Source organism: Lolium perenne, chromosome 3, assembly GCF_019359855.2.
Source record: "Lolium perenne isolate Kyuss_39 chromosome 3, Kyuss_2.0, whole genome shotgun sequence".
Classification (NCBI taxonomy): domain Eukaryota; kingdom Viridiplantae; phylum Streptophyta; class Magnoliopsida; order Poales; family Poaceae; genus Lolium; species Lolium perenne.
The window spans coordinates 118673745-118745833 of NC_067246.2; the positions used below are offsets into that span (position 1 = coordinate 118673745).

At 46.5% G+C, this 72089-nt stretch overlaps 1 long non-coding RNA gene across 3 annotated transcripts; it reads left to right on the top strand.

Moving 5' to 3' along the window:
* The first annotated feature begins 25474 nt into the window (after nucleotides 1-25474).
* LOC127338355 (uncharacterized) lies at nucleotides 25475-27533 on the top strand. Of its 3 annotated transcripts, XR_007874317.2 has the most exons (5): nucleotides 25475-25893; nucleotides 26266-26345; nucleotides 26419-26467; nucleotides 26715-26785; nucleotides 27342-27533. It is a non-coding gene; the product is annotated as an uncharacterized lncRNA (long non-coding RNA). The 3 variants fall into 3 exon arrangements; XR_011754089.1 differs by having other exon boundaries at nucleotides 25475-26345; nucleotides 26712-26785; XR_007874316.2 differs by having other exon boundaries at nucleotides 25475-26345.
* The last annotated feature ends 44556 nt before the right edge of the window (nucleotides 27534-72089 follow it).

Consider the following 72089-nt stretch of genomic DNA (forward strand, 5'->3'; position numbering starts at 1 on the left):
TGCCATTTACTTGTTCTACACATTTAATTTTAGGGTTTCTAAGGTTTGCTTATGATAGTGCAGTATTTATTCGATCTTTCATTAAGCACCTGATTATTATGTACTTTATAATTCACAGGAATATTCTGATGACATGGACGACAACAAGGAGCGCAGGGACCAGAAGAGCCGCTACGTTCTGAAGCGGCTGAAGGGTGGTGAAATTCGTTTCCGCATGCGCGGGGAGCTATTTTGCCCATTCTGTGGCAAAATCCTCCAGAAGGACATCCGCAGCCTGATCCAGCATGCGACGGGTGTAGGCCTAAGTACATCGGGGAAGCACCGCCCTGCAACCAAGGCCAAGCACGCAGCATATGGCCTCTTCCTCCAGAATTACGTCTTGCCTGGCTTGTTCCCAGTCAACGCCCCTGCTGCTGGCCCTCATGCTCCTGGTCCTGTTTAAAGTTCATATGTGTAATCTTATTCCCTTTGGAAGTTCAGTATTAAACTCTACTAGTACAACCGTGGTGGTTTTGTGATGGTAGTACTCTTTTGATGCATTTGTGATGTAGTAGTACGAAGTACTAGTATTTTTTTTTGAAATGGTATAGTACTATCTAAGAAAAGTACTCCCTTCGATTCACATTCATTTTACACCAAGAAATATGGATCGGAGTGAGGGAGTAAATTAAACATGGCATCTCGTGCATGAAGCTTGACATATCGATCAGGTTGGCTAGAATGGCAATACAATGCTGCTCATTAGGCAAATGCATGCCATGTAAAGAAGTCTATACTGACATAAAAAAAAGACTACATTGGGGATTAGAGTCAATTGGGGCATCTACAATACAGAAAATCTTGCTTGTAGCTGATTTTGGCTAAGAGGGTTTTACTCACATTACACGTGCCACTTTCCTTGTCTGCAAAACAAGTTCCAATAAAGGAAGAGGAAAGAAAAGGACATTGTGGGCGAGATTGAACACCTTTTTTATGTGTTAAGCTGATGCCTCGTTTAGCTGAGGATTTCGACTTAGGCCTAACAGCTCAGCACACCCACAAATAAATCTCCTTGCGTGCACCACTCACAAGAAAATAACAAAATTAGCACGCAAGATTAAGAACGAAGTGAATTTAATTAACTTGGTTAGCTTTTCAAGCAATATATTCAGAGAAAGAGCACACATGTTCGGCTCGAAATAATCGTAAGAGAAGAACAATAAATCTAAGGCACCCCACTTCATCGGAAGAAGGGGCGCGACAACGCATGGATTCATACCTTGAGTCGACGCTGGCTCGTAGAAGGGCGGCCGCGCCTCGAGGAGGCCGGCGACGTCTCCACCTCGGTATCACATGTGACTGCTTCTCGATGGGCGGTGCGCCACGCCATGTAGAAGATCTATCAAAAGAGGAGAGCCCGATGACGCTACTGACGCCTCAACCTTGATAGCACCGGCCTGTTGCTCCGCACTGACATGCGCCACATGCAAGATTTAGCGGATGCGCCAATTTCAGAGATATGTCATGATCGTTGTAACAAATTTCACCGTGATGATGATTTGATCCTGCACTCGGCCTTGAACACAAGTACTAGTACAGTCTCACAATTTTTTTATCATTATACTTTGCGAGATTTAGTGGATGCGCCAATTTTAGAGATATGTCATGATCGTTGTAACGAATTTCAACGTGATGATGATTTGATCCTGCACTCGGCCTTGAACATAAGTACTAGTACATTCTCACAATTTTTTTATCATTATATTTGCGAGATTTAGTGGATGCGCCAAATTCAGAGATAGATCATGATCATGGTAACACACTTTTCAATGTAATGATGATTTGATGTTGCACTCGACCTTGAACATAAGTCCTAGTACGGTCTCACAATTTTTTTATCATTATACTTTGCAAGTTTTAGCGGATGCGCCCATTTTCAGAGGTAGATCATGCTCATGGTAACATATTTTAAACGTGATGATGATTTGATGTTGCACTCGACCTTGAACAGAAGTACTACTACTGTCTCACGATTTCTTTATCATTATACTTTGCCAGATTTAGCGGATGCGCCAAATTTAGAGATAGATCATGATCATGGTAACAAATTTTCAACGTGATGATGATTTGATGTTGCACTCGGGCTTGAACATAAGTACTAGTACGGTCACTCAAAATTTTAGCATTATACTTTGCAACGGATGCACCAATTTCAGGTGCATGTCACCAGATCTGTGTCCGATGATGATCATGGTAGTAACCGATGTTCAACTTGATGATGATTTGATTTTACAGTCGGCCTTGAACAGAGGTACTAGTACGGTCTCACAATTTTTTATCATTATACTTGGACCTTAGCGAAATTCAAAATCTCATAGCGGCAAAACTTCCCGCCCACAAAATACAAAAATTTCACACGCTTCCAAATTCCGATTCTACCCCTGTGGAGATGACAGCAAAGTCGGTTTGTGGGGGGGTCTGGCCGTCATTTTTTGGATCACCACCTCCCTAGCCCCGGATACCCTCCCAAAAAAATTCATTTCCCTCACTCTCTCATCTGAGACCCACCCACCGGAACTTCCCAAGTCCCTCTCTCTACCACCTCCACGACCACCGCACCGGAACATCCCCGCCGGACTTTCCTGGCCTACCCGAGCCCTCGCGATCCTCGTCATCCGGCTGCCTGCCGGAGCCACTTCATCGACGCCGTCGGACCGGATCATCCCCGCCGAACCTCGAAACCATATGCTCATCCAGCAGTCTACCGCAGTCGCTTCAGCTGCGGTATCGTCCACCCCACCGGAGCCGCTTCGCCGGATCCGTCGTCCACCGCATCGGATCTAGCTCACCGACACCGTTGTGCATGAACCGGATCTGCTTCACCCGCGCCGTGCATGATCTAAACTCTTCTACTGTCGCTTTTCTATTGCTTGCCTGCAAGTTCTTGTTTAATCTTGGGGGAACCTATTTGTGCTAACGACGCGCCGTTACGTTTTTGCAGATGAGATGAGTAATCATGAAGTGTAATGGCCGTCTCTCCAACCCCAAGTAGCACATGTAGCGTACTTCATCACCGGATCTATCAACCCCAGGAAGATCTGCTGTGACTCCCACAGAGTGCTTCTCCTAATGTAAGTCCCTTGTTTTAGCGCCATGTTCTGGGTTCAGATGCTTGTTTGTCTGAAGCTCTTTTAGTTCATTCCTAGCTATGACCGTAACACGTTGCTATTTTCTACTTCATTGCTAACTTTAAGCGATTGAACATTTTGGTTTGCATTCCCTGCTCTGTAGATGTAGCCATCATAACTTCTATCTTGCTCAGTCGTTGTTACAAAAATTATAGGAATTATAGTAACATCCTGCTATTATTTAGTTCACGGCCAATTTCAAGTAATTGCACATGTTGGTTCGCATTCCCTGCTCTATAGCTTTTGGCATCATAACTTCTATATTTGGTTTACATTCCCTGCTCTGTAGATCTAGCCATCATAACTTTATCTTACTCAGTCGTTGTTACAAAAATTATGGCCTGCTACTATGTTGTTTGTGCCAATTTTTTTACTCCATGAACATGTTGGCTTGCATTCCCTGTACTACAGGTGATGCCATTGTTTTGTATCTAGTTCATTGTAAGCTAACAAAGTAAGGACTTAGTTTGGCATGCTATCACTCTGCTATCTAGCATGTAGTACAAATAAACTTGTCATACTACTAGATAATAATTTTGCGTGCCATCTTGTTCTTCAAAAGCTGCATTATTGACTTGTTTCTCTGACTTGGCATGACGCTCACATATGGAAAGCTGAACATATTGGTTTGCATTCCCTCTTATACAAGTTCACAGGTGATCCCACTATATTCTGTATCTGGTCCATCCTAAGCTCCAGCATTAACTATCCTCTATGTGTTGCTCATTACAAGTTTATATCCCGAAACATCTTGATTTGCATCCCCTTCACTATAAGTTCAGGAGTATTATTTAGTTCACGGCCAAAATGAAGTAATTGCACTTGGCACATGTTGGTTCACATTCACTCCTCTTTAGCTTTTGCCATCGTAACTTCTATTTTTGGTTTACATTCCCTGCTCTGTAGATGTGGCCATCATAACTTCATCTTGCTCAGTCGTTGTTACAAAATTTATAGCCTGCTACTATGTTGTTCATGCCAATTTTGTACTCCCTGAACATGTTGGTTTGCATGGGACTCGACAGTAGTAAGCCTGCTGTTTCATTCTAACATGCTCTGTTATATTGGCTGTTGGTATGTGGCATGCACTCTTTGTTTGCTTATTGTGCGCATTACCATGATCTTGTTATAACGATGAAATGATGAGTTCCAAATTCTTTGGCAAACAATATTGCAGTGTCTTTGCGTTTCCATTGTTGCTGTCTTAACTTGTAATGTCTTTGTTTCAGATATAGGTGCTGCATGGACAACTTAAAAGATTGCCGGATCGCTTCATTGTATTGCTAGGTTTAATTACCATTCAATTTCTCTGGGTTCTGTAATATTTTTTCAAAGCCTTGCAGCTGATGTAATATTTAGTTAGTTTTTATAGTTCTTTCGCGCATTTTTTCTTTGGTGCTTGTGGTAAGTGAGGCTATCCGACAGAAATCAATGCTGCGTAAATATTCTCAGTATCTAAATCACGAATTCCCATCCCTTAAACGGCCCAATTAAGCGAAATCACATATGTGCCGGCTCGCAAAATCCTAAAGCGCCTATTACGCCGGCATATAAACAGCAACTAAACGGGCTGGCCCACTTACTTATTGGCCAGCCCATTTGTTTTACTGTGGACCCCACACCCTAATTGGGCCGGCCCACTTGCTTTAAGGTGGACCCCACCCACTACTGGGCCGGCCCACTAACTAGTTGGGCCAGCCCAATTGCTTTTGTGGTGGACCCCACATACTAAATGGGCCGGCCCTTTAAGACGAAAGTGGGCCCCACCTCTGTTTTTGGCCCGGCCCACTCTCCTGTTGGGCCGGCCCACTTGCGCTATGGTGGACCCCACGTACTAAATGGGCCGGCCCTTTTACAGGAAAGTGGGACCCACTATTGTTTTTGGCCCGGCCCACTAGCGTGTTGGGCCGGCCCACTTGCTATATGGTGGACCCCACATACTAAATGGGCCGGCCCTTTAAGACGAAAGTGGGACCTACCAGAGTTTTTGGCCCGGCCCACCATCTTGTTGGGCCGGCCCACTTGCTATATGGTGGACCCCACATACTAAATGGGCCGGCCCTTTAGCAGGAAAGTGGGACCCACCTGTGTTTTTGGCCCGGCCCACCATCTTGTTGGGCCGGCCCACTTGCTATGTGGTGGACCCCACATACTAAATGGGCCAGCCCTTTAACTGGAAAGTGGGACCCACCTGTGTTTTTGGCCCGGCCCACTATCTTGTTGGGCCGGCCCACTTGCTATATGGTGGACCCCACGTACTAAACGGGCCAGCCCTTTAACTGGAAAGTGGGACCCACCGGTGCTTTTGGCCCGGCCCACTGGCTTGTTGGGCCAGCCCATTTGATCTAATGTGGACCCCACGTACTAAATGGGCCGGCCCGATAGCAGGAAAGTGGGACCCACATGCTAATTGGGCCGGCCCACTAACTTCTTGGGCCGGCCCAGTTGCTTTAATATGGACCCCACTTTGTAAATGGGCCGGCCCGATACCAAGAAAGTGGGTCCCACATGTCTTGTGGGCCGGCCCTTTTGCCTGTTGACCGGTCAAACGAGTGCATTCGGCCCGGCCCACATGCTTAGTGGGCCGGCCCATTAAAGTTTTGACCAGTCAACCTTAGAGGTTAGGCCCGGCCCACGTAACTAATGGACCAGCCCAGCTATATAGTTGACCGGTCAAACTAAGTCAGCTGGCCCGGCCCGCAAACTTAATGGGCCGGCCCGCTTAAGACGTGGCAGGCCTCGTGTGGGCCTACCATCTACCACGGGGTTTCAGCCGGTTAACGCCGTTAAGCTTGCGATTAACGGCGTACGCCACGTGTCGGTTGCATGACGTCGGCGATCCAACGGGCTCCCGGAAACACTTGGGCAACGGTCCGATTTTCCGTGGCGGAAGGGCGCCCAAGCGCGACGGACCGAAAAAATCGTCGTAGGACTTTGCCTGACGCAGTTTCCACAACAGAACCCATATCGTCGGGTTAGGCCCATAGGCGACGAAAAATACCCCTTAGCGGACGATTTTGAGACGTTGTCTATCAGAACTTTTCTTGTAGTGAAGAGCGCATCGGTATCTTTAAGCATGATAGAGGAGCCTAAGTACAACAGTCCGGAAAAAACTTTGAAAGCTGCTAGGGCTGCAGTAGAAGCATGTGATTCATTATCAGGTGATGCCTTACCAAAACACCAAGCTAGGGTAAGAAAACTACTAGATATGATTGAGACACAAAATGCAGAGCTGGCCCGGAACAACAAAGCAGCCACAACATCGCAATCGGTGCGTTCGGCAAGAAATGCCGGAAGCAAGTCGCAAGGGCAGGCCTCGTGCCCCCCATCCGAGTAGAAGAAGAGAAAAAGATGTGAATGCACAGCAGATGATTGTGTATGATCCGGTTCTGGCCGGAAAGCAAAAAAGTTGGGCAACATGATGCCGGAAGAAAAAGCCAAGGGGTAGTCAATGCCAGAAACGGTTATTCTAGAAACGATGGTGCCAGAAACGGTGAAACTGGGCAAAATTATCGCCCACCAAGAGCGGTCTATGCCGCACAAGAGGCACCACCGCAGAGGTACCAAAGGGGTGCCGCAGCAGAGCGCAACCGGTATGATGAAGCCGATTCTGGTTGGGATGGACCTGCCTCAATGCCTCAATGCCATCGAATGGATGGATCTACCTCAATGCCTCAAAGATGTGCAAAAGTTTACCGGAAGCCTAGCATCGTTAATCTGGTTCATAAGCCAGTTGGTGGAAAAAGCTTTGCCGCTATATGCCCTAATGAAAAAATCGGATACTTTCTTCTGGACCCCGCAGGTAGACGCAGCATTCAAGGAATTAAAGAAAATGCTTGCCACAGCTCTGGTATTGGCTTCACCTTTGGAAAGGGAACCCATGTTGCTTTAGATAGCAGCAACAAACTGGGTCGTGAGTGTTGTGGTTGCGGTAGAAAGAGAGGAGGAAGGAAAAAACTGTGCAGAGGTCGGTATACTACCTGAGCGAGGTGCTCTCCCTCTCAAAGCAAAACTACCCGCACTTCCGAAAAATGACCTATGGCGTGTTCATGGCCGCCACTAAGCTCAAGCACTACTTCGAAGAGCATCCGATGAAAGTGGTGAGCGAGGCACCTATCTCGGAAATCATTGGCAATAAAGATGCCAGCGGCCGGATTTCCAAATGGGCAATTCAGCTATCACCCTATGTACCCACCTACGAAAGAAGAGACGCCACAAAATCACAAGCTTTGGCGGATTTCCTAGTTGATTCGGCTGAGATGCAATACAAGCCGCCCAAACCGGAAGTGGATTACTGGAGGATGCACTTTGACGGATCCAAACTCAAAGAAGGTCTCGGTGCAGGAGTGGTCCTCACCTCACCAAAAGGGGATCACTTGAGATAGGTGCTGCAGATACACTTCAGGGCATCAAACAATGTCGCTGAGTATGAAGCTTTGGTCCATGGGCTCAAGGTCGCAAAAGAAATCGGTGTGCACCGGATCATTTGCTATGGTGATTTGGATCTGGTGGTATAGCAGTGTTCCGGAGATTGGGATGCAAAAGATGCCAACATGGCCGCATACCAGTTTCAATGCAGAAGATTGCCGGATTTTTCGAGGACTGCGAATTTCACCATGTACCGCGAGCAGAAAATGAAGCCGCAGACACACTCTCCAAGCTAGGCTCATCCAGGCAAAAAATTCCTTCCGGAATAGCCTTGGCTCACCTGAGGAAACCTTCGATCAAACCGAGTCCGGAGTCCGAATCAATTTTCGTACCGGAATCCCATGTTGTGCCAATGGACATTGACGAAGGAAACCCGGGGACTGCTTGGCCTAACCTGGGGACTTCAGGATCAAAACCGGAAGAATCTATGATGGTGTATTACATGGAGGTTGATGTGCCAGTCTTTCTGGTTCGGGAAGCACCAATCTGGATAAAACCTATTAAGGAATTCCTAGTCAATGGTGGCTTGCCAGCTGATGAGACCGAATCGAGAAGGATCTAAAGGAGATCCAAGGCGTACACCATCATCAACGGTGAGATGTACAAGAGAAGCGTTACCGGGGTCCTCCAACGATGTGTGGAACCAGAAGAAGGAAAAAGAGATGCTCCTAGAAATCCACCAAGGAGAATGTGGGCACCATGCCTCGTCCAGGGCGCTGGTGGCAAAAGTATTCCGGCATGGGTTCTATTGGCCCATGGCTTTGGAAGACGCTGAGGACCTAGTCCGGAAGTGCAATGGGTGCCAGAGGTATGCCAAGCAAAATCATACACCATCATCCGGTTTGAAAACGATACCGATAACTTGGCTATTTGCTGTGTGGTGCCTGGACATGGTTGGACCATTCAAAACGGCAAGAGGAAACATGACTCACATCTTGGTGATGGTCAATAAGTTTGCCAAGTGGCTCGAGATTAAGCCAATCAGGAAGTGTGATGGGCACACAGCTATGAAATTCTTGAAAGATGTAATCCTGCGGTATGGTTACCCGCACAGCATCATCACTGAACGGAACAAACTTTGCTCAAGGAGAGTTCAAGTGGTTTTGTGACGATAACAATATCCGGTTGGATATAGCCTCAGTGGCGCACCCACAGGAAAATAGGCAAGTGGAAAGAACAAATGCACTTGTGCTTTCCGGTATCAAACCGGGGCTTATTGAGCCACTCGAAAAAACACCAGTACGTTGGCTTGATGAACTACCATCAGTGTTGTGGAGCATAAGGACCACACCAAACCGGTCAACCGGATACACACCATTTTTTATGGTATATGGAGCAGAAGCGGTCATACCAACCAACATCATCCATGACTCACCACGAGTTCAACTCTGTAACACCCCAAATTTCAAAACAAAGAGAAAATGAATTTCCTTTTTCCAAAAATGAGAACCAAGAAAAACTTTTCTTAGATAGAGTGCTATGCTTAGTGCTCATACCTATCACTTGTGTTTTTGCCATGATGAGTGTTATTATGCTTATGTGATAAACCCTAAAACCCTAAAGTGATCAAGTGAAGATCACAAACCAAATAAAAGTAAAAGAGAAAGATCAAATTAGAAAAACCCTAAACCCTAACCTCCTCAAAAATCCTTTGGATCTATTTTGAGAAACCAAAATAGAAGAAAAATACATATGTGGGCATATAGCCCTAATATGGAGGTTTTGAACTCTACTTTTCTTACTTTGCTAAAATGGTGGTGAACCCTTGCAAAACTTACTAAACCCTAAACCTCATCCCTCTTGTCATCAATCTTTGAAAAATAAAATGAAAAGAAAAGATCTTATTTAAGAAAAAGGCATATGCAAGCCTATAGATACTTGTTGAAAATGATGAGCTTTGCCTTGTCTACCTTGAGTAGATGAATTGAAATACCTCAACAAAGCACTTACCAACCAATTCAAGTGTGAAACAAAATAAAATCAAACATATGCATAGAGGCATATGTGCCTATGGCTATTTTTGTAAAACTTTACCCTAGGCCTTTCTACTTTATTTAGAGGATTGGAAAACCTTCATAAACCTTATCTAGTACTTCTCAAACCTAATCCACAGTGAAACAAAAGATTTTAAAAAGAAAGTAATAATTCCATAGAGGCATATGTGACACATAGCCCTTTTCACCAATTCTTGTCCTATGCACTTCTACTTTGACCAAATGGTGTGAAACCATCTCTAAACCTAATCTAACCCTAAATTGACCCTCAACCTTTCCCAAGTGAAGCAAGGGGAGCACATTATAAGAATAAGAAAATTTGACATGTCACCTCTTGTCAACACCCGGATTTTTAAGTCCAGATGCCTATTATGCCGTACATCGCAATCCCAGGAATAATGTTTTTGCGAGACATAATAGTAAGTAGCATAGAGTCATCATTTATTAAAACACATATTGTCTTACAACCATAGATCACATGATCCAATATTACATGAATATATTGTTCAACATCACAAATAGTAGCGGAAGCGAAGTAGTAGTGGACTATCTATTCCACAGGCAACGCTTGACGTTAGAAGACGGTCCTAGTTATCGTAGACGTCCTGTTGTCCGTCATCCTGATACTGGTGCTCTCCTTCATAGTCTGGCATTTGAATATCCAGGGCAAAGCCATGAGTACTTTAAAGTACTCGCAAACTAACACTAGAGTAATTACTTATTAAGTGTAGTAAGGGGGTGCTAAGCTCTAGGTTTATTTGCATAAAGCCAAGTTTTAGTTTGATAAACATTTAGTAAAGCCTTATCATGTGCTAGACTAACTCAAGTGGGAACATTAGTGTCATTCCCACAACTCATATTGATTCACCTCAATATCACCTTCCAATTCATCATTCCTTTTTAAAAATCAAAGTTATGATAACGGAGGTAGTATGGCCTTTCCAATCGTCCGTAACCGTGGACACGACTATTCGAATAGGTTTAACACTCTGCAGAGGTTGCACTCTTGTGCCACAACTTTTGATTACATCCGTCGAGGATAACCCCGAATCATCGTAACACAGTACGCGGATCATCAACCATAACCTTTCACTTATATATGCTAGTATGAGCACCTCTCCCCATGAGCTTGGCCTCCCGGTGGAAACCGCAGTTAACCCGGGAACTGCACATGGCTTGGGCCGTACATTCACCTCATTTTAACATCATTCCACACTTAACGGAGGCAGCCTCGGCGTAACCCCTATGATTCTTGTTTAGAGGGAACCCATACTAAAGTACACAAGTTTCTAGTTAAGCCCTACCCATAATCAGGTATTGTGGGGGTACTTGTATAATTGGAAGGGTATCGCATGCAAACCCAATCATCAGTTTTATCAAAAATCACCATCTTCTCTTGTTCATATCCACCTCCACTTTACATTCTTTCAAACTCATTTCACTTCACCATGTTCCCATCTAGAGTAGTCAATTTTAATTGATTAGCACTAGCAACTATATGAGGGGTGCTATCTAGCCTTGAGTTGTGCTAATCTAACTTCAAGTATTGTTCTACTCTAGACCAAGTGAATCATAAATCAAAAAGTACTTTGAAATAAATAAGCAAAAGTAAATGTAAAGTAAAAAACATGGGATAGGTAAGACATAATATAAAGTGTGATGGTGCCTTTGCTCTTGTAGAGCTAAGCACTTGTGTTTAGCAAGGGTTAGCTTGCCTTGAGCTGAGTAGTTATCGAAGTTCTCCTCTTCTTCTTGAGAGTAGGCCTCCTCCTCTTGGTATTCCTCGGTACTAGCGTCTATATACGAATACGAGGTATAAATACTAAACCAAGCTCACATACTAAACTAGAAACACTCAAGAGAGTTCACACACTAATCCTATTATCAATCAAACATGGCATGGTGGATTATTTGTTGAGTTCTTATTTAAGAGAAAAATAATTTCCTCTCATTATTCCTATTTCTTTATTTTGGTATTTAGATCCTTAGAGAAATTAATTCCTTCTCATTACATCTTATTAAGATTTAATCTCTTCATATAATAATCAGGTATGAAAGATAGGTTGACCAAAGTCAACATTCCATATCTATTATATGTGAGTATAATTTAATTGAAGTGCTACACTTCACATAGTTTAATAGTAACATTTAAATGGATTAAAATCTCTAAGTAATAATTTTCAGAGGTTCATTAGCCTAAGTCATCCCCCCTGGTTATATTACTTAGGATCAAGATTTAAATGAGAGAGTAGCTCTCATATTACTTGTTGAGTTTGAATTCCAAGATTTAATGCACTAGTAATGGCTACATAGCCACTAATTTGATCTAGTCCATGATCATACAAATAACATGTCTATATTATTGCATAATCAATTAGAGGACATCATTTTTGATTTATTAGAGTTGGAAACAATTCAAAATCTATTATGGTTAAATTTTAAATAAAGTTTGAATGTACAAAAGTCCCTGTCTTGTTCTTTTTATCAAATTAAATCTACTTTGAATTTGGAGGTGGGACCAGTGGCATTAGTTAGATAATTTCATGGGCTTTCCAACGGTATAAAGTTGACTAGATTTGGTTTGGTAGAATTCAAACTATTCAAAAATTACTATAGCATCTGCAGAACAATTTGAAATATGAATAAATGCAGATTTGAATTCGTGGGCTTAGGCGGGAAGAGTTACTGGGCCGAAACGGGAATTAAATTCACTGCGCAGCCCAACAAGCCACGGGTGCGAGTGGGCTGCCCTGACGAGGTGGGGGCCACCTGTCAGCGGCGTTTTAACCAGCGAAACGGTACGCGCGAGATGAGCCGTTGGATTAGAACAGGATCCAACGGGCAGTGATCGTCGTCGTCTCCAACGAGCGACGAGCTCAATGGCGGTGAGCCTAGGGGGTCGGAGGGCCTACCGGCGTTCCCGCGGGGTTCTGGTGAGGGCGAGGCGGCATTGTCAAGGGTGCTGAAGCTCCTGGTAGCAGTGGCGAGGCTTGGGGCGGCGTGGATCAACGGCGTCGATGTCCTGGCTCCGACGGCTCTGATCTTGCAATTGAGGCACCTCTGGCAGTAATTGGACGAGCTACGGTGGTGGGGAGGATCAGTGATGAGAGGGGAGTGGAATGGTGTGAGGAGAGCTTGCTGGGAGGGTCTCTATTTATAGGGTCGAGGGGTGCCGCGGAGTGCTGAGAAGGAGCGGCCATGGCGTGGCTCTTGTGGCGATCCAAAGGGCAAGGTGAGGATGGCTAGGGCTAGCTGGTGTCCTGGCGATGCTCAACGTGTAGCTGGCGAGGCCAAAGCGTGAAGGGATGGCTCGGGCGCTTGCAGAGTCTGTGACGGGGCGCGCGGCCGAAAGTCGACGAGGACGACGGTGACGGAGCAGGGGCAGGCCTGGGCGAGTGTCTAGCGTGTAGAGGGCGGGGAGTAGATGCTCGACGCAGTGGTAGGGATGCAGGAGGAGGACGGGGGTGCTCGAGCACATGGCGTCCTGGTGCGGCCAGAGCGCGGTCACCGCGCGTGCTGGCACGTCCTGGCACGTTTTGGACGCGGCTCGTCTGGCCAATGCCAAACGTTGGCGTTGCTGGGGCGTGTACCGTCAGCGTCCTTGAGTTGCAGAGAGGCTCTAGGACAAGGAGAAAGGTTGGGATGTTGGCCAGAGGGAGAGATGCCAAAGGTGGCCGGGTGTGCATGGCATGGTGTGATTCCTCTCACTTTTCCACTTTAATTGATCAAAGCAAGTACTGGGCTAGGTGCAGGGATCATAGAGAGGCACTTATCATCTCAGTAGCAAAGGGGTTTAGGCCAAGAACCACTGGATAATAGCATGTAACACAATTTGGAAACTATGCCTGCCAAGTGTTTGATTAAATGGCCGCATGAAACTTTTGTTTGAATTTTGGTTTTCTTTTTGGTGGATCTCAATTATATAATTAATGTGTTGGATTGGTGGTGGTTTTGTTCAATTTGGAGTTGTTTTGCAAAATGACAAAAGTGACATGATCTTCTCTTTATTTCAGCATCACTACTTGTCACATTGATACTGGTCAACCTAGTCAACTCTAGCCATGGTGGTCAACATCAAAGTTACTCACCTTGACATGTTCTTGGATGACATGGCTTTGGTTGACCAAGTTTAGTTTAGGAATAGAGAAAACCAGAGGGGTAAAGTAGTGAAGAAAATATTTTGGGGACATATGACCATTATCATATGTGTGATGAATTTGAGATTTCCTTTGGTTTGATTCTTATTTCAAAGATGCAATTGTGTTAGTTTATCATATTTAAGTATTCTACAAGCAAGAGAGCAAGCAATTATGGCCTAGGGTGAGGATTTGCAATTTGGCATAATGTGTATGTGAGTGAGAGATAGGTTTTTCTCATTTTCTTCTTTTCTTCCCAAATTAGGGTTTGATGATCTTGGTTTAGGGTTCATTAGCAATTGTTCAACACACTAACAGTCATCATGGCAATTGCACAAAAGAATTTCACTCAAATGCATGAAACTATATGTGGCACTATATGCATAGAAAAAGTTTTTGTTAGTTGCAAATTTTGAGTTTGGGGAATTTTCTTTCTTATTTACTATTGTTGAAACTTGGGATGTTACAAACCCTTCCCCCTTACAAAAGATCTCGTCCCGAGATCTGAGAGAAAACTAGGTACTAAAGAGATCTGGGTACTCAGTCCTCATGAAGTCTTCTCTTTCCCAAGTGGCTTCTTCCTCGGTGTGATTACTCCATTGGATCTTCAGAAACTTGATACTTCGGGTATGGGTGGTTCTGAAGGCTTCTTCCAAGATGCGAATAGGTACTTCGCGGTATGTCAGATCTGAGTTGATATCCACAGCTCGATGATCGATGTTCTTGAAAACCTCCGTCTTCTCAGGTACCTCTAGGCATTTCCGGAGTAACGAGATGTGAAACACATTGTGTACCGCTGACATTTCTTCCGGTAACTCCAGTTGATAGGATACTTCTCCTCGGCGGCTCATGACTTTGGAAGGTCCGACATATCGGGGTGCAAGCTTTCCTCTAAGCTGGAATCTCTACGTTCCTTTAAGGGGGGACACTTTGAGATATACGAAATCTCCAATCTCAAAAGTCATCTCTCGGCGTCTCTTGTCGGCGTAGCTCTTCTGTCTTGATTAGGCTGTCTTGAGGTACTCGCGGATCTTGTGAACCTTCTCTTCAGCTTCTCGGAGAATATCTGGTCCAAAGACTTGACTCTCTCCGACTTCCGACCAATTCAGAGGGGTACGGCACTTCCTTCCGTACAGTGCTTCGAAGGGGGCCATCTGCAAGCTGGCTTGATAGCTGTTGTTGTACGAGAACTCTGCGTACGGCAAGCAGTCTTCCCATTTAGATCCATACTCTAGCACACATGCTCTCAACATATCTTCTAGTATCTGGTTGACTCGTTCAGTCTGTCCATCTGTCTGCGGGTGATAGGCGGTGCTGAAATTTAGACGAGTTCCGAGTCCTTCATGTACTTTCTGCCAGAATCTGGAGGTGAATTGGGATCCTCTGTCGGATACTATTGACTTCGGGGTTCCGTGTAAGCTGACTATCCTGGAGATATATAACTCAGCGAGTCTTGGTCCTTGATAAGTGGTCTTGACGGGGATGAAGTGGGCGACTTTGGTCAGTCTGTCGACCACAACCCAGATGGAATCATTTCCTTTACTTGATATGGGCAGTCCGGTGATGAAGTCCATTCCTACCGAATCCCACTTCCATTCGGGAATCTGGAGGGGTTGCAACAGTCCTGCTTGGCGTTGACATTCTGCTTTGAATCTTTGACAGATGTCACACTTGGCGATGTAACTTCCAATTTCTCTCTTCATTCCATGCCACCAAAATTGTTCCTTCAAATCTTGGTACATCTTGGTTCCTCCGGGGTGAATGGAGTATATAGGGTGTCGTGAGCTTCTTTCAGAATAACTTGCTTCAACTCTGAGTCTGACGGCACACAAAGGCGCTTGTTATACCATAGCACTCCTTCTTCATCTACGGTGAATCCCGGTGCTTTTCCGGCATCTATTTGGCTCTTGATCCCGTCAATGCTGGCATTTCCTTTCTGAGCTTCCTTGATCTGGCTAATCAGGGTGGGTTGGAGTTCAATGCTGCCGAGATATCCTTCGCTAACCAGTTCAAGTCTAAACTGTTCAAACTCTTGAAAGAGGCTAGGTTGCTCACTTGCTAACATGGAGTTCAACTGACACGGCAGTCTACTCAGTGCATCTGCTACCACATTGGCCTTGCCGGGGTGATAGTGGATTTCCATGTCGTAATCCTTGATTAACTCTATCCATCTGCGCTGTCTCATATTCAGCTCCTTCTGCGTGAAGATATACTTCAAGCTCTTGTGATCCGAGTAAACCTTGCATCGATTACCCATGAGGTAATGACGCCATACTTTCAGTGCTAGAACCACGGCTGCTAGCTCTAAGTCATGGGTTGGATAGTTCTGTTCATGCTGCTTCAGCTGTCTTGACAGGTAAGATATCACTTTGCCTTCTTGCATCAGCACACATCCAAGACCAATCTTGGAGGCGTCACAGTACACATCGAATGGCTTGGTAATGTCCGGCATAACCAATATTGGGGCTGATGTTAGTCTGCGCTTGAGCTGTTGAAAGCTCTCTTCACACTTGTCGGTCCATTCGAACTTCCTGTCCTTCTTCAACAATTGAGTCATCGGTCTTGCTATGCTCGAGAATCCTTCAACGAATCGGCGGTAATATCCCGCCAATCCGAGAAATGCACGGACCTCGGTCTGAGTGGTTGGGGCTTTCCATTCTTCAACAGTCTTGATTTTTGTGGGGTCAACGGCAATTCCTCCGGCTGACAAGATATGACCCAAGAATCGTACTTCTTTCAACCAGAACTCACACTTGCTAAACTTGGCATACAACTGATGCTCCCGAAGGGTATCTAGGACCACTTCCAAATGTTGCTCGTGTTCTTCTTCGGACTTGGAGTAGATGAGGATGTCGTCGATGAAGACAACGACAAACTTGTCCAGGAAGTTCATAAAGATCTTATTCATGAGATTCATGAAGTAAGCGGGGGCATTGGTCAATCCAAATGACATGACATTGTACTCATACAATCCATATCTGGTGGTAAATGCAGTTTTTGGGATATCGGTGGCACGAATCTTCAGCTGATGGTATCCAGTCCATAGATCAATCTTTGAGAATACTTGGGCTCCGGTCAGCTGATCAAACAGATCTTCTATCTTGGGCAATGGGTACTTGTTCTTGATGGTGACATCGTTGAGCTTACGATAATCCGTAACCAAACGAGTGGCACCGTCCTTCTTATCCACAAACAAAACTAGGGATCTCCATGGTGACGCACTTGGTTGAATCAGACCTTTGAATAGCATATCATCCAGTTGCTTCTTCAGTTCCACTAACTCTGCCGGGTTCATGCTATAGGCTCTCTGGGCTATCGGTCCGGTTCCAGGGATTAACTCGATGATAAACTCGATATCCCGATCTGGGGGCATACCGGGTAGGTCATCCGGAAACACATCAGGATATCGACAAACGACCCTGATCTGATCCAAGGTGGGTTTGGCTAGGCTTTGGTTGCAGGTAAACTTTCTGGGCATCTTTTCAGATATGTGTTCGACTATTATTCCGGTGCTACTAGTCATGGTGATGGCCTTCTTGGCACAATCAATCAGTCCATGATGTTTCGCCATCCAGTCCATTCCCAGGACTACTTCCAAACCTTTGGCTCCCAGAACAATCAAATTTGCATAAAATTCTATTTCATGAATTCTGATAGGCACATCTTTGCAAATTTTTCTAGCTTTAGTTGTTGATCCAGGTATTTGAACTATCATGACATGCTTCAAACTGATGGGTTGAATCTTACTAGTGCATGCAAAATCTTTGGTAACAAATGAATGCGATGCTCCAGAATCAAACAGCACTCTTGCAGGTATTGAGTTCACAGAGAACATACCCAGCACAACATCAGGGGCTTCCTGAGCTTCCTCTGCATTCATGTGGTAGAGGCGGCCATTGCGGTTGCTCGGGTTGTTGGGGGCGAACTTCTTGTTGTTGGTGACACGGCGCTGCTGCTGCGCAGGGCTAGAGGTGTTGGCGGCAGTCTTGGCGAGCTTCTTGGGGCACTCGTAGGGGAAGTGCCCCGCCACTCCGCACTCGTAGCAGTTGTAGGTGGACTTGTCCTTGGGGGTGATGGGAACAGCATTGCTCCCAGTCCTTGGAGTGGTGTTGGAGTTGTTGTTGGGGGCGCGGGGTGGAGCGCGGTTGAAGTTGTTGTTGTGGTTGTTGTTGTTGTAGTTGTTGTGGTTGTTGTGGCCTCCTGACCTGGGGTTTCCTCCAATCCGGTTCTGATAACTCGGACATGGATTCTGCATCGGGGGCTTGTTGTTTCTTGGGGCGAACCCTCCACTTGAGCTGGTGCGATACTTGTGGTTATTGCTGGGCCCACTCTGGTTCATCATGCGGCGCTTGCGGTTCTCATTGGCTTGGTGTATCTTCCCCTCCATCTGAATGGCGGAGTCAACGAGGGCTTCCAGGTCAGCAAAGGGGATATTGATCAGTACAGTCTGCATCTCATCGTGCAGTCCATTCAGAAACCTTTTCTTTCTCTTCTCAACGGTATCCGTCTCATCCGGGGCGTATCTTGACAAAGTGAGGAACTTGTCGCGGTATTCCACCACGGTCTTTCTGCCTTGTTTCAGTTCCCTGAACTCATCCCTCATCTTCTTGATCAGGCCTGGGGGCACATGATACTTGCTAAACTTGAGTTTGAAATCTTCCCAAGTCATCATTTGCCCCGCATTCAATGCGCGAGCACTTGTCCACCAGGCACGTGCAGGTCCAGCCAGATAGTGGGTGGCGAACAACACCTTCTCATTGTCCTCCACTCCGGCAACCTCGAGATTGTTCTCCATAGTTTGGAGCCAATCATCAGCATCGAGGGGTTCCTCCGTCTTGCTGAACACCGGTGGGTTGGTGTTTTGGAAGTTCTTCAGCTTCGACCCTGGGTGGTCGTGGTTTCCGTGGCCTTGATTTCCCTGAGCTATATGTTGAAGTGCAGCTAAGTTGGCTTGCCGATCAGCTCTCTTAGCTTCTCTCTCTGTCATCATCTGTTGCAGCATTTGCAGCATTGCGGTTTCGCTGCGAGTTGGGGGTGCCATCTGAACAGGGATATGGATCATGAGATGAGAGGGAAATTTCTATGGCTCATTTTGGGATAAAAGTTCACACAATTTTAAAAATTGATTCATAATAATAATATTACACACACACAAACATAGTCATGGAGGTAGTAAATATTACAAGGCAATAGTTCCGGAGGATTTGAAGAACCCTTTCAACAAACTACGATACATGGGGCGGGTACAAAGGACCGATACATAACACGAGACGCAAGTGCTCAGACGGGACTACTCGCCATCGACGTTGATAGGGTAGACGTTGTCTACCCCGGCAGCAAGGTGCTCGTGGCCATCCTCGTAAGGGTGGAACTCCAGGTCGTCGTCTTCCTCCTCCTCGTAGCCGTCGTCGTTGCTGACGTAGGAGTAGCCGTCCCCCTGGATGTTCTCCCCTTCTCCTTCGCCCTCCAGCTCCTGGATCTGTTCAGCTTGGGTGGCGATGGTCGCCTTCAGAGTGGCGATCCTGGCCTTGAGGCAGTTGATGGCGTAGTCCTTCTTCTGGTTGGCGCGGCGGAGAGCCCTTCGTTCCCCGGCAATGACCTTGATGGTCTCCGCCTGCTGCGCCAACTGAATGTGAGTGTGGTTGGCGTATTCGCGGGAGTTGTCGAGGTCGATGCGGGTCTCATTCACCATGAAGTTGAGATGATCCACATGGTGGCGAAGTTGCGGGTGCGACGGCAGGTTCATTGGCACCCCGATGGAATTGTGCCTTGCATAGTGCACAAAGCGACTATCCTCGAAGTCCATGAAGTTTTGCCCACACAGACGTGCGAGCCCCTCCTGAAGTCCACGGGCGAGACCATCCGCCCAGTTGTTCTCCCGGAAGGAGAACTGGATCCTCGCGCTCATTGGGAGCGTGAACCTTCCACGGAGGTCCACCATGATCACCCACTGGAGTTGACCACCGGGCTGGTCATTGATCATTCCACCAAAGACTTCCGGTGGTGGGCGCCCGAGGAATTCCGAGAGGGAGAAGAGGTCCCTCTCGAAAATGATCTCTCCACCGTTCCCCAACTGATAGAACTCAGTCTGGAGGAAAGGCTGCGCGCCGACGACGTGATCCTTCTGTAGAGGGATTAGATGATTAAGTTAGAGAGGTGCAAGTGTTCCAAATTTTAATTCACTCATAAGATAGAGCATGAATTTAAAGTTTTTGCCAAAGACTCTTCAAGATAAGGGGGTGAAATAAAGTTTTCATAACTAGTCAATTCATGGAATTTGAAACTAAGTTTTTGAACGTCCATTCTAACTAGGGTCTCCTAAGGTCAAACAATGGCTCTGATACCAACTTGTCAACACCCGAATTTATAAGTCCAGATGCCTTTTATGCCGTACATCGCAATCCCAGGAATAATGTTTTTGCGAGACATAATAGTAAGTAGCATAGAGTCATCATTTATTACAACACATATTGTCTTACAACCATAGATCACATGATCCAATATTACACGAATATATTGTTCAACATCACAAATAGTAGCGGAAGCGAAGTAGTAGTGGACTATCTATTCCACAGGCAACGCTTGATGTTAGAAGATGGTCCTAGTTATCGTAGACGTCCTGTTGTCCGTCATCCTGATACTGGTGCTCTCCATCATAGTCTGGCATTTGAATAGCCAGGGCAAAGCCATGAGTACTTTAAAGTACTCGCAAACTAACACTAGAGTAATTACTTATTAAGTGTAGTAAGGGGGTGCTAAGATCTAGGTGTATTTGCATAAAGCCAAGTTTTAGTTTGATAAACATTTAGTAAAGCCTTATCATGTGCTAGACTAACTCAAGTGGGAACATTAGTGTCATTCCCACAAACTCATATTGATTCACCTCAATATCACCTTCCAATTCATCATTCTTTTTAAAAAATAAAAGTTATGATAACGGAGGTAGTATGGCCTTTCCAATCGTCCGTAACCGTGGACACGGCTATTCGAATAGGTTTAACACTCTGCAGAGGTTGCACTCTTGTGCCACAACTTTTGATTACATCCGTCGAGGATAACCCCGAATCATCGTAACACAGTACGCGGATCATCAACCATAACCTTTCACTTATATATGCTAGTATGAGCACCTCTCCCCATGAGCTTGGCCTCCCGGTGGAAACCGCATGATTAACTTGAGAACTGCACAGGGCTTGGGCCGTACATTCACCTCATTTTAACATCATTCCACACTTAACGGAGGCAGCCTCGGCGTAACCCCTATGATGCTTGTTTAGAGGGAACCCATACTAAAGTACACAAGTTTCTAGTTAAGCCCTACCCATAATCAGGTATTGTGGGGGTACTTGTATAATTGGAAGGGTATCGCATGCAAACCCAATCATCAGTTTTATCAAAAATCACCATCTTCTCTTGTTCATATCCACCTCCACTTTACATTCTTTCAAACTCATTTCACTTCACCATGTTCCCATCTAGAGTAGTCAATTTTAATTGATTAGCACTAGCAACTATATGAGGGGTGCTATCTAGCCTTGAGTTGTGCTAATCTAACTTCAAGTATTGTTCTACTCTAGACCAAGTGAATCATAAATCAAAAAGTACTTTGAAATAAATAAGCAAAAGTAAATGTAAAGTAAAAACATGGGATAGGTAAGACATAATATAAAGTGTGATGGTGCCTTTGCTCTTGTAGAGCTAAGCACTTGTGTTTAGCAAGGGTTAGCTTGCCTTGAGCTGAGTAGTTATCGAAGTTCTCCTCTTCTTCCTGAGAGTAGGCATCCTCCTCTTGGTATTCATCGGTACTAGCGTCTATATACGAATACGAGGTATAAATACTAAACCAAACTCACATACTAAACTAGAAACACTCAAGAGAGTTCACACACTAATCCTATTATCAATCAAACATGGCATGGTGGATTATTTGTTGAGTTCTTATTTAAGAGAAAAATAATTTCCTCTCATTATTCCTATTTCTTTATTTTGGTATTTAGATCCTTAGAGAAATTAATTCCTTCTCATTACATCTTATTAAGATTTAATCTCTTCATATAATAATCAGGTATGAAAGATAGGTTGACCAAAGTCAACATTCCATATCTATTATATGTGAGTATAATTTAATTGAAGTGCTACACTTCACATAGTTTAATTCTAACATTTAAATGGATTAAAATCTCTAAGTAATAATTATCAGAGGTTCATTAGCCTAAGTCATCCCCCCTGGTTATATTACTTAGGATCAAGATTTAAATGAGAGAGTAGCTCTCATATTACTTGTTGAGTTTGAATTCCAAGATTTAATGCACTAGTAATGGCTACATAGCCACTAATTTGATCTAGTCCATGATCATACAAATAACATGTCTATATTATTGCATAATCAATTAGAGGACATCATTTTTGATTTATTAGAGTTGGAAACAATTCAAAATCTATTATGGTTAAATTTTAAATAAAGTTTGAATTTACAAAAGTCCCTGTCTTGTTCTTTTTATCAAATTAAATCTACTTTGAATTTGTAGGTGGGACCAGTGGCATTAGTTAGATAACTTCATGGGCTTTCCAACGGTATAAAGTTTACTAGATTTGGTTTGGTAGAATTCAAACTATTCAAAAATTACTATAGCATCTGCAGAACAATTTGAAATATGAATAAATGCAGATTTGAATTCGTGGGCTTAGGCGGGAAGAGTTACTGGGCCGAAATGGGAATTAAATTCACTGCGCAGCCCAACAAGCCACGGGTGCGAGTGGGCTGCCCTGACGAGGTGGGGGCCACCTGTCAGCGGCGTTTTAACCAGCGAAACGGTACGCGCGAGATGAGCCGTTGGATTAGAACAGGATCCAACGGGCAGTGATCGTCGTCGTCTCCAACGAGCGACGAGCTCAATGGCGGTGAGCCTAGGGGGTCGGAGGGCCTACCGGCATTCCCGCGGGGTTCTGGTGAGGGCGAGGCGGCATTGTCGAGGGTGCTGAAGCTCCTGGTAGCAGTGGCGAGGCTTGGGGCGGCGTGGATCAACGGCGTCGATGTCCTGGCTCCGGCGGCTCTGATCTTGCAATTGAGGCGCCTCCGGCAGTAATTGGACGAGCTACGGTGGTGGGGAGGATCAGTGAGGAGAGGGGAGTGGAATGGTGTGAGGAGAGCTTGCTGGGAGGGTCTCTATTTATAGGGTCGAGGGGTGCCGCGGGGTGCTGAGAAGGAGCGGCCATGGCATGGCTCTTGTGGCGATCCAAAGGGCAAGGTGAGGACGGCTAGGGCTAGCTGGTGTCCTGGCGATGCTCAACGTGTAGCTGGCGAGGCCAAAGCGTGAAGGTATGGCTCGGGCGCTTGCAGAGTCTGTGACGGGGCGCGCGGCCGAAAGTCGACGAGGACGATGGCGACGGAGCAGGGGCAGGCCTGGGCGAGTGTCTAGCGTGTAGAGGGCGGGGAGTAGATGCTCGACGCAGTGGTAGGGATGCAGGAGGAGGACGGTGGTGCTCGAGCGCATGGCGTCCTGACGCGGCCATAGCGCGGTCACCGCGCGTGCTGGCACGTCCTGGCACGTTTTGGACGCGGCGCGTTTGGCCAATGCCAAGCGTTGGCGTTGCTGGGGCGTGTACCGTCGGCGTCCTTGAGTTGCAGAGAGGCTCCAGGACAAGGAAAAAGGTTGGGATGGTGGCCAGAGGGAGAGATGCCAAAGGTGGCCGGGTGTGCATGGCATGGTGTGATTCCTCTCACTTTTCCACTTTAATTGATCAAAGCAAGTACTGGGCTAGGTGCAGGGATCATAGAGAGGCACTTATCATCTCAGTAGCAAAGGGGTTTAGGCCAAGAACCACTGGATAATAGCATGTAACACAATTTGGAAACTATGCCTGCCAAGTGTTTGATTAAATGGCCGCATGAAACTTTTGTTTGAATTTTGGTTTTCTTTTTGGTGGATCTCAATTATATAATTAATGTGTTGGATTGGTGGTGGTTTTGTTCAATTTGGAGTTGTTTTGCAAAATGACAAAAGTGACATGATCTTCTCTTTATTTCAGCATCACTACTTGTCACATTGATACTGGTCAACCTAGTCAACTCTAGCCATGATGGTCAACATCAAAGTTACTCACCTTGACATGGTCTTGGATGACATGGCTTTGGTTGACCAAGTTTAGTTTAGGAATAGAGAAAACCAGAGGGGTAAAGTAGTGAAGAAAATATTTTTGGGACATATGACCATTATCATATGTGTGATGAATTTGAGATTTCCTTTGGTTTGATTCTTGTTTCAAAGATGCAATTGTGTTAGCTTATCATATTTAAGTATTCTACAAGCAAGAGAGCAAGCAATTATGGCCTAGGGTGAGGATTTGCAATTTGGCATAATGTGTATGTGAGTGAGAGATAGGTTTTTCTCATTTTCTTCTTTTCTTCCCAAATTAGGGTTTGATGATCTTGGTTTAGGGTTCATTAGCAATTGTTCAACACACTAACACTCATCATGGCAATTTCACAAAAGAATTTCACTCAAATGCATGAAACTATATGTGGCACTATATGCATAGAAAAAGTTTTTGTTAGTTGCAAATTTTGAGTTTGGGGAATTTTTTTCTTATTTACTATTGTTGAAACTTGGGATGTTACACCTCTCATGTGTTGTGGCCAAATTATCAAATCTTGACCTAGTCACCTCCATTGCCTCAAAATAGTTTGAACCTTTCACCTAACTCAATCTAACACCAAATAAACCTCACTCTTGTCAAAATGAAGCAAAGAAAAATAAAAGAATAAAAGATAGAAATTCACAAAACCCTCACATATGGCTTATGCCATTTTTATAAATTTTGACCCTAGACCATTTTGGTCTTCACCATTAGTTGAATAATGTTACTAAACACTTGTTACACCTTTTGGAATCAAAGAAACACCAATCAAATGATTTTCAAACTCAAATTGTGCTCACATGTGATAATGGTCAAAACTGCCAATTATATTCTGGTCACTACTTTGAGCCTCTCTATTTCAAGATTTTCAAACTAAACTTTCCTAATTATTTGCATGTCATCCAAGAGCACATCAAGGTGAACAACTTTGGTAAAGACCACCATGCCAAATTCATCTTGGATCAAAAACTATGCTCATGCAAAGTTGAGACTTTTTAATATGAACAACAATCTCACTTTGTCAAATTTTGCTATTCTTTGATTTTTTAAAATTCCACCAACACCCATGGTTGTCTCTGGTCATTTACAACTTATACAAATGCACCAAATTCAAATTTGGAAACCCTTGGAGCTCAACCAAATTTGAGCCAAATTTGCAATTTTTCAAATAGAACTAAATGCAAACACTATTCCAAATAGTGCTCTGCCCAACCCTACACCCCCATCTCACTCTCACATGTTCCCTGGTCCCCTCTCACCCTCACACCAGTACAGGAACCCTAGAAGGGCAAGCTAGCAAGCAAGGACATGGCCATGCCGGCCATGTCACTACAAGAAGAACCACCCTAAAACAACACTTGATTTACAACTCTTTCGATATGCGTTGCAAGATTTTAGCGTAGATACACATATATGCGCTGCCCCTGCATCTGTTGCATAGGACGCGATTGTTGAAAAAGGTGGAAAAGCGCGCGTGTTGAAAAATTTAGATCCAGCGGCCTACACAAAAATAACATTTTTTGTTTGCCAACACGGAAATTCCAATTATATATGCAGTTGGACCAGGACCGGAGGAATTTCTGCCTTATCTATCTCCTCCCTTTCTCTATGAGGTCCTACAACCGCAATCTAGATCTTGCTACTCCGATCTACCAGACTCCTGCTCGCCGCCTCCCACCGTCGTGACCTTCCCCGGCCTCCCGCACTTCTCCAGTTCCTCCTCCTTATTTGCCATCCCCATTAGCAGGCATCACCTTCTCGTCCTCCCTCATCGGCATCTCGAGAGGAAGACGACGGTCCTGATCGCTGGCCATCTGGGCGGTGGATTGGCACGCCTCTCACTCCTTGGGTGGCGGATGTACTGATGGGTTGCGGCCCCAGCAGTCCAGCAGCCGTTGGGATTTCACGCCGTTGTGACCAGACAATACATGTAGGAAGATGCTCCTGATGTTTGCGTTTCTCTAATCTGTAGCACAGGTATGGAGAAGCAGCAGTGCTAGGTGTGGTGGATCTGTACTGCTTCTAACGGAGGTTTGAACCAGAATTGTGTAATTGGTTTTTTTCTTCTCATCGATTAGTAGTGATACTCGGTTTGAAACAACACTAGTGATTTTGGTTGACTTAAGCAATACACGATATGTCCATCATGTAGTAACTTGTTTGATACTGGTGATCTGCTAGAGCAGGTGTGCTTCTTTGTTTCCATTTTGATCCCTAATGTGTACTAGACAAGCTGAACATCACGCATTGGAGATTTGGGTCTGGTAGTAATTACGGGAGATGTGGAATTACGTGATTGTGTGTGTGCCTTGCATGTATTGTGCCTATGTGATGTGGTTCTAGGTGCCAATTCATTGCTATTTTTAGCTAATCTATTGTATTGTATTACACATTTCCTCTTAGGTTTCTCGTCCTCAAATATGGATAATTGAAGCCAAAAAGTACACCGATTGTAACCAGAAGACATGCGGGATGGACTAGAGGTTTTTACTCTCACAGATTGATCCAATTGTATTCCATTAAATAAATTGAGTGCCTTACGATTGCAGCTTGCAGGTTTCCTGATCTACTATTATGATTGTGTGATCCATTCCTCACTCTATAGGTAAGCATTCTTTCATTGAAAAAATAAACTTAGAAAAAATGGTTATCTCCTGATTTTGGCATATACAAACATCTTATGTTTAGGATAGAAAATAATTTTCTAATTAATATTTTACATAATATGCAGACCGTAAGTGTTAAATGCCCTGTAGTATATGCCGCTTGAATACTTTCCGTTCTTTTCAAGGAGGGATTGGATAGATTTATTTCTTCAGCTTTTACTTACATGGCTTGCTTGCTCACAGTAGATGATTGAAGTCGGCTGGAGCTAGGAAGGCCACCAGCAAGTGAAGCATTACTTGTCACTATATCCTAATGTGTACGACTCTTTTTATCTATTGCACTTTTCTTCGTGTATATGGTCAACCAGTGCACTACAAGGTTCCTTGTCTAAACCTATGCTCCTGTGATCTGGATGTAGAAACTGCAGAACATATCCGTGCGCAGCAAACAGTTGACATTTGCTTTCCAGATTGATTACCTGCATCATTTTTTTAGAATGCAAGTAGTTCGTAAGTGACTGTTTAGTACTACTTCTGTTAGTCAAAAAATTCTGCCTGATTCTCCTGGATAGAGGCATTCTGTCCACCTTAAAAGTTTATTATGAAAATTAATGATACAAATATTGCACGCAATGAAATATCGTTACTTGAACAGCTCTGTACGTACAATTGATTATTGGAAACATTTCTCTTGGGGCACATTTTAGTAGTTCAAATAGTTTTCCGGGCCGATGATTGGCTCATGTGGATAATAAGATATTAGGGTTCTATGTTATATTCTTTTTCATAAAAGTTATTTTGGATTTATAAATTTGAATTGTGAACACACATTTTATACAAGTAGGACTTAACCTACTTAATTTTCTGCTGCAGGAGGTAAATTTAAAAAGACTATTGTATGGTCAACATCCATATATCAAGAATCCAAGGAGGCATGAAGAAGGCATAATGAATGGTTTCACTTTATTTCTTAGGTTTAGTTTGATAAAAAATGTGACCTGGGACATATGGATAGCCAGATGAATCAATGTTCAATTTTCATTTTCTATCAGGTTGATATATGTACATGTTCATTTTCTATCAGGTTGACGTATGTAACTCAGATTGTGTTTTCGAATTTCATTGAATAAAGATTTATGATTTATTTATAATTATCCTTGAATTACGATTGATGTGTTGTTAAAATTGTACCAAAATGGCATGCTTGTAAAATCTGAAGCTCAAGTGTCATTTAGAAGAACGGGAAAAGTGTCAAAACTGATTTTTGTTATTTAATTATATTTGTAAACTATATAGCTACATGATAATTCTAGTAGGGTAGGCAACAACGTATAAACGTGTTGCTAAGCTCTATTTCCATACGTTGCTACCTAGCAACGCCCATGTTACCAACGTACCTATATGCGTTGCCTTGTACCCTTGCAACGCCCAAAAACGCAACGCCTTTTTATTCGTTGGTATAGGCGCTAGCAACGCCTAAATCGATATTTAGATACAGATAAATGCGTTGTTGTAGGAGGGGTTTTCTTGTAGTGTGTCACCATTGGACATGCCAACCCTAGATCCTCCCCTCCCTAGCTCGACCAACCTTGTCCCTCTACTCCCCCTGGCTCCCCTCAACACACCTGTGCCCGCCATTGCCGGAGGATAAGCCCACAGTGACGGCACGCGTCGCGCCCAGGGCCATGCCGAGGACGTCATGCACGCGCCCGTGGACGCGCGCAGAGCACACGCCGACCCAGCACTCGACGCCTCCCCTGGACCCCCTGGCTACAAGTTGAGCTCCACCACCTCGCCAGGAACCCGCCAGACACGGACCCGTGTCCTCGCGCCGCCTTCCGCAGTCGACATCGTCGCCGTTCTCCCGCGCCAGTGCCGCCAGACTTCGCCGTCACACGCGCTCGCCAGGCCGTCCCCCACCTCGTCGTCTAGCCTCCTAGCACCGCCTCGACCACACCTATCTAGCGCACACCTTGCTGACCCTCTTCCCTCGCCGGAGGCGCCGCGCCATTGTCGACCCTTCACAGCACCCGCCGGCCTCCATCACCCTCCTATAAATAGAGCTCCTCCGCCCCCTCTTCCTTCACACAATCTGCTCCCCTCCTCCTCCTTGATCTCCTCGAACACCTCCCTCGTCCCAATTCCACCGAAGCTGCTCCAATTTGAAGCCGACGGTCGCCGGAGCCCGCAGATTACCGCGCCGATTCACGCCGCCCCGAGCCTCACCACTGCTACCAGACGCTCCCTCGCCGTCGGCAACATCGCCTCGCACCCAGAAGAGCCCCGCGGGAACCTCCGTCACGCCGCCGACCCCCTACCTCGCCGGCGCAGCGAGCTCCTCTCCCCCGACGATGACGACGCATCTCAGTCGTCCGATCGCGTCCTAATCCTACGGTCGACGCTTCGTACCGCTTCGGTAAGAAAATCAGTCGCTGACAGGTGGGACCTTCTGTCAGCTGGCCCGAAACGTTACTGGGCCAGCCTAGTTCGCCTCCCCTCATTTCGGCCCACTTAGCTTTCCCGCGCAAGCCCAAAGTTTGAATTCAAATTTTGGAAATGTAATTAATTCCTTGCAGATGCTTTTTCAAATTTAAATAGCATCAAATCTACCCAACCAAATTGGATGAATTATATATTGTTGGAAAGCTTATGAAATGCTTGATCCAACCACACTGGTCTCACATTGAAATTCTTTATAGAATTAATATAGCAAAATAAACAAGACAGGGACTTTTCTGCCTTAGAATAATTATTAAAAATCAACCACAAATGATTTTAAGTTAATTCCAACTCCTATAAATCACATTACACTTGTACTAATTGTTTATGCCAAAATATACTATGCTTACTTTGAATGATCATGGCCTAGATTAGTTAAAGGACTATATGGCTATTTCTAGTCAAAGATATTGTCCAAAACTATTAATAAATCATAGGGGAGTTTTTCTATCACTTAAATCTTGTCATGAACAATTCAAAATGAGGTAGAGACTCTGGTCATATATGTCTCAAATGAATTGTTGAGGATATTAAATCACCTCAATTGTAGTTGTTAACTTAGTTACAACTATGTGTTAAATCATATGAGAGGTATTCCACTCATTTAAATCTTGTTCCCAAGTAATTCAACATGAGGTAGTGACCATGGTCTATAAAATCTCATATTGAGTTATTTGGTGATATTAATCACTACCATGTTAGTATTAAATTGTATGAGGTATGGAACCTCTTTTAAATCATTTTCTCAGATGATAAGTATGAAGAGGTTGACTTTGGTCAACCTAGGTCATATATTATTCATAAGAGAAATTAAATCTTAATAAGATAATGAGAGGAAATTATTTCTCTAAGTAATTAAAAGTAACACCTAAGTTAGTATGAGAGGAAATTATTTTTCTTAAATAAAGAAAACACATTCACCAACTTAATAGTAAGGTGTGAGGCTAGTTTAAGTTGTGTGAATCATGTGTGTGCTTAGTTTAGTAAATAAGTTTGGTATGATGATTGTGTATCCCGTATTGTATTTTAGACGCTAGTACCGGAGACTATCAAGAGGAAGAGGTCTTCTACCAAGAGGAAGAGCAAGAAAACTTTGATCACATAACCAACCAAGGCAAGCTATTACCAATGCAAGCTAGACTATTGTAAGTTATAATGTTGCAAGCTAACACCAATGCAAGATAATACTCTTGCAAAATGCAAAGCTCACCATGAGCAAGGCATTACCCCATTTACTTTATGCTTATGATCCTATTTCCCAGTTTTACTTTACAAGCTTTATTTATTTTTGTTTTATCAAAGTACTTCTGATTTATGATTTCACTTGATTAGTATTGGATTAGTACAAGAGTATCAAGGTTAGCCTAGAAGCAAAGCAAAGTACTTAGCACCCCTCATACCTAGATGCTAGTGCTAAATTAAAAGTGACTACCTTAGTTGTGAACTTGTGAAATAAAATGACTTTGAAAACCTTGGAATGATGAGTCATTCTATTTGAAAGATTTTGAAGGTGAATATGATCTGTGAATGACTTGGTGAACTTTACAAAAACTGATGGTTGGGTTCGGATGCGATACCATTCCAATTTTACAAGTACCCCCACAATTCCTGAATCTGGGTATGGCTTAGCTGGAAATTTAGGTGTCTTAGTATGGGTTCCCTCTGAACAAGCGTCATAGGGGTTATGCCGAGGCTGCCTCCGTTGAAAGTGAAATGACGTGAATTGAGGTGAATTGTACGGCCAAGCCCTGTGCAGTTCGTGGGTTGGCGGTTTGCTTTCACCGGGGGGCCAAACTCATGGGGAGAGGTGCCTATACTAGGGTATGTAAATGAAAGGTTAAGATTGGTAGTTCGTGTACTGCGTACGATAAATCAGGGCCAGTTACCCCTGACGAGCTATTGCAATTGTTGTGGCAGCAGTGTACAACCTCTGGAGGATTAAACCTATTCGAATAGCCGCGTCCGCGGTCATGGACAGTTGGGAAGGCCATACTGTTCCGTCATCAGAACTTTTCTAAAAACTATGAATGGTGACTTGTGAATTTGAACTTGAAAGGTGACATTGACTTTGAATCACAACGGAGTTGTGGGAATGGCACTAATGTTCCCACTTGAGTTAGTTAACACATGAAGAGTTGTTTACTCAAATGTTTGTGAACTAAAATTTGCTTTATGCAAAATAAACTAGAGCTTAGCACCCCTTACTAGAATTGTTAGCACTTACATTAGTATTAGTTTGCGAGTACTTTAAAGTACCCACGGCTGTGTCCCTGGCTATTCAAATGGCCAGACTATGAAGAGGAGCAGAACTATCAAGATGACGACCAGCAGGACGCCTACGACAACTAGGGAATCTTCTGACGTCAGACGTTGGCCTATGGACTAGAGAGTCCCTTCTACTTACGCTTCCGCTATGAAACTATGAACTTTTTGTCTGTTGATCAATAGATCAACTATTTGTGTAATATTGTATCATGTGATCTCTATTTGTAAGACGACTATGGTATGTAATGAATGATGACTTATGATATTCAACTGTTATGTCTCGCAACAACAATATTCCTGGGATTGCGATGTATGGCATAACAGGCATCTGGACTTAAAAATCCGGGTGTTGACAAGTTGGTATCAGAGCCATTGTTTGACCTTAGAAGACCCTAGTTAGAATGAACATGTGAAAAACTTAGTTTCAAAACCAAAGAAGTGAATACTTGGAAAAAACTTATTCTCCCTCTCATCCTTGAGATGTTTTTCAAAAATGAGAAATTCATGCCCTAATTTTGCCTTGTAGAACTACCTAAAACTTTGCACACTGGACTACTTCTTTAACTTACTTATCCTAATTGCTCACAGATGGAGTACCAATGGGAGTTCTATCAGCTTGGTCCCGGAGGCGACCTAAGGTTAGAAAAGGATTTGAAGCAACTAGTGCAATATCTAGGACACCCGTATCCCGAGTTCTTCGGAATACCCCTCAACAACCACTCCGGAGAAACACCTCGGTGGGAAGTTTCTACGGATCTACGAAGAAAGCTTGGAGCCCCGGTATGGGAAACCATCTGGATTTCTGTAACGGGAAACACTTGGAAGGAAGGACTAGTCAGAGCTATGTAAGAAGCAATTTCCCGTCTGTGTGGACAAAATGAGAACAAGATCAAGAACACTCGCTTCATCTACTACCCAAGACATGACTCCATGGGACGATCGATGACCATGCCCCCACACACGGAGATGAACCCCTATGTAGCACACCGGGATTTCAGGCTGTACAAAACCCGCAGGGATTTGGACAACGCCCTCGCCTCTCGCCAAGCACATCACCCGTGAAGACGAAGAATCCACCCGGAAGAGTAGTATCACCCCAGCACTTAAGTAGGTGTGAGTTGTATCAGGATCCCCTTGTATCGTAGAGCGAATGAATGGTTCTTCAAACCAACGGTGTGGTAGATTTGTAATGTGTGATGTTTGGTATGAATGAAAAAGTGTTTTGGTTATACCCCCTCAACACTACTCAAATTTTCATGTTTTGAACTTCGTGAACTTTAATTCGAACAAACCATAGAAATTTCCCTCTTATCTCATGATCTTCTATATCTTCAGATGGCCCCTCCCAATCGCACCAACGACGCAATGATGCAACTGCTGCAAACCCTGCTTGCCGACAGGGAAATAGAAAGAGCTGAACGCCAAGCCAACATCACCGCCTTGCAGAACATCGCCAACCAAGGCCATGGAAACCACGACCACCCTGGGTCAAAACTGAAGAACTTTCAGAACACCAACCCACCTATCTTTAACAAGACCGAAGAGCCCCTCGATGCCAACGACTGGCTCCAGACAATGGAGAACAACTTGGAAGTAGCTAGAGTGGAAGCCAATGAGAAGGTCTTGTTTGCAACCCACTATCTTGCCGGACCAGCCCGCGCTTGGTGGACAAGCACCCGTGCCATGAACGGAGGTCAGTTCATGACTTGGGAGGATTTCAAGCTCAAGTTTAGCAAGTACCATGTGCCCCAAGGACTGATCAAGATGATGAGAGACGAGTTCCGCAAACTCAAGCAAGGCAGAATGTCCGTGGTAGAATACTGCGACAGATTTCTTACTCTGTCAAGGTACGCCCCGGACGAGACCGACACCAATGAGAAGAGGAAGGAGAGATTTCTGAACGGACTCCACGACGAGATGCAGACTGTACTGGTCAACATTCCCTTTGCTGACCTAGAAGCCCTGGTGGACTCTGCCATTCAGATGGAGGGCAAGCTTCATCAAGCCAACGAGAACCGAAAACGCCGGATGATGAACCAGCATGGGTCCAGCAATACCCAGAAGTACCGCAACAACTCATCTGGAGGATATACTCCAAAATACAACAAGCCCCCTGCTCAGAATTACCGGCCAAACTACACCCACAACCAAGGAGGACCCCCGAAGCCCGGAGGCAACAACAACAACGGGAACCACAACAACAACAACAACAACAACAACAACACTGGCCCTAGGACTGGAAGCAACGCCATCCCCGTCGCCAACAAGGACAAGGCCACCATCACTTGTTATGAGTGTGGAGTGGTTGGGCATTACTACAATGAGTGCCCCAAGAGACTCGCCAAGATTGCCGGCAACACCGCTGCACCTGCTCAGAACCAACGCCGCTTTGCCGCAAGAAAGAACCAGAACAACAACGGCCGCTACTACAACATGACTGCCACCGAAGCTCAAGAAGCACCTCGGAACATGCCAAGTATGTTTTCCTGTTAAATCATATCTCCCAATCTCTCTTAGGAACCTAACTTTTCTTAAAATCTCGGGACAAGATTTGTTTAAGGGGGAAGGGTTTGTAACACCCCAAATTTCAAAACAAAGAGAAAATGAATTTCCTTTTTCCAAAAATGAGAACCAACAAAAACTTTTCTTAAATAGAGTGCTATGCTTAGTGCTCATACCTATCACTTGTGTTTTTGCCATGATGAGTGTTATTATGCTTATGTGATAAACCCTAAAACCCTAAAGTGATCAAGTGAAGATCACAAACCAAATAAAAGTAAAAGAGAAAGAAATCAAATAAGAAAAACCCTAAACCCTAACCTCCTCAAAAATCCTTTGGATCTATTTTGAGAAACCAAAATAGAAGAAAAATACATATGTGGGCATATAGCCCTAATATGGAGGTTTTGAACTCTACTTTTCTTACTTTGCTAAAATGGTGGTGAACCCTTGCAAAACTTACTAAACCCTAAACCTCATCCCTCTTGTCATCAATCTTTGAAAAAATAAAATAAAAAGAAAAGATCTTATTTAAGAAAAAGGCATATGCAAGCCTATAGATACTTGTTGAAAATGATGAGCTTTGCCTTGTCTACCTTGAGTAGATGAATTGAAATAGCTCAACAAAGCACTTACCAACCAATTCAAGTGTGAAACAAAATAAAATCAAACATATGCATAGAGGCATATGTGCCTATGGCTATTTTTGTAAAACTTTACCCTAGGCCTTTCTACTTTATTTAGAGGATTGGAAAACCTTCATAAACCTTATCTAGTACTTCTCAAACCTAATCCATAGTGAAACAAAAGATTTTAAAAAGAAAGTAATAATGCCATAGAGGCATATGTGACACATAGCCCTTTTCACCAATTCTTGTCCTATGCACTTCTACTTTGACCAAATGGTGTGAAACCATCTCTAAACCTAATCTAACCCTAAATTGACCCTCAACCTTGCCCAAGTGAAGCAAGGGGAGCACATTACAAGAATAAGAAAAATTGACATGTCACCTCTCATGTGTTGTGGCCAAATTATCAAATCTTGACCTAGTCACCTCCATTGCCTCAAAATAGTTTGAACCTTTCACCTAACTCAATCTAACACCAAATAAACCTCACTCTTGTCAAAATGAAGCAAAGAAAAATAAAAGAATAAAAGTTAGAAATTCACAAAACCCTCACATATGGCTTATGCCATTTTTATAAATTTTGACCCTAGACCATTTTGGTCTTCACCATTAGTTGAATAATGTTACTAAACACTTGTTACACCTTTTGGAATCAAAGAAACACCAATCAAATGATTTTCAAACTCAAATTGTGCTCACATGTGATAATGGTCAAAACTGCCAATTATATTCTGGTCACTACTTTGAGCCTCTCTATTTCAAGATTTTCAAACTAAACTTTCCTAATTCTTTGCATGTCATCCAAGAGCACATCAAGGTGAACAACTTTGGTAAAGACCACCATGCCAAATTCATCTTGGATCAAAAACTATGCTCATGCAAAGTTGAGACTTTTTAATATGAACAACAATCTCAATTTGTCAAATTTTGCTATTCTTTGATTTTTTAAAATTCCACCAACACCCATGGTTGTCTCTGGTCATTTACAACTTATAAAAATGCACCAAATTCAAATTTAGAAACCCTTGGAGCTCAACCAAATTTGAGCCAAATTTGCAATTTTTCAAATAGAACTAAATGCAAACACTATTCCAAATAGTGCTCTGCCCAACCCTACACCCCCATCTCACTCTCACCTGTTCCCTGGTCCCCTCTCACCCTCACACCAATACAGGAACCCTAGAAGGGCAAGCTAGCAAGCAAGGACATGGCCAGGCCGGCCATGTCACCATTGGACATGCCAACCCTAGATCCTCCCCTCCCTAGCTCGACCAACCTTGTCCCTCTACTCCCCCTAGCTCCCCTCAACACACATGTGCCCGCCATTGCTGGAGGAGAAGCCCACAGTGACGGCACGCGTCGCGCCTAGGGCCATGCCGAGGACGTCGTGCACGCGCCCGTGGACGCGCGCAGAGCACACGCCGCCCCAGCACTCGACGCCTCCCCTGGACCCCCTGGCTACAAGTTGAGCTCCGCCACCTCGCCAGGAACCCGCCAGACACGGACCCGTGTCCTCGCGCCGCCTTCCGCCGTCGACATCGTCGCCATTCTCCCGCGCCAGTGCCGCCAGACTTCGCCGTCGCACGCGCTCGCCAGGCCGTCCCCCACCTCGCCATCTAGCCTCCTAGCACCGCCTCGACCACACCTATCTAGCGCACACCTTGCTGACCCTCTTCCCTCGCCGGAGGCGCCGCGCCATTGTCGACCCTTCACAGCACCCGCCGGCCTCCATCACCCTCCTATAAGTAGAGCTCCTCCGCCCCCTCTTCCTTCACACAATCTACTCCCCTCCTCCTCCTTGATCTCCTCGAACACCTCCCTCGTCCCAATTCCACCGGAGCTGCTCCAATTTGAAGCCGATGGTCGCCGGAGCCCACAGATCACCGCCGCCGATTCACGCCGCCCCGAGCCTCACCACTGCTACCAGACGCTCCCTCGCCGTCGACAACGTCGCCTCGCACCCAGAAGAGCCCCGCGGGAACCTCCGTCACGCCGCCGACCCCCTACCTCGCCGGCGCAGCGAGCTCCTCTCCCCCGACGATGACGACGCATCTCAGTCGTCCAATCGCGTCCTAATCCTACGGTCGACGCTTCGTACCGCTTCGGTAAGAAAATCAGTCGCTGACAGGTGGGACCTTCTGTCAGCTGGCCCGAAACGTTACTGGGCCAGCCTAGTTCGCCTCCCCTCATTTCGGCCCACTTAGCTTTCCCGCGCAAGCCCAAAGTTTGAATTCAAATTTTGGAAATGTAATTAATTCCTTGCAGATGCTTTTTCAAATTTAAATAGCATCAAATCTACCCAACCAAATTTGATGAATTATATATTGTTGGAAAGCTTATGAAATGCTTGATCCAACCACACTAGTCTGACATTGAAATTCTTTATAGAATTAATGTAGCAAAATAAACAAGACAGGGACTTTTCTGCCTTAGAATAATTATTAAAAATCAACCACAAATGATTTTAAGTTAATTCGAACTCCTATAAATCACATTACACTTGTACTAATTGTTTATGCAAAAATATACTATGCTTACTTTGAATGATCATGGCCTAGATTAATTAAAGGACTATATGGCTATTTCTAGTCAAAGATATTGTCCAAAACTATTAATAAATCATAGGGGAGTTTTTCTCTCACTTAAATCTTGTCATGAACAATTCAAAATGAGGTAGAGACTCTGGTCATATATGTCTCAAATGAATTGTTGAGGATATTAAATCACCTCAATTGTAGTTGTTAACTTAGTTACAACTATGTGTTAAATCATATGAGAGGTATTCCCCTCATTTAAATCTTGTTCCCAAGTAATTCAACATGAGGTAGTGACCATGGTCTATAAAATCTCATATTGAGTTATTTGGTGACATTAAATCACTACCATGTTAGTATTAAATTGTATGAGGTATGGAACCTCATTTAAATCATTTTCTCAGATGATAAGTATGAAGAGGTTGACTTTGGTCAACCTAGGTCATATATTATTCATAAGAGAAATTAAATCTTAATAAGATAATGAGAGGAAATTATTTCTCTAAGTAATTAAAAGTAACACCTAAGTTAGTATGAGAGGAAATTATTTTACTTAAATAAAGAAAACACATTCACCAACTTAATAGTAAGGTGTGAGGCTAGTTTAAGTTGTGTGAATCATGTGTGTGCTTAGTTTAGTAAATAAGTTTGGTATGATGATTGTGTATCCCGTATTGTATTTTAGACGCTAGTACCGGAGACTATCAAGAGGAAGAGGTCTTCTACCAAGAGGAAGAGCAAGAAAACTTTGATCACATCACCAACCAAGGCAAGCTATTACCAATGCAAGCTAGACTATTTCAAGTTATAATGTTGCAAGCTAACACCAATGCAAGATAATACTCTTGCAAAATGCAAAGCTCACCATGAGCAAGGCATTACCCCATTTACTTTATGCTTATGATCCTATTTCCCAGTTTTACTTTACAAGCTTTATTTACTTTTGTTTTATCAAAGTACTTCTGATTTATGATTTCACTTGATTAGTATTGGATTAGTACAAGAGTATCAAGGTTAGCCTAGAAGCAAAGCAAAGTACTTAGCACCCCTCATACCTAGAGGCTAGTGCTAAATTAAAAGTGACTACCTTAGTTGTGAACTTGTGAAATAAAATGACTTTGAAAACCTTGGAATGATGAGTCATTCTATTTGAAAGATTTTGAAGGTGAATATGATCTGTGAATGACTTGGTGAACTTTACAAAAACTGATGGTTGGGTTCGGATGCGATACCATTCCAATTTTACAAGTACCCCACAATACCTGAATCTGGGTATGGCTTAGCTGGAAATTTAGATGTCTTAGTATGGGTTCCCTCTGAACAAGCGTCATAGGGGTTATGCCGAGGCTGCCTCCGTTGAAAGTGAAATGACATGAATTGAGGTGAATTGAGGTGAATTGTACGGCCAAGCCCTATGCAGTTCCCGGGTTGGCGGTTCGCTTTCACCGGGGGGCCAAACTCATGGGGAGAGGTGCCTATACTAGGGTATGTAAATGAAAGGTTAAGATTGGTATTTCGCATACTGCGTACGATAAATCAGGGGCCAGTTACCCCTGACGAGCTATTGCAATTGTTGTGGCACCAGTGTACAACCTCTGCAGGGTAAACCTATTCGAATAGCCGCGTCCGCGGTCATGGACAGTTGGGAAGGCCATACTGTTCCGTCATCTGAACTTTTCTAGAAACTATGAATGGTGACTTGTGAATTTGAACTTGAAAGGTGACATTGACTTTGAATCACAATGGAGTTGTGGGAATGACACTAATGTTCCCACTTGAGTTAGTTAGCACATGAAGAGTTGTTTACTCAAATGTTTGTGAACTAAAATTGGCTTTATGCAAAATAAACTAGAGCTTAGCACCCCTTACTAGAATTGTTAGCACTTACATTAGTATTAGTTTGCGAGTACTTTAAAGTACCCACGGCTGTGTCCCTGGCTATTCAAATGGCCAGACTATGAAGAGGAGCAGAACTATCAAGATGACGACCAGCAGGACACCTACGACAACTAGGGAATCTTCTGACGTCAGACGTTGGCCTGTGGACTAGAGAGTCCCTTCTACTTACGCTTCCGCTATGAAACTATGAACTTTGTGTATGTTGATCAATAGATCAACTATTTGTGTAATATTGGATCATGTGATCTCTATTTGTAAGACGACTATGGTATGTCATGAATGATGACTTATGATATTCAACTGTTATGTCGCGCAACAACAATATTCCTGGGATTGTGATGTATGGCATAACATGCATCTGGACTTAAAAATCCGGGTGTTGGCAAACTCTATACCGAAGAAGAGGTAAAAGAGGCCCGAGAAAACGATGTCGATTTTCTCGAGGAACAAAGAGATCTGGCTTTGGCAAGGTCGGCCATATAGCAACAAAACCTCAAACGCTATCCTAGCCGGAAGGTAAACCCGAGGGTGTTCCGGGAAGGAGACCTAGTGCTACGTCTAGTGCAGTGCACTGAGGGACAGTACAAACTCTCACCTCCGTGGGAAGGGCCTTTCATTGTGAGAAAGGCTCTGCACAATTATTCCTACTACCTGATCGATGCGCAGGAACCGAAGAAAGGAAAGAAGGACATGTCAGGAGAGGAAACCAAGCACCCGTGGAACATAGCTTTACTTCGCCCTTTCTATTCCTGAAGATGTGATGTAACGAGTTCCTTTTTTGTACCTTATTTGATATCAATAAAATGTCGGCACCTCGAATGTATCTCGGGGATTGCCTCTATCAGAATCGCATGTAATGTGTTCATTTTTTTCCCGTATACCGGTTTGTTTCTTGGAAACTTTCCTTTCCCATTTAGTAATGTGCTAAACCTAAAGGTGAATCTTCGACTGAGCTACTGTCCGCAACCCGGCTTCATGGAAAGCAAGACAAACCGGAAGGATTTAAGCACATGCAAAACGAAAAAGAAACCGAAAACAAACAATCCGGGAAAAGTTTAACTAACCCCAGTCATACCGGTTTTTTGTGAAAAAATTCGAGTTTTTTCTCTAAGTTCGTGAAAATGCTTGCTTGGCAAAAGAACTTTGGGCCTTATACGTCAAACACCCAAAAGAGGTAGAGAGAGCCAAAGCAAAAGAACCAAGCGTGCATCAGATTAAATTCGGGAATGAATCCGGAATCTTCACCATGCAAAAAAGCAAAACAAACCGAAAGGTTTCAATCACACAAAGTTACCGGTTTAGCATAATAAGCTTAAGAGTCAAGCATGCAAACCTATTAACTACTTCGGTTCAACACAACCAATAGAACTTAATTGTATGTTACATCATCCCACCCCAGCATACCGGGGGAAATTTTACGAGATTGTTTGTGATGAGACAGGACCGAACTTCACTGATAAAGCGGAGATGAGCTCTCCGGGGCTTGTTCACGGGTAGCACATGCTTTTGGCACTGGTTCAGGGACAACCGCAACTTCTGGGGCTTGCTCCGGAATACCGGCAGCGGGCTCTTCGGGGGCTTCTAGCTCAGCCTCGGCTTTGCCATCTCTGGCTTCTTCTTCCTCCTATTCATCATCAGTGAACTCTTCTTCCAAGTCAGCTAGAGGAGGGATGAAGGTGCTGGTAGAGGCGTAGTTGGCAATCCGGTAGGCACGGTCGCGGCGCGCAGCAGTCTTCTCTGGGACTTTGTCTGTGGGAGCATCCCTGCACATGCTGTGCAGAGCGTCCAAGTCCAGACCTTCATACCAGGAGCATGCGAACCGGAGCGCTGTGTCAGCTCTGGCCCGCGCAGCAGAATGCCGCCACTCGCTGAGCCACTTACTGGCACCCTGAAGTCACTCCGCCAAGCCGCTTATGTCATCCGACACTGGTTCCCTGGGCCAGAGGCACTTGAACATCTTCAGCACGGCTGCCGGCAGTTCGCCAAGATGCCGGTCGACAACCCTCATGTGGGAGATCCGGGAGTAGAGAGCGGCCAGGTGGTCCTCTATGGTCCAGGGGGCGCTGGTGTCAGCAACCGAATTCTCGATCCGTAGCTTGGAGACGGTTATCGCTGCGCGCTCCTGAGAGTCTGGGAACACCTCTGCGGAAAAATAAGAAATCGGTATGAGCATACACTGGTAAGAAAAGAGAGCTTGTAAGCAAAAGAAAAGGAACACTTACTCAGCGCTTTGGCGTCAGTGTCTCGGATCATCTGACCAATCGAGGCCTGCCACGCAGAAAGCCCTGCAATCTTTTCCTGCCCAAGCTTCAGCAGCTTGGTCTCCTCAAGCTCCTGCCGCAGTTGTCCCTCGGCCTCAGCAAATTGCTTCCGGGACTCCTCGACCTTGGCATCGCCGGCAGCAATGGCCTCCTTTGGCGACCCTGCGTGCTGCAGCTCCGCTTGGATCAGTTGATCCTTGAGCTTGGCGGTTTCATCCCGCTGGGCTTTTAGGTCGCGTCCGTGCTGGAGGAGCAGCTCTTCCTTTTTAGCTGAAATCCGGAATGGAAGGGGTTAGTAAAAAAGAAGCCGTTAGGCTCAAACAAGGGAAAAAACAAACCGACAGAAATGTCCTACCTTTGAGCGCAACGATTTGGCCAGTAAGGTCGTCGAGGGAGGCTTCCGGCAGGGCAGCTGCGCGAAAGAAACCTTTTAGCAATGTTCATTGAGGAAAAAGCCGGTACAAAAGAAGCCGGTAGGCTCAAGCAAACCTTGGCACTGGCTGTGGGTCAGCTTGAGGGAGGCGAAACCCTCGGTAAGGTCCCGGTGCTCCCACAACAACTCCTCAAATAGTTGCTTCCGGGAGTCCAACACGCCCTGCACAAGTTAAAAGAAGAAGTGAGCTATGCCGTTTTTTGAGTTTCGCGTTAAGTACTGCGTGCTTAACCCGAAACTCAGGGACTAGCTATGCCGGTTTTTTGAGTTTCGTGCTAAGTACTGCGTTCTTAACCGGGAACTCTGGGACTAGCTATGCCGTTTTTTTGAGTTTCGCACTAAGTACTGCGTTCTTAACCCGAAACTCGGGGACTAGCTATGCCGGTTTTTTGAGCAGTTTCGCGCTAAGTACTGCGTTCTTAACCCGAAACTCGGGCACTAGCTATGCCGATTTTTTGAGCAGTTTCGCGCAAAGTATTGCGTGCTTAACCCGAAACTTGGGGACTAGCTATGCCGGTTTTTTGAGAAGTTTCGTGCGAAGTATTGCGTGCTTAACCCGAAACTCGGGGACTATGAGAATATATCTACAAGTTCTGAAGTTGAAAACCGGCATCGGTTTGAGGGAAAAGTTTCAAGTTCCAGGAAAAAGCTTACCAGCACGTTGTTGTTGGCATCGTGCCAGGCGTTGTCAAACTCCTTCACGACATGCTTGAGCCGCCCTAGATGCTACACCATGCTCCATGGGCCGCGGGTGTCAAACACCAGCTTCTTGTCCTTACCAACGCCGAGGGTGGCATCGGTAAGGTCCGCTAGGTTCCACTTGTCCACGTACCGCTGGAGCGAGCCCAGGTTGGCATCACCGTGGTTGAGCTCAACAATTCGGCCCAGCTGCGCTGAGACCTTCTCGCTGGCAGTAATGACGGCGCGCTCGGTATGCAGAATGAGGGCTTGGCCTGGGTGCCGTTGGGTGGAGCCGCCGCAACTATGACAGCGCGGAAAGCTGCTCGGCGGTAACCTCAACGCCCTTCTGGGTGATGCAGGAGGAGGTTTGTTGGCGGATGCCGGCAATGGGATGGTAGCATCCTTGCCCGAAGAAGAGGGCGGCGGAGGTGCAGAAGATGAGGTCTTGGAGGGGGAAGCAGACTTGGCTGGTTTTCTCGAGGACGGGTGGAACCAAAGGTTCCGGCCGCCCGGTTTCTTCTGAGCCAGCGCATCTAAAAGATAAAAATAAGAGTTAGCCGCAGAAATGAGCAAGTACAAAGCTGCAAACCAGAAAGATGTGTTGATAATGTTTACCCAGAGGCGACCGGAATCTCGTTCTTCCTCTTCCTCTCGGGAGGCCCGGAGCTGGACTTCTTCTAGCGCTTGGGCGCAGGAGCATCGCTGCTGCCGTCGTCAAAAGTCGGGGTCTTACGGACTCGGGGAGCCGGAGGAGCCCCAACCTCAGCAGCAATCGGAGTCACGTGCTCCAGCACCTGGGAGTCCCAATAAGCTGAAACTGGCGTCACAAAGAAAAATCATAAGTTGAGGAAAGCGGATCAAATACCTCAAGCATAATACAATCATCTTCATCGCTGTCGGAAGCGTTTCCCGGACGAGGAGCAGGAATGTTACCGGAGCGAGGGGAGTGCAATGGGCCCATCTTGTGCACGTTGCCGATGGTGTACGGGTCAGGGTCCACGTCGTCCCGATAGACTCGTTTAGCGGCAAAAGATTCTGGTTGCTCGGCGTGGATACGAGGAAAGTCCTGCGGTACAAGGAAAAAAACAAGTTAGAGCAACAGTTTTCGTCATTCCGGAAACAGTATTCCGGAAGCCCCAAGATCTTACTTGGGACGTTGGTGGGCGAGTGCGGTTGAAATGCTGCATGCCCCAAGTCCAATTAACTAGCATCTTAGTTTTGCAAATTTGTCGCGCCTTCAGAACCACGTCGGATTTGCTTAGAGAGAAAGTTGTGATCTTCGTGGGATTCCTTCGTCCGCTCATCTGGCAAATCTTGTGCGCGCGGCGCTGGAAGGGAAGAACCCGACGCGTGATACGTCTCCAATGTATCTATAATTTCTTATGTTCCATGCTAGTTTTATGACAATACTTACATGTTTTATATACACTTTATATCATTTTTATGCATTTTCCGGGACTAACCTATTAACAAGATGCCGAAGTGCCAGTTCCTATTTTCTGCTGTTTTTGGTTTCTTGCGCGAAACAAAAGGCCACGTCCCTATTTTCCAGAAGCTTCACGAAGTCCTAAGGAGAGACGAAGGGGGGCCACGAGCTGGCCACACCATAGGGGGGGCGCGGCCCACCCCTCTGCCGCGCCACCAGGTGGGGAGCCCACCTCGGGACTCCATCGACATCGCCCCTTCGCCTATATATTGCCCCAGATGCGAAAACCCTAAAGATATCGGTCTTCCTCCACGAAAAGTTACGTAGCCGCCGCCATCACGAAGACAGGTTTTGGGGGACAGAATCTCTGTTCCGACACGCTGCCGGGATGGGGAATTGCCCCCGGAGTCATCTCCATCGACACCATCGCCATCTTCATCGTCGTTGCTGTCTTCCATGATGAGGAGGGAGTAGTTCTCCCCCAAGGCTGAGGGCTCTACCTGTAGCTATGTGGTTCATCTCTCTCTCCCATGGTGTGATCTTTATGTGATCATGAGTTTTGTAATCTAGTTGAATATGTAGATGTTACTCTTGTCTATTATGCACTCTAGAGGTTACTTTAATATGAACTCCGGAGTCACTCTCCACGGTGTGATGGTGACAGTGTGCGCATCGTGTGTGATTCCTTTATGACGTTGTGAAGCTTGTTTACTCCGGCTTCAGGTGTGCTTTTGCAGCCCTACAAAATGAATGGTGTTTGTTATCCAACAAGAGAGTGTTTGAGAGTAGCTTTATTCAATTATGTGATCATTGTTGAGAGTGTCCACTAGTGAAAGTATGATCCCTAGGCCTTGTTTCTAAGCATTGAAACACCATTTCCAACAAGTTCTGCTACATGTTCGCTTGCTGCCATTTTTATTTCAGATTGAAATTACTACTTATAATCATCCATATTACTTGTATTTCACTATCTCTTCGCCGAACTAGTGCACCTATACATCTGACAAGTGTATTAGGTGTGTTGGGGACACAAGAGACTTCATGTATCTTAATTGCAGGGTTGCTTGAGAGGGATATCTTTGACCTCTACCTCCCTGAGTTCGATAAACCTTGGGTGATTCATTTAAGGGAAACTTTCTGCTTTTCTACAAACCTCTGCTCTTGGAGGCCCAACAATGTCTACAGGAATAGAAGCGTGCGTAGACATCTGTTATCACCAGAATTTGACCGAGTCAGAGGTGGGCCGCGATCAAGATGGATTTAAAGAATATACATGGAAGAATTACGTGAATCGGCCTGTTATGCAAAGTTTGGGCTAGTTTGCCCTTGTATCTGTAACATAGTAGATTACGTGTCGGTTAGTTAGAGTTTGCCTCGTGCACGGTTGGGATTATTCCCACGTTAGAAAGTCCCCTTGACTATAAATATGTATCTAGGGTTTATGAAATAAACAACAACCAACGTTCAACCACAAATCAATCTCGGCGCATCGCCAACTCCTTCGTCTCGAGGGTTTCTACCGGTAAGCATCATGCTGCCTAGATCGCATCTTGCGATCTAGGCAGCACAAGCTTATGCTCGTTGTTCATGCGTTGCTCGTACTGAAGCCTTTTTGATGGCGAGCAACGTAGTTATCTTAGATATGTTAGGGTTAGCATTGTTCTTCGTATCACATGCTATCGTAGTGCAACCCTTGCATATCTGGCCGCCCTTACACCTATCTTAGGTGTAGGGGCGGCATCCCGCTTGATCATTATTTAGTAGATCCGATCCGTTACGGTTGCTCCTTGTTCTTCAAGGATTAGTTTAATATCTGCAATAGTTAGGCCTTACAAAGGGTTGGAGGATCCAGCGGCACGTAGGGTGTCGTTTGCTAGTCCTAGACAGGATGTTCCGGGGATCAACCTCGTGTTGGTTTTTAGGCCTTGTCTAGGATCGGCTTACGATCACCGTGCGTGGCCGCGAGGCCCAATCGTGAGTAGGATGATCCGATTATGCGGTGAAAACCCTAAATCGTCGTAGATCGCATTAGCTTTATCTTGATCAAGCAGGACCACCATATATTCGTGCACCTTGTACGAATCATGGGTGGATCGGCTCCTTGAGCTGATTCACAGGATAACCTGAGAGCCGATCGAGGCTCATATTTAATGTTTACGTGTATGCCATGCAGGAAACTAAGCGAGGCATCTCCATCACCTTCCTGACCAGGTATAGGTCAGGTGGCACGCCCCTACACCAGCATCGGACGTGTGTACCAGAGGCTTTGCGGGCCGTCGCTCGGAGGGACCAGGGCCAGCCGCAGCCCTAAGTTGTTCCCGGCTCTACTGTGTTGCCCGTCGCTGCCCGCCGGTGGGTTTTGACCGCAACACATTCTGGCATGCCCGGTGGGACAAGCTTCATCATCAACCACATCGCCATCTACATCTGAGATGGCGGACGGCACTCCAGTCACGTACGAGGATCTGACCGACGAGCTCAAGAAGAAGTATGACGAGGTCAAAGCCATCCTCGAAGCCGACCTCATCGGCTCTTTCCACAGAACCCGTTCACATGGCATCAGGTGGAAGGGGTTCTCGCCTGATGGTGCACTCGATGGGATAGACCTCTCTGCCCCGTCAGAAGAACGCACCAGGTCCCTACGTCAGGAGATCAACTACTTGGTGGCTCACTCGCTGCACCGCCACTCTGAGAACCTGGTGAACACTTTGGAGCGTGTCGCGCTCTGGGTGATCCAGGAGATCATGAGGCACCAGTACTCTCCGTCAGGACCAGCTCTTGGGACACACCAAGGAGAGATGCCACTCCAGTCCCGTCCACCGCTGCCATTTGCGTTGGCAGCACCAGAAGTGCCGAATTCACCGGCATTCGTCGTCTACAAGATCGGTGGTGACCCTAGTGACTGCCAGTTCTTGCATGAGGCGCCTAAGGAGACCCCTCACGGGTACATGTGCACATACGTGCCAGATTGCGGTAACTGGGCGCTCACAAGCCAGGCCGCAACATCAGGGACTTCTGGGAAAGCAGGAGGAACGTCAGCAACAGATCTTGAGAAGCAGACGTGGCTAACTAAATATGCCACCCCGATGAACCTCCAGAGCACAGCTCCTGCAGTTGGCTCAGAGCTGGAAAAGCAAGCATGGCTGGCTAAGTACGCCACCCCGGCGAATCTTCAGAGTTCGACTCCTGCAGCCAGCACCGCGGATCAGATCAGCACGATCCTGAGGAACCAGTTCGGCATGGTGCCGAAAAGGAGGGCAATCGGCTATTCCAAGCCGTACCCCAATGAATACGAGTTGGTCCCGCTACCACCCAAGTATCGGCTCCCTGACTTCTCCAAGTTCAGTGGATCAGATGGTTCCAGTTCCATCGAGCATGTGAGCCGATATTTGGCTCAGCTAGGAACGGCCTCAGCGTCGGATCCACTACGCGTGAGGTTCTTCGCACAGTCCCTCACGGGATCGGCTTTCGGGTGGTACACTTCGTTGCCGCCAGACTCGATCCGGACTTGGAAGCAGTTGGAAGAACAGTTCCATATGCAGTTTCACTCAGAAGCTTCCGAGTCTGGCCTTGCCGATCTATCATAGATACGTCAGAAGCGTGGGGAAACTGTGGCAGAATACATCCAGCGCTTCAGAAATCTAAGGAACCGATGCTATTCGGCTCGTGTGACTGAAAAAGAAGCAGTCGAGTTGGCAGTAGTGGGCCTTGCCTCACAAATCAAGGACATGGCCTCCCAAGCAGACTACCCTTCACTGGCGCACATGGTTCAGAAACTGTCAGCATATGAACAGCGCCACCCGGACCTTTACCAGGACAAATTCAAGCGTGCAGTAGTCCTGGTCGAGGCAGAGGAAGACGAAGTTTCTGCGGGAGATCAAGAGGTAGCAGTGGCTGAATGGACTCGGGGGGCAACCCCCGTGTCCTGCAAATGGGTAAAGCCACCAGGCCCGCCCAGGGGGTTTGATTTTGACGTGACCAAAACTGAGCAAATCTTCGACCTCCTACTCAAGGAGAAGCAGTTGAAGATACCCGAAGGTCTCAAATTCCCCACGGTACAGGAGCTGAACGGAAAGCCATACTGCAAATGGCATAACTCGCTCTCCCATGCCACCAACGAATGCAGGGTGTGGCGTCAGCAGATCCAAATGGCGATAGAACAAGGACGTCTGATTTTCAACCAGTACGCCATGAAGGTCGACACTCACCCTTTCCCCGCCGTTAACATGGTGGAGTGCACTTACCCTGAAGGTTGCCAGCCAGGATCCTCGTTCAGTATCAACATGGTAGGACCTAGGCACCACTCTGGCAAGGATGGAGACGAGGGCAGCTGCTCTCGTAGCAAGGACACAGAGGAGGCCGCTCCACGCGATCGGCTCCGTCACGATGGCAAGCGCTACGTCACAGAGGGAGAAGTGAAGAACATAAGATATCAGCGACCCCTCGCTGATCACCTCCTCAACAAGTATGTGAGTCAGTATGACCAACGCTGACGATCCAGCGATGATGATGAAAGAGATCGTCTGGCCAGAGAAGCCAGAAGACATCGTCGGCATGATCGCGATGAGGAGGAGTACGAGCGCCGTGCCAAGGAAAAGTCAAGGGAGCGAGACGACGAGGACAGGCACTGGGACTGTCCCTTCTTCAGACACTGCTGGGATTCAGGAATGAGCCGATTGCCTACAATCGGCAATTGCCCAGAATGCAACCAGAAGAAGAAGGAGGCAGCCAACGTGTCCGTGTTCAAACGTCTAGGGCCTCTCCCACCACAAAGCAAACGCGCTGAGTCCCCTCGGTTGGAAGATCTCAAGAATTCAGAAGACGAGGGAGAAGACGAAGAAGACAGGTACCACCGGCCAAGGTGGTGCCCTGATGGACTCAGCCGTTCCCAAAAGCGCAGGGTTCAGCGATTGCGCGGCTTGGAGGAAGCCGAAAGGTTATACCTGCACACGCTAAGGAAGGCACGACCTGATCTTGCTGCAAAAGTTCAGCGAACCCTGGATGAAGGGGTTCGACCACGGAAAATGGAGTGGCGCCCCAAGCAAAGGAAAGCCGATGACGAGACATCAGCTGGCACAAACATGGTGTTCATCCTTCCTTCGGAGTTCAATGCTCCAGAATTAGATGAGGCACCTGTGTCGTTGCCTAATCGACGGTACCTCGGAGGAGGGATCCTCACGAGGGGGAGAAGAAGTAGGGGCCATAGGGCGGAGTGCACACGGGACGGTGGTACGCGAGTTACCCAGCTTCGGAACACCTGCACGATGACAGGGCCTACTGCTGCTTGTCTGGAATTATCTGGGCGCTTTCGCGCTGTTACAATGAGTTGTGTTCGTTGTGCCTCTAGGGCTCCCGGGATCCGGCTTATAAAGGCGCACGGATCTAGGGTTTACATGGAGAGTCCTAGCCGGATTACAGATAGCCTAGCTACGGTACAATATCTTGCCGTGCACGTCACGGATCAGCCTCCCATACGCGTCGTACTGGATCCGGGTTCCTCATGGGCCTCCCTGGATCCGGGTCACTCCTAGGTCGGTACGGATCCGGCCTACTGATCCTGGGCTGGACTTCTTCCTGCATGATCAACAGCAACTGGGCCGCCCGATGGGCCACATGCCTCATCACCATCTGTGGGCCACCCGGGCTTGCCGAATCTAGGCACTGTCGATGGTACACCCATGAAGTATACCCACAACAGTAGCCCCCAGAGTTCTCCGAGTTTCCCCTGCAGTTTCCGCCATGCTGGTTCCTTAGGTTTCCGGCATCATCGGCAACGCGGAGAAACTTGAAGAGCTCCAACTTTGCATTTTCTTCTTTTTCCAACTTACAGCCGGAAAATGCTCTCATCCTGCGGGACTTCATCCATCGACGTTCCAAAGAACATTTCCGGGTTACTCCCTGCTCACGAACGAGAGCCAACTTGTCTTCACGCAACTACCCGGAATCTTAAAAGACTCAAACGGTTCCGCCAATTCTGGCGCCATTTTCGCGCGATTTGCGCGGTAACTTATCTCTAGCCATTTTTACCGCTAGGGTTTGGGACACGTGTCACGCATCCAACGGCGCGACGCTTGCGTTCCGACCACAGGATGCGGAACACGAATCTCATCCCCTCAGCCTATAAATATCGACCGTCGACCCCTTCTCACCCCATTCACCCCCTTTTCACCTCTCCTCCGAGCGCCGCCCGTGAGCCCTGCCTCCACCGCGCCGGAACCTGCCGGAAAGTCGCCGGAGCATCGCCGGAGCGTGCCCTCCGCCGCTGTGTTCTTCGTGTTCTTAACTCCGGCGAACCACCGCGCGGAAAACTCGCCGCCGGCAACTCCGACCACCGCACGCGCCATTACGGTAAGTCCTCGAGCTCAAACTTCACGCCGTAGCTGGTAGGGATGAACTTGGGGAAGACGAAGTGGGATCCGACTAAGAAAAAGTTTCCGCGATCCTTTTTCTTCAGATGTCTTCAACGACTCCGCCTCCGAGCTCGGATCCGATCATGGCGACGCCAATCTCCTCCGCCCCTCCTCCCTTTGTTCCCATCAGGCTGGATCCTACAAAGGATTCCGGCAAGGAGACTGAGGGAACCTCCGCTCACCCGGAGAAAACCTCCGAGGCGGGCCAGTCGGAGCAGCAAACAGAAGAGGCTGCCAAGAAGTCAAAAGCTCGGAAGCGCGACTCCGAAGCTAAGGGGAAGTGGTGGCCCTGCACCACCACCGAGATGGAATTGAAGAATCTCGAGTCGGAAGGCTTCCTGCAACCCGGAAGCTGGAGGTCAGTTCCAGATGAACCAGCTCCGGCTCCAAGGGACGACGAGATGGTGCTGACGAAGGCACTGGTGGAGCGCGGATTTTCGTTTCCGCCTTCGGATTTCTTCCGGGAGATTCTGAAGACGTATGGACTCCAACCCCACAACATTTCTCCAAACAGCGTGCTCGCCATCAGCAACCATGTCGCTCTCTGCGAAGGCCACCTCCGGGTAGCTCTAGAGCTTTCTCTCTTCCAATACTACTTTTCTGTGAAGAAGGAGAAGATCCGCCAAACTTCCGAATTGGCGACTTGCGGATCCGTCACCTTCATCGTCCGCCCGGGTCGCGTCTACCCTCCGACCGACCGCCATGAATCCGCGAGATACTGGTCTGGGGGCTTCTTCTATCTGAAGGACGTCTCCGACCCCGCGAGCGACAAGAAGCTACCACCTTTCAAGAACTGCCCCGCCACCGAGCTTCCGTCATGGACGCACTGCCCCCACTTCTCCGACTCGCCTCAGCTGACCCGCGCTGTCAGGCGGATCTGCAAGCTCACGGAGGAGGGGCTTACAGGGAAAGACTTAACCCTTTCCTGGTTCACGAAGCGGATCCAACCGCTGCAGCACAGAGACCGCCTGATGTTTGAATACACAGGGCGCGACGATCCGATGCGCGTCACCAAGGATAATCTCTCTGCCGACGCCATCGACAAGAGGATCCGGGTCCTCATCAAGATCCCACGTGAACTCCATGTTCACGTATGCAACAAAGACATCCACACGGAGGGATCCGGAACTGCGGTACGTCGTCTTGACTTTGGTTTATCGTTTTTCAAACTTTTGGCTAAGTGCAATTTTGAACCAGCTCGAGGCGCTTGAGGAAAATCAACTCGGAACTCTCCTCCGAGTCCCATCCACCGGCCACGCGGATCCGGAGGCCACGTCTGAGGCGGAAGCTCCTGAAGCTCCACGTCCCGCGAAGAGGAAGAAGCTAGCCCCTTCCAGCCCTTACGCGAAACGCCCTCGCGAATCGCTCAGCATCGCGGCTACCCGGAAAGCTGAGGCAGAAAAGAAGCGCCTCGCGCTGATTAATACCAGCAACAAAGGGCAGCCTGCCATCCAGCACTTTTTCAAGCCTTCCGGGTAAGCGTTTTCTTCCGAGACCCAAGTTCTAGTTTAACACTTGCTCTTATATTCGTATGCTTTTCCTGAAGTTCCGGAAGCCAGCCTCCCAAGGCCCCAAGGGTCATCAAGAAGAAGGCCAAACCATCTCCGGCTTCCTTCCCTATCACTCCTGAGGTGGAAGTTCCGCCTAAGGCTTCATCTGCCAGTAAGCCAAATCCGAAGGACATCATTAACCTTGATGATCTTCCGGAAGACCCTGCCCACCATGGCGACTCCGCCCAGGGGACCTCCTCACCCATGCCTCCACCAGATCAACCAAGTTCCGCTTTCGCGGGACCTACTGATGAGGAGCAAGAGCAAAAGGCCAAGCTCCTCCAAGTTACCAATGCGACCCGCGTCAACCTCGAGCCAACTCCATCCCTCCAAAAACTTACCCTCGCAGAGCGTCACGCGGAAGTTTCCGCCATGCTGAACAAGGTATGGGGGAAGCCGGAGGAGGAAGTGGGTTATCTCGCGGAACTGGAGGACAGCCTGAAGGAATTTTTCGCCAAGCACAAAGAAGTGCGGCAGGTAATACTAGCCCCCAAGCATTGGGTGATATAGTTCCGTGTAACATGTATTAGCCGATGCTTTCTTAAATTGTACTGTTAGGCGGAAATTTGAAATCTTCGCCAAGTCTTTGAAATCTTCGCCAGCCCCCCAGATTTTAATATCCGACTAACTCTCTGCTGCTTCTCAGTCCACGCGGAAACTGCACGAAGATTTGCGCATTCACGTGCTGGAGCAAATCAAGGAGATCGAGGGACTGCGAGAACACGCGGAAAATAGCCGAAAGGCTATCCAGCTGCTTGAGACCCGACTTCAAGGTACGAGATCCGGATCTTCACTTTTTGTTGTTCTGACAGTTGTTCAGGGTGCATAACATGCTCAATTCTGCTTTCAGAAGAAACTGCCAAGCATTCCTCGCTTGATGAACTATCCGCCAAGGTCAAGGTGCTCGAGGCGGAGAACGAGTCCCTCCAAAACTTCATGAAAGAATCTTCAAGCAAAGAGATTGAGGCGAGGAAGGAGCTCTCCGAGAAGCATGCCCGTGAGAAGGCGGAACTGATCGAGAAGCTGGAGAAAAGTCAAGGCCGCGCGCTCACCTTAATTGCCAAGAACAAAGCTCTGGAAGCGGAGGCGGAAGCCATTGACAAGCTTATCTTCCGTAAGCATTTTTCCGCGTCATTGCGCCGACCACCTTGCATGTTTTCTCTGACGGAACTGAACCTCTTTCTTTCACAGCAAGCCTTGGCTTTGAGTGGACAAAGGACTCAAACCTGACGAGGACGGAGGCGTACGACGAAGCGCGGATCTCAATTGATGCGCTGTTTGGAGCTTGTCGCAGGATCGCCATGGCTCTGCGGCTAAAGAAGGCCACAACCACAGTCATCGACACGATGACCAAACTTATGCGTCAAGTGCCGGAGTTCATGAAGGACTGGCAGAAGTCTTCAGCGCGCGGAGCCGCCTCCTTAACTGCGGCCCACGGCCGGTTATCTTTGAGAAGCCACGAGAAAGAAGCTACAGACATCTGAAGGCCCTGTACTTGCGAGGTTATATCGATGGGAGGCCTGTCAATAAGATGCTGGTGGACACCGGAGCGGCAGTCAACATTATGCCGTACTCTATGCTACGGCGGTTGGGACGCTCTAGCTCGGATCTAATCAAGACCAACGTGACATTGAGCGATTTCAACGGCCAAGCGTCTGACGCGCAAGGTGTTCTGAACGTAGATCTGACCGTAGGAAGGAAAACTATACCTACGACGTTCTTCATCGTCGATAGCAAGAGCACCTATGCTGTTCTGCTAGGAAGAGATTGGATCCACGCCAACTGTTGCATTCCCTCCACGATGCACCAATGCATAATACAGTGGGATGGAGATGAGGTAGAGGTTGTCCAGGCCGATGACTCAGCCGAAATTTCAACGGCTGGCATGAACGCATGGGAAGCAGCAGGCCAAGAACCCCTCTCAGGTATCAATTTGGACGACTGCGAGCGCATCGACGTGACGAAGGGCAGGCTTAGGCTGGTCTTATCTACTGGCCTGACCGAGTAGCAAGAACAAACCGATGAGAAACGTGGCGAGGCCGATCCTTTGGATCGGCCCCAAATTATCTACGAAGGAACATTACGGAACCTTCATTGAGCGCTTCAATCAAATTGGAGGCCGATTCCAGCAATCGGCCAAAATTATCCACACCACATGTTCTGCTTGTGTTCGACATTGATCCTACCGGAGCCGACGTACAAATTACAGAGCCGATATCTCCCGTTCCCAGACAGATTCGGCTCGGGGGGCACCTAAACACGGTGTGCAGGAGGACATGTGTGCAGTGAAATATTGGGGCCGATAGGAAAAAATCGGCCAGTAAAAAAAAATTATAGAGGTCTACCGGATCTTCACCGAGTCTCTCCACCAAGTCCAGTTCAGCTGTGGGGCCTTCTGCTTCTTCGAGGGAGTAAAACAATGAGAGCTTCCTCAGCTGCCTTGAGCCGATTCGGGTTCCTGAACCTTCTTGTCGAGGATTTTCAGCCCTTGGTGCTAGTTCAGCAGTGTTGACAGAAGAGGAAAGGTGATTGGCTCTGGTGCATCCTCACCAACATTCTCGCCTCGAGTAAGGCTCGGGGGGCAGCAGGCCTGGTGGATGCACTGTTTAGGAGCCGATTGGGGTACCATCGGCTGATCTTTCATCGTAACCTTCTTCACAAAATGATGAGTGTTTGAAGAAGACCATTAGGTTTGGTTGGAAGGATTCAAAGGCTTTCCTGAGGACTCTACATTATCCGCCAGATCTCAAGACCATCAGTTGGAGAATTGAAGGATGAATTTTAAAGGACCGATGCGTTTGCTATCGGCTCATTACGCATTGGCTAAAGGGACAAGTCGGCAAGATCAGTATGAGAGGAAAATCGGCTAAATTAAGCTCAAAGGAAATCGGCAAAGTCAAATTGGGGGAAGTTCTTCATTGATAAGCAAGATTTCTTACATAAAGAGCTGATTGCTCTCAAAAGGAAGTACTAGGGGGTACATTGCCCCATCTACTACTACTGATCCTATGCTAATGGCCCTAATCTATGGGCCGTCGCTGCCCTCATCGTCGCCATCGTCGCCGCTGTCCGCGCTACTCCCGGCGAGCTCGTCGTCGTCGCTATCGAAGTCGCCGAGGTTCCCCGGCCAGGGGCAGAAGCGCTTGGCCGGCGGCTCGTCGGAGGGGGTGTCGTCCTCCTCCTCCTCCTCCTCCTCCTTCTCCTCCTCCTCCTCCTCGGGAGAGGAGAAGTCGTCGCAGGAGAAGCGATCGTCATCGCTCTCCTCCTCCGTTTCCCCATCCGCGAGGAAGCGGAGGTCGCTGTCCCCGTCGGTCAGGGACTTGTCGTCCTTCGACCAGATGGAGAAGTCATGGCTAGACTCCTCCCCGGCCTCGATGGCGCGGCGGGTATTGGCTGCGTGGACCTCCGCCGGGTTCGGCTCCGGTGTCGGCTCGCGAGAAGAAGAGGACTGGCTGGAAAGATCCGATGGAGCAGAGGAGGAAGAAGACATGGTGGCGCAGGAGGGCTTTTGGAGTGCTAATGCGAAGGGGATGCGGAAGTAAACTGTTCGAAGCGGTTAAATAAAAGGGGATATAGTGGAAATTCAATGCCACAGCAGTTTTCGAGGAAGTGGTGCCTAAAAGAAAAAAAAACTGCCAGGTCACGCGGAGAAGTTGAGAAGGCAAGGCATCATGATGAAAGATACTGCGACGGTTCTGCCACGACATGACCCAACGAAAGAAAGAGCAGAGTGATTTTGGAATTATCAATTCCAAAACCAGGGGGGCATGTGTTATCACCAGAATTTGACCGAGTCAGAGGTGGGCCGCGATCAAGATGGATTTAAAGAATATACATGGAAGAATTACGTGAATCGGCCTGTTATGCAAAGTTTGGGCTAGTTTGCCCTTGTATCTGTAACATAGTAGATTACGTGTCGGTTAGTTAGAGTTTGCCTCGTGCACGGCTGGGATTATTCCCACGTTAGAAAGTCCCCTGGACTATAAATATGTATCTAGGGTTTATGAAATAAACAACAACCAACGTTCAACCACAAATCAATCTCGGCGCATCGCCAACTCCTTCGTGTCGAGGGTTTCTACCGGTAAGCATCATGCTGCCTAGATCGCATCTTGCGATCTAGGCAGCACAAGCTTATGCTCGTTGTTCATGCGTTGCTCGTACTGAAGCCTTTTTGATGGCGAGCAACGTAGTTATCTTAGATATGTTAGGGTTAGCATTGTTCTTCGTATCACATGCTATCGTAGTGCAACCCTTGCATATCTGGCCGCCCTTACACCTATCTTAGGTGTAGGGGCGGCATCCCGCTTGATCATTATTTAGTAGATCCGATCCGTTACGGTTGCTCCTTGTTCTTCAAGGATTAGTTTAATATCTGCAATAGTTAGGCCTTACAAAGGGTTGGAGGATCCAGCGGCACGTAGGGTGTCGTTTGCTAGTCCTAGACAGGATGTTCTGGGGATCAACCTCGTGTTGGTTTTTAGGCCTTGTCTAGGATCGGCTTACGATCACCGTGCGTGGCCGCGAGGCCCAATCGTGAGTAGGATGATCCGATTATGCGGTGAAAACCCTAAATCGTCGTAGATCGCATTAGCTTTATCTTGATCAAGCAGGACCACCATATATTCGTGCACCTTGTACGAATCATGGGTGGATCGGCTCCTTGAGCCGATTCACAGGATAACCTGAGAGCCGATCGAGGCTCGTATTTAATGTTTACGTGTATGCCATGCAGGAAACTAAGCGAGGCATCTCCATCACCTTCCTGACCAGGTATAGGTCAGGTGGCACGCCCCTGCACCAGCGTCGGACGTGTGTACCAGAGGCTTTGCAGGCCGTCGCTCGGAGGGACCAGGGCCAGCCGCAGCCCTAAGTTGTTCCTGGCTCTACTGTGTTGCCCGTCGCTGCCCGCCGGTGGGTTTTGACCGCAACAACATCAAGCTATTTTCTGGCGCCGTTGTCGGGGAGGTAAGGTAAAAGGTATTCACATCCTCCGACTACTAAGCTATTTCCTAGCACTGTTGCCGGTGTGTGAGTGCTCGAAGTTATTTCCTTTAGATTCTGTAATTGCATATTTTTGTTTCTTGTTTTTATTTTTCACTGGTTAGGCATAATGGAAAACAACAAAAAATTTAGTGAGCTTTTTAATCTTTTTCGTGAGTTAAGACATGAACTGTTTGATGCGAAAATTAAAAAACCTATGGAACGTTATTTGCATGCTAGTAGCAATGTTATTAGTATGAACGCAATTACTGCTAATACTATGGAAAAGTCTAAGCTTGGGGAAGCTAGTTTTGATCTTTTTAGCTTCCCAGCTTTAGGGGAGAAAATTTGCTTTGATAATACTTTATCTCCCATATGCGATAACTCTAATGATGCTTGTGATATTTTAAATCCACCTACTGAAAGTATTCCTTTCAAGATACCTATGAAAATTGTTGAACTTGTTATGAACAATTGCTATTTTGGAGATGGGACTGTCCATCCTAGTGATCGTTTACTCTTTATACATGAATTATGCGAGTTGTTCGAGATTGCAGGTATTTCAAAGTACCAAGTTAAGAGGAAGCTATTCTCTATATCTCTGAAGGGCAGAGCTGCGGAATGGTATAAGATGCTGAAGAATGGTCGATCTATTGGTTGGGAGGAAATTATACCTCTCTTTTATTCTAAATTTTATCCTCCTCATGAAGTGCAAGTTGATAGGAATTACATTTATAACTTTTATCCTCGTGATGGAGAGAGTAATTCCCAAGCATGGGGGAGATTGAAGTCACTAATGCTCAAATGTCCCATTCATGAGCTCCCCCGTAATGTTATTATTAATAATTTTTATGCAAGGCTTTCAGGACACCACAAGGACTATCTAGATGCATGTTTGGAGGGATCTTTCACGAGTAAGAAGGTTGAAGCTAGATGGGATCTTCTTGAAAGAATTCAAAGCAATACTGAAGATTGGGAGAACGACAAAGGTAAAGAATCAGGTAGAAACTATGAATATGAATGCATTAAGTCTTTCATTGAAACTACTGGTTTTCAAAAGCTTCGTGATAATTATGGTCTTGATTCTCAAATTATTGTTGATTGTTGTAGAACCTTTGCTTCTCATATTAATGTTCCTAAAGAAAATTGGGGTGTGTATCATGATCCTTTCAAAGACACTTGCATGGAAAATGAAATTGTGGTTAATGATTGCAATAAACATGCCCGAACTTCTGAAAATACTATTTCTTATAAGCATGTTTATTTTTGTGGAGTGCATAGACCTTGTGGAATTAATCAAATCGAAGATGAATATCATATCCATCATAGGAATGAAAAAACTAGAATGTGGTACAAGGCTCTAAATAATCTTGGTGAAAAAGTTTGTGACCTCCATCCTTTTACTTGTGAACTTTGCTATGAAGTGGGTCATTTTAATTTTCAATGTTCTGGTCATAATGACAGTATTTCGAATTTAATGACTACTTCAAGTATATATTGTGATAGCATGATCACTCCTAATCAGCATGATGAACTTACTTTATTTTTGGGGTGTGAAGAGCTATCAAGTAAAATTTCTTTGTTAGATATGAGTGATCTTGATATGAATAGTATGTTGCATGGATGTTACCTCTATTGTGTTAATAATTGCCATGCCAACACCTACATACAAAATGTTATAAAGGATGGGAGTTTACCAAAATATGGCAGGACTAATATGTGTTTTGTTCTTATTAATGAAAGAGAGGTATCCTCCCAAGTTTCTTCTATTGTTTCTAATAATAAACAAGGTTATGTGGAGAAGCTTCCTTTCAAGCCTCTCCCTCCTAAAGAGAAAAAGATGAAGAAGAAGAAGAAGGGAACGAAGAAGAAGAAGAGTAAAAGGACAGAGGAAATGGTATCTTCTCCCAAACTTGTTGCTCCTATTACAATTGATACTTATAATTCTGAAATCGATGATTCTGAACTTGATGATGAACCTATGCCTGTTATTTATAATAGTGATCATGATTGGGAAAAGCACACTTCTTTTGATATTGAAGATCGCTGGGACACTAATTCTGAAAATGATGATGTTAATAATTGCCATAGTATTAGTACTATCCATGTTTCTTCCCATGATGATATAGAAAACTCTAATCTTGGGGATGAGGTGTTTGAAAATCCTTTTGCTACTGATGATTATATGTTTGATACATCTCCTTCTAGTAACAATGATGGTATGTTTAGAGATGAGCACACTTTGGAAGATAACTATTCTATTTCTTATGATGACACTATGCCTCCAATCTTTGACAATTATTATAAAGAATACTATGACATAGGTTATAATTACAGTCATCCTCATGAAACTTATCATGGTTATGGAGGGATTACCCAAAACCATCTCTCTAATATACAGCTTGTCTATCATATTCAAGTTCATTATGGTGATTATGATATTTTCAGTCCATCTACTATTGAGGATAAAATTCATTATGATTATTCTATGACTCCAATTTATGATGATTATAATGATGAATGTGATAGTTTTACTCCCACTATTACTAATAAAATTGATTGTGCTTATGTGGAGAGTAATGATACTTTTATGCATGTGGATCATGATAAGAATATTTTATGAGATAGCTATATTGTTGAGTTCATCAATGATACCACTGAAAATTATTATGAGAGAGGGATACATGGTTTTATATATCTCAATAATATTAAGTCACCTCTCTTTTTTGTTGAAAATTTTGAAGTTGAACTTGCTTTGTCTTTCTATGATAGTAGCTTCATGCTTCAATAATTTGTTTTCTTACAAGACTCCTTTGCATAGAAAGTGGGTTACACTTAAATGTTTTTGGTATTTGCTTTTTGATGCTCTCTTATATTCAACTCTCATCTTTATAAGAGCATCATGAAAATTATCATGCCTAGCTAAAAGGCTTTAAAGAAAAGCGCTTACGAGAGACAACACATTATTTTATTTCTGCAATTTTTGTTTTATATTTGAGTCAAGGTGCTTGTTACTACTTTAGCAATACCTTTGTATCTTTACTTTATTGCATTGTTGTACCAAGTAAAGTCTTTGATAGAAAGTTGATACTAGATTTGGATTTCTGCGCAGAAACAGATTTCTAGCTGTCACGGTTTTGCGTTTTTCTCTCTGTAGAAAAATCTAAAAATCTTGAAAAAATTCATGAGTAATCCTCAGATATGTACGCAACTTTCATTCAACTGTAGCTTTTCCATCTGAGCAAGTTAAGTGCCTTGAAAAAATTCGTCTTTACAGACTGTTCTGTTTTGACAAATTCTGCCTTTTATTTCGCATTGCCTCTTTTACTGTGTTTGAGTGGGTTTCTTTGCTCCATTATATTTCGGTAACCTTGGGTAATGTCCAGAAGTATTGGGAATGATTGTGTCCTTGCTGAACATGTGAATTTTTGATTATGCACTAACCCTCTAATGAGATTGCTTTGAGTTTGGTGTGAAGGAAGTTTTCAAGGATCAAGAGAGGAGGATGATCCTCCGATCGTGAGGGTGCATGCCCAAGTGGCCACGCTGGCCCATGCAGCCGGGGCCCGCCACGGGCCCTCTTTCCTTTTGTTTTTTCCCTCCTCTCCACCGGGAAACCCAATTGGGCCGACCCAGCTCGTCATGCACGGCCCAACTAGAAATCCAGCCTTGCCCTTTTCTGGAAAATAATCCTACACCTCATCTCTGTCACTTTTAGTTCACCAAAAATTCCAAATTGATCCAAATAAAGTGATTCGAATTTTGTAGCCTTCCTAAATTATTTCCTCACCACCTCAGACAAGAATGAGACCAATAACCATTTTATTTTTGCCTAGGAATTTAAAATGGTAAACACATGCAGTAACCTTGTTAATTAAAATTTGAGAGTTTCAAAAACAATTTAACTCCAAAACCAATTTTCCAGAGACCAATAACCATTTCCATCTTTTGGCACTGGTTTAAGTATTTTAGAAAAAATGTGGAATTTTGGTATTTAATAAAAATTTATTCAGAATTTGTGTTTAAGGATTTGTTTAGGGATCATAAAATGTTATTTTTGAGTGAAACCGTATTTGTTGCACTCAAATTACTTTTCTAAACAGAATATCCATACCTCATATTTATTTAAGAATCTGAGATTTTCTAACATTTTAAACTTTGAATTAGACCCTCTAAATATTATTTTAATTATTAAAAATCTTTTGAAACTTCAAAATTGGTCAATCCAATTTTGTATGAATCTCTATTTCAGTAGCTATCAAGAGGTATAATTTTTTCTTGCTTTACTTGTGTAATGTTCTGTGAGCTTAATAAAGTAGTAAAATGATTTCTGCTTTTTCCAAAAATGTTTAAAAATAAAATATAAAGTGGCAATGCACTTGTCTTATTTGTGGTGTTATCTACCAGGGAGTTTTTATTTTATGCCATGGTGATAACAAGAGAGGCAATTGTTAATTGGTGATGCTCTCATGCCCTTTTTAGGTTTTCCAATTTAAAACTCTTAAAATTGTTCGGTGGTATCTATAAGTACTTAGTATGGTAACCCTTAGTTGAATGGTTAATATTTGATTCTTGCATGTTTTTTTTGTTGGTGCAATGTGATTGATTTTGTTCCTTTTATATTTTCCCGCGATAGATGTGAACAACTCCGAAGAAGAAGAAGAAGAAGAAGAAGAAGAAGTGGTTCGGATGAGGATTTTATTTATATTGTTGGAATTCTTATTGGATGGAGTTGAAGAAGTCCAGGGACAAATAAGCCAACCAAGGCAAGCCATCTCTTGATCTCTAAATGTTGAATCACATATTGTGGTTACCTTGTTGTTATTCTTGTCTCTCGATTTATCTTGTGTTGTTTCTACTTATATTGATGGAGCTTGCTCACCGTGAGCATGTTTATTATCTTTGACACCTCACCTACAAACCCCCTTTAGTGAAATGGTGGTCATCATCATCATGATCTTGGTGTACCCCTCTAATTGTGTTGGGTATGCCCACTTACCTTGAATGTGTCGACCTCTTGACACCCTTCTTGCACCCCTTAGTGGTATGATGGTTAGCATCATGACTCTTGCTGTCATTCTACTTATAATGATGTCTATGCATACTTATCCTAAGTATGTTTGAATCTCCCCTTGACACCTCATTTACCCTCTCCTTAGTGGTATGATGGTTAGCATCATGCCCTTGTTGATAGCCTAGTTCTCCACAATAAAACATTAGCTTGGGAAACCCCGATGTTTTATGTTTTGGAAATACTTTGAAAACTTTGGGAAGATGTTGTCTTGCCCAAGTGTTGCTTCAAGGGAAAGGTCTGGATGTTTCGGAAAGTGGTGTATGGTTGGTTGTTGACAAACTATGGAACTGTGAGTAAAATGTTTTAAAGGAGCACTGCGTATAAGTGTTCGCCGTCCCAACTTTACTTCGCGCAACCACAATACCCCAACGTGGGCACGGGGCTTAGCTCGTAGTTTGTTCTTCTTAACATGGGACACCGCACAACTATACAAGGGTAAAAGTACCCCCGAGTCCGAGTTGTCGTTGGTGGAGACAACAGTATAACGGGATGCTTTTGGGGCTACCCGTCCGGAAGACACTATGGGTCTCCTGGCTTGGCGGTGGAGCCACGCTCAAAGTGAGGTGAGCTGCCACGGTGCCGGGGAGGTACATACTCCATAGGGTAGGATCCCGTGCTAAGTCGAATTTGCGAAAGGCTATGTCCGAGTTTTTGTCATGGCATAGTTGATATGCGGGGATGACGCCCACACGATAAACTCGCGGATCTTGTGGGGAAAGTGCGTAAACTCTGCAGAGTCAAATCTATTCGAATAGCCGCATCTGCGGTCATGGACGAGTTGAAATGGCCATACTTAACCGGGGCTAGTTTTGTTTTAGGAAGGCTTTATAAAGAAAAAGAGAAAGTTGTCTTCGGAGTACTAGAAGGGTACAGGAAAGTTGGATGACCATATGGAGATGGTCGGAAAAGAAATAAAAAGGACTACTCCCATCCTAGTGTTTTCTATAGTGGAACTATGTTGAAGTGTCTTCTTCAATAAAGATATAGAGATGTCATAGGACCTCTATGAAGTGTCTTCTTCAAACAAGGCATAGAAATGCCTTACTACTCTCTTAGAGTCCCCTTCAACTGCGATGTTGGGATGCTATATCCACAAGAGAAACTACTTCTCATCTTCATGTTATATACTCAAGAGAAACTACTTCTCTTCTTGATCCTTTTTCCACCAGAGAAATTAGCTCTTCCTTCGTGTCATCTTAGATTAGCACTTGTTATCTTGCACTCTTGCAAAGTACCTTCTTGATGGTTTGCGAGTACAATTCCAATGTACTCACGGCTTTGTCCCTGGCTATTTACTTGGCCAGACTTGGAGGTGACAGATGAAGAAGGAATCGACGATGTCTATGCGAGCTAGGAACGTCATCCTAGTCAGTTGCCTATAGGGTTATGGCAGATGACTTGGGCTTTACGCTGATTGAAGTAATTCCGCTACTCTGATGATTAGATTAGGCCCTTCGAGGCTTTTATGTAAGTTGTGGTCATGTGACCTATTGTAATTTTATTATTTCGTTTTGTAATGGATGATGTAACTTTGATATCAGTTCGGTTATGTGTTGGGGGGTGAGCCCCGGTATGCCAAAAGCATGCCGAACCGAGCCTTGTGCAGGCTAACGATGTACAGGTTTAAAGGTTATTCCGGATAAAAAAGGTTGGTTCATGATTAAGTGAATCGTACCAGTATCCCAGGAGCGGTATACCGAAACTGGCTAAGAAGGTACCGGATTACCGGTACAGGCAATACTGTAGCACGTCGGCAAGACTGGTCAAAGATGCTCTCAAGAGCTAGAGGACAAGGATGAGCGAAGCACTTCAGCTTTAATCGAAGCCCTGCGGCCAAAGCAGATGATGACGTAAAAGGTACTGGAGGATGTCACCGTTCCTGATTAAAAGTCTACCGGTGTCATCCGGGCCAAAGTGGCTTTGTAAAGTAGTTTGTCTACTCAAAGATGCCATTAGGGTTTCCTAGGGTTCCTTCCCCTGTAATCCACCCTCTCCCCTATACAAGGAGAGGGAGCACACCCTTGCGCGGGGTACCTGGTAAGCTATTAGCAGATGAGAAGCTAGCAGTAGAGAGATAGATCTTGTATTGTACATCTTCAACCTCTGGCCAAGGCCAAGTTCATCAGTAAAGATACCGGTATTCCACCCGAATTCCAGCCTTGTGTTACCAAAACCCTCCCCCGAATCCTCTAGCACACATTCGGCCCCAACTTAAGCCATCCCATGGCATATGTCTGTTCACCACGACGACAGTTGGTGCCCACCGTGGGGTCAGCAGCTGCGCTTGCTGGAGTACATATTCGGGCGGGCCTCCTCACCATCGCCGGCGAGCGTGTCATCACCGCGCTCGTCGACCGCGTCCTCTCCATGGACTTCATCAATGACAACACGGGATGCTTCGCCAATGGCGGTAAGTTCCCCAAGAACGGCCGCGTCATCAAGTTCGGCAGCCTCCGTGTCTACTACGGCACCGTCTCCGAGCGCCAGTGCCTCTCGCCGGTGCTGGTGGCTCCGGACCCGCCAAGGTCTGCGCTTCGCAGCGGCCACGCCGCCGGCAGCGTCGAAGTGCTGGTGGTTGGCGCGGCTGACGCTGGCAAGGGAGCTGCGGCGGAAGGCGCAGGACAGACGAAGTCCACATGCACGGCCAAGCCGCCGACCAAGCGCAACCAGGAGGTTGCGGGTGCATCTACAGCGCCACCGGAGACTCCTCCCCAAGCGGCCACGAGCGTGCTGGCGACGCCCATCGCGCAGAACATCGATCCGGTAGCGGCTCAGGCGGAGCTGGAGGCACAACGGCAGAAGCTGCTCTCCGGAGGCGCGGGTATCATCCGGGCGCAGCGCGAGCTGAACCTAACGCTACATGAGTATAATGCTGCACATGGCTTTGCTTCTGTTAGCGCTCAGGCTGCTAGAATACCGGAAAACCGGCTTAGAGCTCGCAATCTAGATCAGGATCAGCGTAAGGAAGTTCTTGCTGGTAAAAGTACCTCTGCATCATTGAGCATGGTAGAAAAACCAAAGTACAGCAGTCCGGATAAAACCATAAAAGCTGCCAGGGCTGCAGTAGAACTGTGTGAATCGCTTACCGGAGATGCTTTAGCAAAACAGCAGGATCGTGTTAGAGAGTTGCTTGACATGATTGAGGAACAAAATGCTGAGCAGCTTGCTAAGGTAAACAAGGTTGCGACTTCAAAATATGTGCGTTCTACAAAGAATGCTGGAAGTAAGTCCCATGGGCAGGCATCGTCCCCCCATTCGTACAAGAGAAAAGAAAAAGAGATGAATGCGCAGCAAATGACTGTGTATGATCTGGTACTTGCCGGAAAACAACAAGCCGGGTGACATGAGGCCGAAAGAAAAAGCCAAGTGGCAGGTCGAGGCTATGCCGGAAATGATTACGCCGGTAGAGGTGAAACCGGGCAAAATTATCGTGCACCAAGAAATGCTTATGTTGAGGAGGAAATGCCTCCACCGAGGTACCGGCAGGCAAGAGCCACGGTACCGGAACGATACGACGAAGCTCATTCAGGAACTGAAAGAATTGCAGCCTACCGGAACCCTTTGGGGGAACGGTTAGGAGAAAGATGCCTACCAGACCGGGATGCGAGGCACATGCTGGATTGGGTGTACTTGTCTGAAATGATCGAGGCAGAAGGTCCTCCAAGCCCAAAATTCTTTGGTCCACGGATCATGAAAGAGGAACCACCGGTTAGCAACTTCCTATTGCCCCGTGACACAAAAACATACGATGGCACCACTAAGCCGGAAGACTGGCATGCAGACTACGTCACCACAGTGTACGTTGCTGGTGGAGGAGGAACCGTTGCTCGTGGAGGAAACCGGCGTTGGGCCATGAGAATTGTACCATCTTTCCTGGTAGGACCGACATGCATCTGGCTTAACAATTTGTCGGCTGGAAGTATCAATGGCTGGCTGGACTTCGAGGAAGCTTTCGTGAGCAACTTCAGCAGTACATATCGGAGGCCAAACAGGCCGCAGCAACTCGCATTGTGCGTGCATCGCTCCAATGAAACAGACTGGGATTACCTGACCTGGTGGAACTCCACAAGAAACTCTTGTGCAGGAGTAATCGAGGCACATGCCATTGCTTGGTTTTGCAATGGGTGCAGAAGAGGTTCACCGCTGTGGCAAAAGCTACAGAGAAACATGCCAACAACTTTGGTAGAAATGATACGTGTGGCAGATAGCTACGCATTGGGATACCCAATGCAACCGGCAGTACAAGCTGATCCGGCGCAAACAAGCCAACCGCGCCAAGATCAATACCGGGATAACCGGCAAAAGAAAAGAAGGGAAGATTTTCCGGATCGGAGGTATGGTCCGCACCAAGTAGCTGCGGTACAGGATAATCCCGGCACTAGCGGAAGCCAGAGGCAAAAATCCTGATCGCAGCCATGGGTGGGTCCTAAAAAACAATGGGTTGAAAAGAAGCCGTGGGGAGAGAAAAAGAATTGGCAAGATCATGCAAAGTACACCATGGAAGCAGCAATGGAGCAACCGTGCCGGTGGCACACTCCGAACCCGGCAAAACCGGCAAACCATTTGACAAAAGATTGTACCTGGACCAAGTACTTGATGGTGAAAGGCGCGATAAAAGATGCACAAGCACAAGGCTGTACTACGATATTGCCACCATCACAAGATCTCTTGCGGCAACAATTACCACCACCACCTTCTCTTACCGGAGCAAATGCTCTACCGGTACAGCCTCAGCCGAACCAGCAGCAGTATCAACAAGTTCATCAGGTGGAAGATCGTGATAGGCAACCACCACCGCCGGCACCTTTGGGCCGGAATGTTTATGAGGATCCGGACATGTGTTGCGTAGTATGTTGCGGTCAAAACCCACCGGCGGGCAGCGACGGGCAACACAGTAGAGCCGGGAACAACTTAGGGCTGCGGCTGGCCCTGGTCCCTCCGAGCGACGGCCCACAAAGCCTCTGGTACACACGTCCGATGCTGATGCAAGGGCGTGCCACCTGACCTATACCTGGTCAGGAAGGTGATGGAGATGCCTCGCTTAGTTTCCTGCATGGCATACACGTAAACATTAAATACGAGCCTCGATCGGCTCTCAGGTTATCCTGTGAATCGGCTCAAGGAGCCGATCCACCCATGATTCGCACGAGGTGCACGAATATATGGTGGTCCTGCTTGATCAAGATAAAGCTAAAACGATCTACGACGATTTAGGGTTTTCACCGCATAATCGGATCATCCTACTCACGATTGGGCCTCACGGCCACGCACGGTGATCGTAAGCCGATCCTAGACAAGGCCTAAAAACCAACACGAGGTTGATCCCCGGAACATCCTGTCTAGGACTAGCAAACGACACCCTACGTGCCGCTGGATCCTCCAACCCTTTGTAAGGCCTAACTATTGCAGATATTAAACTAATCCTTGAAGAACAAGGAGCAACCGTAACGGATCGGATCTACTAAATAATGATCAAGCGGGGTGCCACCCCTACACCTAAGATAGGTGTAAGGGCGGCCAGATATGCAAGGGTTGCACTACGATAGCATGTGATACGAAGAACAATGCTAACCCTAACATATCTAAGATAACTACGTTGCTCGCCATCAAAAAGGCTTCAGTACGAGCAACGCATGAACAACGAGCATAAGCTTGTGCTGCCTAGATCGCAAGATGCGATCTAGGCAGCATGATGCTTACCGGTAGAAACCCTCGAGACGAAGGAGTTGGTGATGCGTCGAGATTGATTTGTGGTTGAACGTTGGTTGTTGTTTATTTCATAAACCCTAGATACATATTTATAGTCCAGGGGACTTTCTAACGTGGGAATAATCCCCACCGTGCGCGAGACAAACTCTACCTAAATGACACGTATCCTAAAATATTACAGATACACGGGCCAACTAGCCCAAACCTTGCATAACAGGCCGATTCACGTTTTTTCTTCCATGTATATTCTCCAAGTCCATCTTGATCGCGGCCCACCTCTGACTCGGTCAAATCCTGGTGATAACACATGCCCCCCTGGTTTTGGTAATGAAAATTTCAAAACCACTCTGTTTTTCCTTCGAAGGGTCATGTCGTGGCAGAGCAGAACCGTTGCAGCATCCTTCATCATGATGCCCTGTCTTCTCAGCTTCTCTGCAAAATTCGATTGCTTTAGCATCACCTCCTCGGAAACTGCAATGGCATTAAATCTCCACCAGGCTCCTCATTATTTAACCGTGCCGATCGATTAGCCCTCTTCATCCCCTTCCTCTGTTCTAGCTATCGGCACCAAAAAACCCTCTTCCCCTGTAGCAATGTCTTCCTCTTCCTCCGTCTCCTCCGGCCTCTCCCTCCAATCTTTTTCCTCGAGCGAGCCGGAGTGGAACTCCGATCACGGACCAGATGGCGACCTGCCTCTGACCGATGGGGAAGACGACCTCAAGTTCCTCATCGAAGGGGAGCTGATAAGCGAAAGCGAAGACGACCTTCATCCCTGGGTGAACCCCACCTCCTCCGACAGGAAGGAGGAAGAAGAAGAAGTAGAGGAAGAAGAGGAAAAGGAGGAGGGCGGCCCCTCCTCCCCCGCTAAGCTTCCACCGGCAAAGCGATTCCGCGCTTGGGCGGACAGCGAAGACGATGATGATGACGAGGAGGAGGAGGAGGAGGAGGATGAATCCTCCTCCTCCATCGGGTACCTGCCGACAAAGCGCTTCCGCTCGTGGGCGGACAGCGAGGATGATGATGATGACGAGGAAGACGAAGCTCCGGCCAAGGGCTGGGGCAGCAGCGACGAGGAACTTCCTGGGAGCAGCGCCGACGACATCGACGACGGCGACGATGAGGACAGCGACAACTAGTAGAGTAGGACTAGTAGTAGCAGTGCACTAGGCACCAGATCCCCTTTTTGAGAGCCATCGGCTCTTTCCTGTAAAGCCACTCCTTTGAATTAATGAAAATTGTTCTTCCAATTTATCTTTCAATTAATCCAATTCCAATCCTTCCGCGTGCCACACCAAGACCGATAGCAACGTATCGGATTCTTTTGCCTTAGACGCCCATGAAGCCGAACTCAGATATCGCTTAGACCGTCAGTCAAGCACTTCTCAAATTCAAACTGCGATTTGATATCTGACCATAAAATTTCGCAATCCCATAGCCGATGACTACTCATCGGCTATTTTGAGAATCCAGTCTCTTTCCTTTTCTCGCAGCAACAGGACGGTCCAAAACCCCGTAAAAGCCGACGACTTCCTTTTCCGGCTCCTCTCCGTAGCTTTAGCAGTCTTCTTCTGCAACACCTCACTGCTTTCGGAGAAAATTACGATGCAGGGTCAGCCGATGCTACTCCAATCGGCTCCAAAAACAGAGCATCTACCAAGTTAGTTGCCCCCCGAGCCTTAATCAAGGCGAGAATACCGGCGAGGATGCACAGGTCAAACCAAAAGGCTTTCACCTTAGGTAATCTGGTAATCCAAGATAGCCACCCTGAAGAATCAGCCAGACTTGCCCCCATTGATCAGCTTTCTTCCACTGAACACCGATGTTGTAGATGAAACACCAACAGCTTAACTGATGCAAAGGGTTGTCGGCTCATTGCAGCCGAACTGAAAACCATCTTGGCGAAAATGTGAGCCCTGAGCACATAGCCGATAGGTCATGTGTAATTGTACTAGAGTCGATGACTGTGCATCGGCTTTGTCCCTTAGTTCTAAAGTCGATGTCCTTGCATCGGCTGTATATCGTGATGCTGAAAAAAAAAATTAGCTGGCCGATTTTTTCTAGTCGGCCCCCAATGTTTCACTGCACACATGCTCACCTGCACAAGTTCACATGTTCATCTGGTTTAGGTGCCCCCCGAGCTGAATCTGTCAGGTAACTGCAGATATCGGCTCTGTAATCTAGCCAAGGCACCGTATTTGCACGTCGGCTTTGGTAGGACCAATGTTGATTTTCCCTGACTCATCAGCCGACGTAAACCACTGCCCAATAGATCGACGTTGCATGTAAGCAGAACATGTGGTCAACATAATTTTGGCCGATTGCTGGAATCGGCCTCCATATTGACTGAAGCGCTCAATGAAGGCTCTGTAATGTTCCTTCATAGATCCTTGGGGCCGATCCCAAGGATCGGCCTCTGCATGTTTGCTCTTGCTACACGGTCAGGCCGGTGGATAAGACCAGCCCAACCTCGTCCTTTGTCATGTCGATGCGCTCGCTGCCGTCCACCTTGAGTGCATCGTGTAATCCTGGAGCACTAAGCTCCATCGGAAGGACGAGCACCATGTTTGTGCCAGCCGATGTATCATCATCGGCTTTCCTTTGCTTGGGGCGCCACTCCATTTTCCGTGGTCGACCCTCTTCATCCAGGGTTCACTGAACTTTCGCAGCAAGATCAGGTCGCGCCTTCCTTAGCGTATGCAGATATAACCTTTCGGCTTCCTCCAAGCCGCGCAATCATTGAACCCTGCGCTTTTGGGAACGGCTGAGTCCATCAGGGCACCACCTTGGACGGTGGTACCTGTCTTCTTCTTCTTGTCCCTCGTCTTCTGAATCTTCGAGATCTTCCAGCCGAGGGGACTCAGCGCATTTGCTTCGTGGTGGGAGAGGCCCTAGACGTTTGAACACGGACACGTTGGCTGCCTCCTTCTTCTTCTGGTTGCATTCTGGGCAATTGCCGATCGTAGGCAATCGGCTCATTCCTGAATCCCAGCAGTGTCTGAAGAAGGGACAGTCCCAGTGCCTATCCTCGTCGTCTCGCTCCCTTGACTTTTCCTTGGCACGGCGCTCGTACTCCTCCTCATCGCGATCATGCCGATGATGTCTTCTGGCTTCTCTAGCCAGACGATCTCTTTCATCTTCATCGCTGGGTCGTCGGCGTTGGTCATACTGACTCACATACTTGTTGAGGAGGTGATCAGAGAGGGGTCGCTGATATCTTATGTTCTTCACTTCTCCCTCTGTGACGTAGCGCTTGCCATCATGACGGAGCCGATCGCGTGGAGCGGCCTCCTCTGTGTCCTTGCTACGAGAGCAGCTGCCCTCGTCTCCATCCTTGCCAGAGTGGTGCCCAGGTCCTACCATGTTGATACTGAACGAGGATCCTGGCTGGCAACCTTCAGGGTAAGTGCACCCCACCATGTTAACGGCGGGGAAAGGGTGAGTGTCGACCTTCATGGCGTACTGGTTGAAAATCAGACGTCCTTGTTCTATCGCCATTTGGATCTGCTGACGCCACACCCTGCAGTCGTTGGTGGCATGGGAGAGCGAATTATGCCATTTGCAGTATGGCTTTCCGTTCAGCTCCTGTACCGTGGGGAATTTGAGGCCTTCGGGTATCTTCAACTGCTTCTCCTTGAGTAGGAGGTCAAAGATTTGCTCAGTTTTGGTCACGTCAAAATCAAACCCCCTGGGCGGACATGGTGGCTTTACCCATTTGCAGGACACGGGGGTTGCCCCCCGAGTCCATTCATCCACTGCTACCTCTTGATCTCCCGCAGAAACTTCATCTTCCTCTGCCTCGACCAGGACTGCTGCACGCTTGAATTTGTCCTGGTACAGGTCCGGGTGGCGCTGTTCATATGCTGGCAGTTTCTGAACCATGTGCGCCAGTGAAGGATAGTCTGCTTGGGAGGCCATGTCCTTGATTTGTGAGGCAAGGCCCACCACTGCCAACTCGACTGCTTCTTTTTCAGTCACACGAGCTGAATAGCATCGGTTCCTTAGATTTCTGAAGCGCTGGATGTATTCTGCCACAGTTTCCCCACGCTTCTGACGTATCTGTGCTAAATCGGCAAGGCCAGACTCGGAAGCTTCTGAGTGAAACTGCATATGGAACTGTTCTTCCAACTGCTTCCAAGTCCGGATCGAGTCTGGTGGCAACGAAGTGTACCACCCGAAAGCCGATCCCGTGAGGGACTGTGCGAAGAACCTCACGCGTAGTGGATCCGACGCTGAGGCCGTTCCTAGCTGAGCCAAATATCGGCTCACATGCTCGATGGAGCTGGAACCATCTGATCCACTGAACTTGGAGAAGTCAGGGAGCCGATACTTGGGTGGTAGCGGGACCAACTTGTATTCATCGGGGTACGGCTTGGAATAGCCGATTGCCCTCCTTTTCGGCACCATGCCGAACTGGTCCCTCGGGATCGTTCTGATCTGATCCGCGGTGCTGGCTGCAGGAGTCGAACTCTGAAGATTCGCCGGGGTGGCGTACTTAGCCAGCCATGCTTGCTTTTCCAGCTCTGAGCCAACTGCAGGAGCTGTGCTCTGGAGGTTCGTCGGGGTGGCATATTTAGTTAGCCACGTCTGCTTCTCAAGATCTGTTGCTGACGTTCCTCCTGCTTTCCCAGAAGTCCCTGATGTTGCGGCCTGGCTTGTGAGCGCCCAGTTACCGCAATCTGGCACGTATGTGCACATGTACCCGTGAGGGATCTCCTTAGGCGCCTCATGCAAGAACTGGCAGTCACTAGGGTCACCACCAATCTTGTAGA